Here is a 69235-nt window from a genome sequence, read left to right on the forward strand (position 1 = left end):
GCTAGTATGGAAGTTAGTGTTGTACCATAACTCAGCTGTAGGAAGCCAGCTACTCCAGTGAGAGGGATGCTCACTGCACATACACCTGAGGTAGTTTTCCAGACATTGATTGACCCTTTCATTTTGACCATCTGACTGAGAATGATATGATGAACTGTAGTGCAGATTTATCCCAACCAAGCCAAATAACTCCTGCCAAAACTTGCTAAGAAAGATCCTGTCCCTATCAGTTATAATGGTCTCAGGAAGTCCATGCAGCCTGTATATGTTGTCAAGGAAAATCTGAGCTACTTGTTGTGCAGAATAGGGGTGAGTAAGCTTAATGAAGTGATTGAACTTGGTTAACCTATCCACCACCACCAAGATGGTGTCAAATCTATGAGATGGAGGTAGTTGCTCAATAAAATCCATAGTAAGGTGTGACCAAGCCTGCTGAGGTATAGGAATTGGTTGCAGAAACCCAAGGTAAGGAACATTTTCATGTCTGTTCCTCTGACAAACATCACAAGATCTCACATATTGGAAGACATCCCTTCGGATCCCAGGCCAGTAAAATAAGCCTGTACCCTATACAGACACCCCTTCTGACCTGAGTGTCTCCCAATGGCTGAATCATGTAATGCTCCGACCAAGTTGATCCTGATGTTGTTAGCAGAACCCACATACAGTTTCTCCTTGAACTTGAGCACCTCATTCTCTAACTGATAATCTGGGTCTGCATTGGGATCCAGCAATAGCTCAGATAACTTCTGTTGAGCCTCTGCATCCCCAATGTAGTTTTCCAGCAACTCCAGTATCCAACTAGGCTGAACTGAGGATATGGCACAGGTTTGGTGCATAGTCTCCCTACAGTCAACAATGCTTCCCTCCATCCTTCTTCTGGAGAGAGCATCAGCTACCCCATTGTCTGAACCCCTCTTATATTGTATTTCATAATCCAAGCCAAGTAGCTTAGTGAGCCATTTGTGCTGAAGTGGATGAGTCAGCCTTTGCTTTATCAAGTGTTTGAGAGCTTGGTGATCTGTCCTGATGATAAAATGATGACCAACCAGGTAGTACCTCCATTTAGTTACAGCTAACACAAAAGCAAAAAGCTTTTTTTCATAAACTGATAACCCCAAATTCTGAGTTGATAATGCCTTGCTAAGAAAAGCTATAGGGTGTTCTTGTTGTATCAACACTGCTCTTGTGCCTATTCCACAGGCATCAGTCTCTATTCTAAAAGGCACTGGGGCTGTGGTCATAGCCCTTTTCAAGTCTTCAAAGGCCATCTGAACTTCATGGTTCCATGCAAAGCCTTCCTTTTTCAACAATACAGTCAGGGATTTGCTTATCATTCCATAACTTTTAATGAATCTTCTGTAATAGCCAGTTAATCCCAAAAAGCCTCTCAATTCCTTGACTGTACTAGGGACAGGCCCGGACTTGATACACTCTACCTTAGTTGCATCCATACTCACTCCTGCCTCAGAGATCACATGCCCCAAGTATTCAATTGAGAACTAAGCAAAAGAACACTTTGACCTCTTGCAATACAACTGGTTTTCTTCCAAGACACTGAGCACAATTTGCAGATGCTGTGCATGCAACTCCAAGACTGGACTGTACACCATAATGTCATTAAAGAAAATCAGGACAAACTTCCTTAGATATGGTTGGAATATTCTGTTCATCAGGGTCTGGAATGTAGCTGGAGCGTTTGTAAGTCCAAAAGGCATTACTAAGAATTCAAAATGACCATGGTGTGTTTGGAAAGCAGTCTTAGGGGTATCAACTGCCTTTACTCTTAACTGATGGTAACCAACTCTAAGATCCAGCTTGGACATGTATTTGGTGCCATGTAGTTCATCCAGTAGTTTATCTATGTTGGGGATAGGAAATTTGTCCTTTATAGTTAGCTCATTCAGTTTCCTGTAATCTATGCACAACCTCCAAGAGTTATCCTTTTTCTTTACTAACAACACAGGAAAGGCATAAGGGCTAGTGCTATGTATAACAATTCCATTAGTGAGCATCTCAACAACTTGTTTTTCAATTTCTACTTTATGGGAGTGGGGATACCTGTAAGGCTGGAGCTTAAAAGGTTCAGCTCCTGGTTTAAGGTTGATCTGATGGTCCAATTCTCTCTCTGGGGGTAAGCTTGTTGAAGTGGAAAAAACCTGAGAATACTGTTGCAGGATTCCCTCTATAGATTCTGGGAGGTGCTCTTCTGATCCTTTGGTCATTTCTGTATGTATGGCTGCACAGCTTCTTTGCCTCTCTTGTATAAACATTCTGAGATCCTTGCCCCTCACCAATCCCATTGCAGACTGATTCACAAATTCCTAAAGGTGCAGTAAATCACCCCTATCACTAAGGGCAATGCTGAAGGAATGAAAATCAAATGTAATGGGACTGAACTGGTACATCCAGTCCACCTCCAAAATTATATCCCATCCCCTAACTCCATTACTTTCAAGTCAAACTAGAATTGATAGTTTTGGATCAACCAAGTTACATTGGGACTAATGGCTCCACTGATAATATCAGTCATATCTACTAAAGTCACAATTAGTACTGTTAATCGAGTCGAGTCGAACCGAGTATTTGACTGCCGAGCTCGAGCCAAGCTCGCTCTCTCTCAACTAGGCGAACGAGTTTTGAAATGCATTCGAACTCGACTCGTCAAATGGGACATGTGGCTCGAATTCGAGCTCGACTCGTTTTTATCACAAACGAGCCGATCTCGAACTCGTGCAAATTGACCCCAATAAAAACTTATAATTTTCAATTTTTATATTTTTAAATTATAAAATCACATATATACCCTTCCTTATTGAATCTAATCAAGCTACTCGAATAACAAACGAGTCGAGTTTACTCGACTTGTTAATTAAACGAGCACATCTCGAGCTCAAACTCGACTCGTTTATCACAATTAACGAGGCGAGCTCGAGTCTTATCGAGTCGAGCTCAATCGAGTTTTCGGGTTGCTCATTTCATTTAACAGCTCTAGTCACAGTGAAGGGGCTGATTGACTGATATGGTAGGTGCAATAGATTGACAATCCTATGGTGAATAAAACTATCAGAACTTCCGGTGTCTACTAAAATCTTAATTGGAAGCCCTCCCAGGTTCCCTATCAGCAAAATAGACTTCCTCCTTATAACTCCAGATAGTGCATTCAAAGAAACTTCTGCAAGTTCCCCAACCCTTCCTGTTAGCTCATCTTGTTCCCCTTCTACATCCTCAAATTCAGTTTCCTCCTCCTCCTCAGTGTTCAAACAGTTCAGATTCCCTTTCTTACATTGGTGTCCTATTCCAAACTTCTCTCCACACCTATAGCACAGATTATGTTTACGCTTATACTACATTTTCTCAGCTGATATCTTACTAAATTCCCTGCGTACTGTGTAGAGGATAAATCCTCCTACTAGAGGCCAATTGTGTATTTGTCACATCGGCACCTTCTTGGGGTTAAGACCCTGTTGGTGCTTTGGAGGGTCTCCCCAGGATTCGAACCCTGGTCTCTTGATAAGAGGTCTTAAGGTTGGATCCTGGTACTACTTGGCCTCCAGTAGGAGAATTTATCCTCTACAAAAAGTAGCTCAAGTGATACCATGATCCAACCTTAAGACCCCTTATCAAGTGACCAGGGTTCGAATCTTGGGGAGGCCCTCCAAAGCACCAACAGGGTCTTAACCCCAAGACGGTGCCGAGGTAACAAATACACAATTGGCCTCCAGTATAAGGATTTATCCTCTATAAAAAAAAAACTAGTTCACGTGGTATCAGGATCCAACCTTAAGACCCCTTATCAAGGGACCAGGGTTCGAATCTTGGGGAGACCCTCCAAAGCACCAACAGGGTCTTAACCCCAAAACGGTGCCGAGATAACAAATACACAATTGACCTCCAGTAGGAGGATTTATCCTCTACATACTGCATCAGTCTTCTTGGGGACAGGAGTGATACCAGGTAACTTGTATGAGTTATGACGACCTTGATCACTTGTAGAGTTTCTATACATTCCAAATTTTGGTTCCACTGCAACCTTTCTTGAAGTCCTATTCTGTTTAGACTGGATTTCCAGGGAGCACTCCTGCAGCTCAGCAACTTCAAAGGCTTTTATCAATGTTTGTGGCTTAAACATCTTCACCATAGGCTTAATCTCCTCTTTGAGAACACTAATAAAACTGGAAATTAAGTAAGATTCATCCAGTCTAGGATTCTTCATTAGCATCAGTGTCTTCAGTCCCTCAAACTTCTCCTCATATTCCTTAACAATTCTTTTCTGTTGTAACTTGTTAAATTCCTCCACTATGTCACGAGAACTACTTCCCGAGAACCTCTCACACAAAAGCTCACTAAATTCTCCCCAAGACAACCCAAGCTTCACCAGTTTCACACCTTGAAACCAATTGTCAGTCTTACCTTCCAAAAACATCTCTACTGTGACAGCCCCACCTCCCCCTAGGGCGTACCCCAGGGTTCAGCGGGTCGCCTGCCCGGCTCTCGCCGGGACTCAGTCGTTCCTTAATCCAATCCAGAATAAAACACAAGAATAAATAAGGCAGCAATCCAAACTTAAAGCGGAACTTATATATATTTCTATCTCAAAAGGAAGTACAGCCATCAAATGTACAAAGGTTCTCACTTCACCATACAACCAACCCGTGCCAAGTACTAGGGCGAGAACCATTACAAAAGAAACAAAAGACCTAGACTAGGCTAGTCTATGCTCTCATCCTGCTCGTCGTCCCCTGTTAAGGAAAACAAAACTAAAGGGGTGAGCTAAAAGCTCAGTGAGGTTCCGAACAGATAATCAAACAATCAATTCAATACATTAAACATGGAGTATCAATAATTCAAGAAACATTTATAATGGAAAGCAATAGTAACATTCATTAAAAGGATACGGGCTCACATGGAGCTATTCGTTCTTTCGTTCTTTCGTTCGTTCCCCTGACATTTCCCCTTATTCCTCCAATTATTTGAAATTTTCTTTTTGAGAAATAAAATTCTCGTGCCTTCGTTCGTTCATTCATCCCTTTCCGGACATTGACCGGACTCCACCCATCCGGACGTTGACCGGACTCCACCCATCCGGACGTAGCCGGACTCCACCCATCCGGACGTAGCCGGACTACAAGGTAATACTCGAGTATACCAAATTCACCCAGGGTCACCATATCGCCCGACCGAATCCGCTTCTGGCTCGAGTCGATCGGTAACGAAGGGCAGTGGTCAGTTCAGCCAAAAGACTTACATTCATGTACAAGTAACATTTAACTCTTAATCATTGAAAATTTCACATTTATTTAGGTCGAGTGCGACAAAATACACCCTCACCTAGAAAACTCGTTTTAACAATCATTGAAAGCACTTAACATATCATCAATCAATAATAACAAGCCAATAAGTCAAGAAAATATAGCAAACAAGGAACACTCACCTAGTTATGCAAAATAACGTGCAAAATATCCTTCCGGATATTACCCTTAGTCACCAATGAAACCTAAGGTTGAACAAGAGAACATATTACAGTTTATCGAGCAAAACATTTAAGGGAAACAAAGAAACCCGACTAATTAGGAGTAAAACGTGTAAAGATGACTTTCAAGTAAGAAGAGGGTTGTTTGAACCCAAGGATGAAAATCATGTTTTAAAATGGAAAGCCGGTCATGGTATTGGCCAAACAAAAGTATTCAAGTTCAAATAGAAACCTAACCCTCGAGCGAAAATTTGGGCAGCACGCCCTTTGTGTTTACCTAATTTTCCAGCCATTTTGGCTTCATTATTTTTCTCAACAACCCAAAGGTATACACACATCAATTCAAGTTCAAAAGCCGTTCAATAGGCTCAAGATCACACAAGGACAACAATAAAGCTAGGAATAAGTGTGGAAATGAAAGTAACAAAAGGTAGATTTGACCGAATTTTGCGTAACGGGCACAACCGAAGCTACGTGTATCAGATTAGTATGTAGCTTATACCATTTCGAAGCTAGGACGAAGGTCTACAACTTTCATGAAGGTCACTTAGTCAGATTTCCAGGGTAACCTGGTCAAATTCCCAATTTACAGAACCAACTTCCAACTTGACGGCTAATTAACCGCACTGTACTAGAATGATCATATCTCCGGCTACCACGGTCCATTTAGGGTGTTCTTGTAGGCGTTGGAAAGCTTAAACAGAGTACTAAAACTTTCATGTTTTGGGAAAAAGCTAAATCAGCATGGATCCTAGTGAAAAAACATGATAAACTGGATGAACTGACGAAAACGGAACACTGGAAATTTCCTAAAATAGTGAGGGTATTTTGGTCTTTTCATGGGCTACGTTGCTCCGATTGAGCTGAAATTTTGTAGGCACCTATAAAATACCATTCTCTACAACTTTCATGTTTTATTCGAAGCCCAATTTGGCCTCTAACATAGGGAAATAAAAACGGGCAGAACCTAGTGACAATTTTCCAGAAATCTGAAATCTTTTAGTTTCAATGATAACTTTCTTAATTTCTTACTCCACTTGCTACCAAAACCCCCTATATAACCTTGGATACAACATATATTCATCATACATCAAGTTTAGGCAGAAATTTATTAAACCCTAACTCATGTAACAAAAGGAAAAATTACCCAAAACATGATAACAACCGTAATTCATCACAATCTTGAGATGCTAAGCTAATTTAAACAAGATTAAGAGTAAAATTTGGGAAAATCATCATCCTTACCTTGCTTAGTGTCTACCAAGAGCAACCCTAGCCTTCCCCTTCAAAATTTCACCAATAGCTCACTCAATAAACACTCAAGGGTGCCTTTAATCGGTTTAGTTTCTTTGTTTCCTCACTTTGTGCCTTGATTCAAGAAGAAATGGAGAAGCTTTTCTCTCGTTTTTGCTCTCTCTCTCTCTCAGCTCTTCAGCAGAAATAATGAGGAAGAATGGTGCAATTTTGGGGATAAGAAGGTTGGACAATGTCTTGGTCAATGGCCTCTAATGGTGTGACACTTGTCACAACCCTTGCCAAGTAAAATTTCCATTTCTTTTCTTGTATTTTCAGCCTCTAATTTCGGTCAAGCTTAGCTGGAATTTAGGAGATATTTTGCTCAAATATTAATGAGCTTGTATGGTAAGAAAATGGTGATCAAGTGGTGTGTTCCATCGGTAGTGCACAGTATACGTCGGTTTGCGCCGTTTTTCCTTAAATCGCACGTACTAGGGTTTTTTTCTTTCCATTCACTAACTTTTTATCATTGCTCCTAATCACATATTATCTCTCACTTAAAAGTCACTTTTAATCACCAAATTTAATCCTTACTCTGTACCGAAAATTCATCCGGCGAAAAATCGTGAAAACCCTAATTTTGCTCTAATCTTGAAATCAAAAGTGAAACCCTACTTTCTAGGTTTATTTGCACTTATTGTGGAATGATTGGGTAGTAGGGCTATAATAAATGAATAATTTCTAAATAAAAAGGCATTTTTGAGAAAAATATAAGAAATTTGCGAGTCCTCACATCTACAACATCTGCTTTTTGAATTTCTGCTATCTGATAGTTCAAAAAATATTTTTGACATTTCCTTACCCATTCCCTAGGATTTCCAGAGTTAAACATTGGCAGTTCCAACCGAGGTACATTAGGAGTAAATTGCCTATCTCTGTACTCTTGTTGGATCCCTAGCCCTTCGACTGGAGATGTTAATCTCAGATGAACTGGGGGTGTTAGCAGAATTGGCTCAAATATTCCTCCTTTGACATCAGGAAGACCTTTCTCCTTCATCAACAACTTCAACACTATTCTAAATCTCTGTTCCATTTTATTGAACCTCTGATCCAAATTTCCCACCATTGCCTCCAATTTCGCATTGTTCTGCTCCATTTCCGCCTGGAGCTTATGAACTTTAGCCATGGATTCCATCAGTTCTTGCAGCCGATTCTCCTGCTTCTTGAGTTGATCCTCCAGTGTCCTAAATCGAGTGCTTTCTGCCATTTCAGATACCTTCACGGCCAAGAATCGACCGCTCTGATACCAAATGTCAGACCTACAAGCTAATTTCTGGAATTGAGTTTGAATTTGGGGAAGAACAGGGAAGAGGGAAATGAGATTGAGAGAAGAGAAGAGAAATGGGAGGGAATTAACAGACAGGAGAGAGAAAGAGCAAAAAGATTCTTTTTCATTAAAGTCATAACCGAAATTCTGTTACTAGAGGGCTATTTATGTAATTTACCCTCAACTAATTCTGCACTACAATACAAGCACCGCCATTCTTAGTAGAACAACGTAGTATTGCTTCTAAATTCTTAAACGCACAGCCCTTTACATTAAACGACATTCCCCTTTAATTTCTTGTTCCTGACAGATATGACCGAGAGAGAGCGAGCTGGCCTGCAAGAGAACCGAACCACGGTACTAACTCCTCGTAGTGACTTTGATGCTCAAGTCAGTCAAGAGTTTAAGAGTGTCAAACGAGTTAAATATATTCAGTTGTGTACCTTTCCATCGCTCAATCCTTTATAATTCATAGGGCTTATCCAATAAGCTATGAAGGCACTAAATTTATCCTCTTACCCCATAGTAGTTATCTGGTTCGAAAGTATGAATCTCGTTAGATTACTAGAGGTAGAGTCCTCATCAAATTCAAGCTCTGGCCTTATCCCACGAGCCCCAAATTGGGATGTTTGTTGCTTCGCTTATGTTTGGGAATCGCCTGAGCAAGACATCTCGGCACTGACACGTGTCCTCAAAGGGTTTTTCCTCCACACTAAGCATTTAGGTATTCTCTTCCTTTTAGATATTCTCTTTCTTTTTTTTTGAGTGAAAGGTTTTAAATTCAGAATCTTTTATTTACAATCTTTTCTATCTTACCATTGAACCCATCGCATCCCCATTCTTTTCCATCCAGTACATGCGGAACATATCTAAATTGAAAAGGAAGGACACATAATGAAGTTTTTTTAGGCTGACATGAGATGGCTTAGTTAATTTATACACTGTTGAAAGCCAAAAAAAAATAATAATATATTAAAATTTTTCTATTTGATATGCTTGCATCATATGACGATGAGTGTATGAACAAAAAAGGGTCGATCCTCTATAAAAAAAATCTAAATTACCATATGTAAAATCTAAAATTAAGGTTTTAATAATATTGACTCCCCAAAGTTATAGAATTGAGGAATTAAAATCATCACGTAAAATGTATATGTAAAAGAGAAAAAGGGTAAATAACTCACACTATCATTAATATCTCAAACAATACAAAAAAAGTCGCTATAATAAAAATAGCCCACGTCTCTCATACCCTAAGCCAACAATACTTGGAGATTAAAAAATGATCATATAAGTAATTACCTACTAAAATACCAATTACTAAATATGAAAACAGTTACAAAACTAACTCCAATAAACTAGTAAGTAAATAAATAAATAGAAACTGCTAAGCTTCATTTATTATACCAACACCATCTACTCTTTATATTGCAACACTTCATGTCGTACGCTAGTTATTAGGGCCCTAAATACCCGAACTCATAAGTCATAAACCAAACAACTTAATGCCTGATAATTTTCTATTGTATATTATTAGTCCACCAATTGATTTGAATTTGACTTGAACCATGGGGCAAGGAAGAGTTTGGTAGTTAACCTTCATCTTGAAATTTGAGACAGTTAATATGTTCGTTAGTCCTTTGGAAACATTAGACGTTAGCCCTCAAGCTCAAGTCATGTCTTGTGCAGTTTGAGAATACCCTTCTCTTGCATTCATGCACCTTGGCAGTACGCCAGTGACAACTTGGTCAATGGCCATTGCACCTGTAGGCCGTCGGCAGAAGTACAAGGCTGGCATTATTCCGCAGATTTAATAAAACTAGAAGGTTACAAACATTTAAGAAACTACACTGAAATAAATTCCGCAGATTTATTTCATCCAATTTATTTCATTTAAGAAGCCAAAGGGTATTCTCAAACTGCACAAGACAAGACTTGAGCTTGAGGGCAAGTTAGTATTATACTCCCTCTGTCCCATTTTAATATTCTTAATTTTTTTTCACACAATTTAAAAAAAAGTAATTAACTTTGTTGAAAAAATAAATTTAAATTATTATTTTCCTAAAATACCCTTACATTAAATAAAGTTGGCTTTTCATATATCAGTATGTTTTGGAAAATCTAAATACATTAAATGGGGTAGGTTATATTCAATACTAACAATCTATATTAAATAAGGTAGTTTATAGTAATAGTAACAATTTACAGTAAATAATAATATTTTAGAGAAATTAAAAGACAACTACATTCTTCAATTGGAAAGTGGACTATAATATGAGACAGACGAAAAAGGAAAACAAGACTATCAAAGTGGGACAGAGGAAATAATTATTATTCATGCTCGTACTTCTTTAATTTTCTTCTGTTAACAGTTTCTGAGCTATCAACTTGCCAGAAAAACAAACTATGAAAGCTGGAAGTTTGGTTTAATTAAGGCCTAGTGTGTCAGGTTGTTAAACGTGGGCTTAAAGAAAGAGGGGAAAAATGTAAAGGTTACTGCTATAGAAATTAAGGGAAGAAGTTGTTGGTCCACTTTGGGGCTGGCTGAGCAACAATTTCTTCCACTATAATACAACTTTTCGATGATGATAACAAGAAATAGGTCAGTCATCCATCAGTACCAACATAGTATTTGATTAGTTCACCGAGCAACCAACAATACATATAGGAAAAGAGAGGTGACTTGTAGCTCTAGAGTCAGAAGTTAGGCATCCCGCATTTGGATCAATGGTCAGTAGAGCTTTTAGTTTCAGACGAAGTTTTCATTTTGCAATTTGGTGGGAAGGCAGAATAACACAATGCATTTAATTGGAGCAGACAGCTCTGAGTAATTACCCAACGCAAGTCAGTTCCCTTGCCAACAATTGATTCTTACATGAACGTAGGGAATCAAAAAGTAGGCAAATTTTTCTTGAAATATGAACTGGCTGGTCATTTAAATGCATATATATGGCAAGACATGATACTATACGAAGCGGACGGTCATAAAGAATTGTAAGAACTTTCATGTTAAAATGAGATCTTGGCATGCGGATCGCTTGGAAATTGCAGCAAATAGACCTAATGAAGAACACTTTCTTCTAGTAGAAATGCTAAACAGCTCGGGATTTGTATGAAGTTTCGAAAATTGGTCGCCCGATAACGTTGAATTGTGTAGATTTCCCTACAAGCTTACAACATCTCTGCTCAATTTGATCGAAAATGATTTATACCATGTTATTTAGAGATGCGTAACAAAATGTTTGTCCATTTTAGGTACTTCAATATGCATATTAATGTTGTACAATGTCTCAATATTTGTCGATTACATACACCAATCTGAGCATTTATCAGGGAAAAAAGTTTTTTTTTTTTTTTAGCCAGTGAGGAAAGTTCTTTTAGGGAACATGACGTAAGCTTTTTACACATTGGAAGCCAAAGAAAAAAAAAGAGTAATACATTGAGAATTTTGTATTTCGATGCCTTTTTTTTTTTTGTTTAAGTGTAAGTAAAAGGTTTAAAATGTCTCAATTGCACTCCCTCTTTTCTCTCCTGTGCCGTTAAATTCATTCCCTCCCCTCTATTTCGTTGCTTTGCGACACATGACAAATACGTTGAGCAAAAAAAAAGAAGAAGAAGCAGACCTTCTGTAAAAGGTCTAAATTATCATCTACTTTCTAAATTGCACTAACATTTTTCATCTTAAAAAACAACACCAAGTCCACTTCATATCGGGTGACCATCTAATATACATTACTCCACTAGTTAATGTCTATTTGACCTAGACCATCGGGCAAGGAGTTTGGCAGCTAAGCTTCATCTTGAAATTGAGATGGGTCAAGATGTTGCTTTAACCCTTAAAATTATAGAAACATTTCATTTTAGTTTCTTAAATGTTTGTAATATTTTGCTAGCCCTTCTGTGTACTGTCCGCCTTGTATATCTGTCGACGAGGGTCTATAGGAGGGGGCCTGGTTGTTAAATGTGGGGTTAGAAGGCGTCTAAAAAAAGAAAACAAAACAATACAAAAACACTAAACGTTGCAGCTATAGAAATTTAATCAAGGGAAGAAGTTGTTGATCTACAATGGGGCTGGATGAGCATCAAATTATTGCACTAATGGCATGTGATGAACAAGAATGCTACAAATTAGGTCAGTCATCGATCAGTGTCAACATATTTGATTAGTTAAGCAAGCAACCAACAATGCATATAGGAAAAAGAAAGAGAGCGACATTTTTTTAAAAAAAACTGTAGAGTCAGAAATTAGGCATCCCGCATTTGGATCAATGGTCAGTCGTAGTTTCAGATGAGTTCGCAATTTGGGAAGGCAGAATAACACAACATGAAATTTGGGGGGCAGACATCTAAGTAATGCAATTCAATTCCCTTGCCAACATGCAAAAGGTCCCTGGCTCAGTCGCTGTCTCCAAGAAACTGACAGTGACCCTCACATTTGCCCCAGCCACAAGTGTGGACTGCCTTGTGCAGCGTAGCAGCAGTGCACTATTGCAGTTGCAGGCTTGGATTTGCTTGCGTTGCTCTACAGCTAATGAAGCAATCATAACCATACATAAATACTTCCCCACTGACAGTAAAATATTTGATTCTGGTTCCATTTAACCATGCCAAGCCAAAGCCAGCAAATCACTGCCCACAACCCATGACCCACCGCCCTCCCTCCCGGCCCCGGTCGTCTAACCTGGTCCCCAAATTGCCAGCACCATACAAACAATTAGACTACTGTTAATAACAGTCTTGCATGCACCGTTTACTGTAACGGTTTCTGGGCTCTAATTTTTCTCAGCATCTGATTTTCTCAGTCTATGCAAGCAGGAAATTGCCATTCCTATACATACAACTGTTCAGTCTTCAGTCTTCAGTCTTCAGTCTTGCCATGGCTACATAAATCACATGCCCTCTTTCTCTCTTTCACGCATTCAATACAATTGACTAGCAGCAGCCAGGCTGTACTCTACTATCGGCGGCAATGGTACAGTATTTAATTCAGAAAATGGGGTGGTTTTTTCTACCACTGCTTTTTTACGTTATTTTATGGTCCCAGATCAGAACCATATTGGCTTTTGGCACAGCTATGCAAACAGCAGAGAGGTCCCAGTCCCACAACACACCCTACCGTATGCACGCTGTACAATCTTCTACCGAACTCCATTGCCCCCTGCACCACTCCTGCAGGGGACCCTCTTACTCGCGGAGAAGAAACTAGAAAAAGGGTGTCATTAATTTGGTTCTCCCTCGTTCTAGAGCATCACAGCGCATAGTAGTATATGACTTTCACACAGAATCCCTCCAACCTTGCTTCAAATTCCAATTTACATAGTAACGAGCTGTTGTACATTTTTTTGATAAAAAAAAAAAAATGGAAAGTTTCAACTCCATTCACTGTTGCGGTCAGAATATGCCTCAAAAAACATAAGTCACTTGCATGAAATTTTATAAACTGGTGGATCACCTGCACATGAACATGATGTATTTAAAATTTTTTCATTAATTTTTTTAGAAAAACAGTTTTTTTTGAAGGAATAAAAGTAATTGGGACAAAAAAAAAGTGATATTTAATATTTATATTATTTTATTTATTTTGTGAACTTGGTTTTTCCTAACCAATACAAATGCACAAGCAATAAAATATTTTTTTGTTCCAAGAGCACTTTTATTTTGTAATGATATCAATGTTTTTGTTTTTCTGTTAAATTTGGATTATGTTATTTGAATTAAAATTTTTAATTTTATGAATAATTTATCACTCCTTTTTAAGTCTAATTATTATTATTTTTTGCCAATGGTGGATTGTGAAATAATCTATATTGCTATTGAAATTATAATAGTGCTTAAATATGTTGAAATTCCATTGTTCGAATTTAAATAGCTTAACTTTAAAAAGAAATGTTTTGATATGATGAAATTTATTTGTATTTTTCATCAATAATATACTTTATGATTATAAAATTTATATGATTAAAAATTATAAGTCGTTAAAATTATTTATTATATAATAGTCAAATTGAACTCATGTATTTCTATTCACCTTTTTCTTTGAAATTGGATATTGTGTGTGTGTGTGTGTGTATTTCTATTGGTTTAATTCACCATAATTCAAAGGGATGTTTCACCTTTGATATTCATTAGTTGTAGTTTAATGCTATTAGTTGTTACTAGAATATCATTAATAAAGTTCATTAAATTTAATTTTTGTTGCAATTTAAATAAATAAATTTCCAACATAAAACTCTTTGCCTATCTTGGTACTCCATCCCTTATTATATATTTTGTGTTAAAATTTCTTATACTAATATATGCATACTAAAAAATTGCTCTTAAAGCTTAACTTACTTATATCCAAAAAACAAAAATACTCGTGGTACTTTTTAAAAGACCCGTAGTGCCAATTTATTATGTTTTGTTTCATGTTTGAAGTATTATTTAAACTTGGATATTTTATAAATAAAATTTGTTCTTCTTTCTTTTGGTAAATAAAAATGTAAGAAATTTTTCATTGTTTTTGTAACTGCAAGCATATTTGATATTATTTTTTAATGAAATGCAATGTAGCTTATCCATTTATTAGAGAGGAGTGTAATTTTGACATCACAAAAACTAATGTCATTTTTTTTTTTGCTTACACTATAACCACTAAGATTTCACCATATTTTGTTATAATTTATAAATAAAATTTGTTCTTCTTTTTTTGTTTTAATTAACCATAACTCAAGGGAATATTTTTCATTCTTGTAATTTGTTGTCATAATATGCAATGAATTAGTTGTTCTTTTTTTGTTGGCTTAATTCAACATAACTCAAAGAATGTTTCTTTGTAACCGTTAGCATAATTATTATTAATTATTAATAAAATCAAATGTGATTTGTCTATTTATTGGTATTAAGGGCAATCTTAATATCCGTAAAACTTAGATCAACAGTCACTTATACACAATTACACACCAAAACTCATCATAGTCCTTTTTTGATATAGTAATGATAACTGTAATGATTATTTATCAACACAACTCTCAGAGGTGAGCTATCACTCACTACTACAGTTTTCATATTGATAGAACTAGAACCGATATTTTTTTTTTGTTATTAATCGTCACTTTTTATTTATATAATCATACTCTATTTTAACCTAAAAGAGAGGTTCAATTGAGCCTACTGATGGGAACTAAATTACAATCGAATCAGACGGGTATACTATGTATCCATCTAAATTTTTTAAAGAAATCACCTATTGTGACAATTGATAGGAGGTAAGGATTCAATCCTTAATTTTGCACCCCACCGGTGACCACTAACCCAAAGAGAAACCAGTCAAACGCATCTTTATAGGGCTAGTAACCAGTCCCACTATTGTACTATTGACAACTTGTAATGTCAACAGACCGGAAACGGTAGTTTAAATGATTCTTTTTTTTTTTTTTTGTCAACACAGAGATGTCCGAGTCAAAATTCGAAAGCGGCCCGACTAATTTTCTGCGCCTGGAGTACAGCGCCACTCCAATCGCACCCAGATGTTAAGTGAGGTTCAACCCCACGACCTGCGAGTGCCGGAAGCAGCCACAGACCACGTGATCTAGCCTCCGGCAGTTTAAATGATTCATTGGGTTCTAAATAGTAAACCCCGTACTCTATCATGCAAGAAAGACTTGGAAAGCACTGGTAATGATTTCCATGCCCACTGAAAGGACCTCTAGATTTGGTGCGTACAGCTAAGCTAAGCCAAATTCAAATGGTTGTAGCGTATTATTGATATGCTAAAGCATTACAGCTATCTTCCAACACCCTTAATGACATGATTTTAATCATCCCAACACTTCAGTTTTCAAACCTTGCGTGCAGGCAACATCATCCTCCATCTGCCCCATCGTCAATTGACATTACTTCATTTCACAATTTGATTATGATTAGTAACTTATCTCTCTGTTTTTTTTCCAATTTTCAACTGACCTACTCCACAAGGACAACAACTATAATGTGATTAACAAACAAATATCACATATGTAATGGAGTCAAGCTCGCATAACGCAGAAGAATACTCAGCAGACAAGTGTAATACATTACCTCAAGAAAAGACCGAACAAAAGAATTACGTACCATCTAGAAAATCACTTCACCGTATGCTCAAATTAACGCAAGCGTTATTTAGTTAGGCGATTAACTTGGACAGATATTATCACAAGAAGAAAAGAAGAAACCACCCTTGACAAACCAAGAAATGGTAAAACCCAAGGAAAAAAAATTACATTTAATTAGCCACACACCTAACAAAAAAACAGGGGTGCCCTGTCAGTCCCAAGTCTTCCACTCTCTCTTATACACAAATCAAATGCTATATAGGCTATAGGCCTATAGCAATCTCTCGTTAGTACTACTACTACTAAAAACTAATCGCCATTAGACAATCTCCTAAACGACGACGGATCACAAAAAACCATCATCTTTTTAATTTCTTTTTACCACTCGCAAATACCCCTAAACAATTAATGTAATGTAAGTAAAAATGATCAGCAGAGTAAATCCTGTGGAGGGCACAATTCTTTTCGCAACTTTTGAGAGAAAAGCCGACACGCATCCATGCTAAGATCAACGGCAGCTGACAGAGCCACGTATGCAGCTGCATCCTCCGTGCAGTTCACGTGCTGCACACTAACTTCCACCGTAGGTTTATTACATTTGCTTTTTCTGCTGTCACCCACCCCTGCCACCCTGGCAGACATCACAAACCCCCTGTACATGCAGTAGGGCCACAACCCATATCCGAAGTCCCCGCTGCTCCTAGGGCTACACGCCGGTGACGCAACGCTCCCAGGGGTCGCCCTCCCATTGGCCGTTCCGCCGGCAGCACCCGTGGGTGACCCTGAGCCCAGGTCTATCACGAACTTCCCGCCTTTGCTGCTGCTCAAAGTCGACTCGGCTAAGACTATCCCGGCAGCCGCGGCTGAGTCGGGGATGAGTTCGAACCGGTAGCCGAGGCCGTCCGCTGAGCCGCGCTCTCGCCAGGCCTCCAGCCGGCCCCACGGCTTCCAGGTGCCGTCCCCGGGGCGTAGGATGAGCCACGAACCGGGATTGGACCGGCTCACCCGGTCTGAACCGGGTGAAGCCACAAATGGAGTGACCATTGAAGCAGCTGCCACGGGCGAACCGGACAGGTCGTGGACCGTAATGGACCATCCTTTTCGCTCCTTTCCGGGCCTCTCCCTTTCGCTCCCAAATGAACTTAGCCAGCTCCGTGAACAACTCAGCTCCGACGGCAACGACCTATATTTATTATTATATAATAATAATAATAAAGCCCAAACAGGACCCAAAAAAAATTTAATTATTACGTGTAAAACACTAAGATTAATTAAACAAAGTAAACAGTAGTAATTAAAAGCGTGACAGAAAATAAAGGTAGGGATCTTTGCTTTAAATTGAACCTAGGGAGCTCGAACAAGATACTTGTATAATTAGGCCCTGTAAAGATATCTTACTAATGTATTAAGTACCCTTTTAAGCTCTAATTTTGTTATAAAAGAAGAGTAAAGTAAGTTCTACCTAGTAAAAATTTGCCTTTACCGTACAATTCCAGCAAGCATTTATTCTTCACTTTCACACTTTTTTTTCCTATTTTTTACCAAAAATAGTATGCATCGAATTAATACTACTTTGGTAGAGAGATTATTAAATACTAGTAATGCTCAACAACAGAAAAGGCCAGTAGAGATTATTTTAAGTATTCATGCAAAATTAAAAGCAAATTGTTGAAACACAGAAAAGAAAAGGAAGGAAATTAGGGGGAAAAAAAAAGTAGTAGTAAAAACTGACCAGGAACGTTGATTGCGGTCGGGGGCGGAGCGGAAGCTGAATTTGCAAGTGAAAACAGGTTGACGGATGCTTCCTTGAATCTGAAACACTTGCGGGCTGCATTCGGGTTCTCCGTCGAACTGGAAAACGAACCTCGGGTCGGGTTCCGACTTGACGTTCAGGTGAAACTGGGCACTGGAGTTTTTGGATTCTTTGCCCACATTAATCCACCCGTTATGGAAAATCACAGCCCTAGTCTCGGTTCCCGCCAGATCCAGCGGCACTCTAATTTTCCCCAATAATCTCCCGGAATTCACGCCGCAAGTGGTGCCCCGGCCGCCGGTGTAGATCGAGACTGTGAGGTGAAGCCTTTTCGAACTCCCACCGAAGAGTGATTTTCCGGCGAGCTTCTCGAGATCCGACTTGCCGAGATGGAACGTCGCCGCGGCTGCTGAGGTCTGGACTTGTGCGGCGCCGTCAGGGGACTGAGGCTCCGGAGTAATGTACGGGACTACAGCCGTCTGGAGAGGGAAATTCTTGAGCTTTATCTTACAATAACACGGCGACGACGAGGGGTGAACCACGGACCTCGCCGGCTTCGCCGCCACAGGGATTTTCAGCCCCAGATTACCCACAGTAAGTCGCACGAAAGGACACGGATCCATGTGAAACACTCGTGCCCTCCGGAGCGAGTTGAGTCAACCCAGCTCGGAGAACAAACCCCAAGACTAAAGCAGCTACGACTTCAGGAGGGTTTTTATTGTTAGGCTCTAAAGTGAAGAGGCAAAGGAGAGAAAAGGGCTTAAGGGAAAAGGAAGGAGAGTCATGGGAAAGCGTGAAGTCGAGCTCCTCTAAATGCTCCAAAACGATAACCAAAATTTGACGTTATATCAGAAACTTCAGCCATGTTTTTGGAGCCATCGTCGAAGAGTTTCTTATCTGGATTCTGATTTTAGGTCACAAGCCAAAAAAAAGAAACTAGTATAGATTTTGTACAGTAGGATTTTGGTTGGAGGGTTTTGGAGTTTTGCTCAAGCAGATGAGATGAGTGTACGGGGAAGCGGAGGAGGTTACCAAATTAAAACGAACTGTGGGCCGGAGGGAAGCCTTGGGGCGGGGCAGTGGATTACAGCTGTGTACAAGCTGGAATTTGGAATTAATTAATGAGTGGGACCCATGATGTAGGGCATCTCTTATCAGTCCACTCTTCTCCCTCTCTTTTTTTTTTTTCTGGGCCCGCATTTTTTTATTTTCACCAAATCGCCCCTGCTTTGTTTGGCAATGCTTTTCATGTCCTCCCACTGATATAAGCTAAACTCATCAAGTTTCGAGTTCCAAGACCCTTTTGAGTAATTTTCTTTACTCTTTCCACCAATAAGAAATGCTAGTTTTCATTTCATGCTTTGAATCATACATGCAAGTTTTAAATTGATGCTAATTGAATAGTAGTGCAGTCCTTAGACGTCTATCTAAAATTTCTATTATATATAACTTATCATACATAGTAAATTTCTATTATATATAACCCATGGTGTGTTTACTCAAAACATTAAAAAAAATATATTTTTTTTCCAGAAAACTCCCTACCGCCCTTCACTCGCATGGCATCCTTCGCCACCCGCACTACTAGCAGCCACTAATATTCTATCTAATACATTTTTTAATACATTATTAAGGATTAATCTTATCTATAAAAGCTGATAATATATGCATTATCACCGTCAAATGTTTGACAACTAGGGCTGCAAACGAACCGAACCGCTCACGAGCAGTTCGAGTCAAGCTCGAACTCGAGTTCAAGATATTAGGTTCGCGAGCTCAAGTATATATATACATTTTTATTTTAAGTATATATACTTTTTTTTATTTTTTTATTTAATAGTAAAATTACATATATATCGTTAATATTTTATTATTTATTAAGAAAAAAATATTATTTTATTTATTTTTTAAAAAATAAAAATAATTATTTTTTATTTTTTTCAAGCTCGGTCGAATCAAGTCGAGCTCGAGTTCGAGTTTACTAAAATTATGTCAAGACTCGATTCGATTAGGCTAAAACTCGACTCGACTCGGCTCGTTTGCAGCCCTATTGACAACTAATGTGAATTTTAAACTGTAATTCAAATTTTATATAGTTATCAAATATCCAACAATTATGATATTGTATAAGCTGTTAGTTAGTGTATATAAGATTAATTTTATTCTTAAAGGATTAATCTTATGTACACCAATAGTGTATATCTATCATCGTTGGATGTTTGATAACTAATTTAAATTTGAAATTGAAATTTTGTATTGTTTTAAGTATCCAATCGTAATCTTATGTACACCGTTAGTCAGTGTATATAAGATTAACTCATTCTTAAAACTTGTAAGTAATTTAAAAATGTAATTGTAAATACTGCATGCATTAGAATGAAAGCTCGTTATTTTCATCTAAATTACTACTTTTCTTAAACTCATGCGGACAACATGTGCCAAGATTAGGTATTTAAGTGGCGAACTAAATAGGGATTGGAGTTGACATAACTCATCTTGTTTGCGAAAAATGAATAGTTCTTGCATTTGTTTGGATTGCGATTTTTCTTCCAACAAATTTTGAACTAATCTTTCTTATGCTACTATCACCTGTATACACCGACAGAGTTGAATAAATATCACGTTATTTAAATTCGATATTTGAACATTAAAATTTATATACGTGACATGATACGGTGCATTTATCTATGAAAATTTTATAAAAAAATAGCAATCCAAAACCGTGAACTCCCTCGGAGTTTGTGCACCATCGTCCGTGACGGGAGCCGAAAACAGAAATAAGGGTCTACGAGGTGAGAAATGCACGTGCGACGCAGGCTGGTGCGAGAACTTGAGTACTGGTATAAGAGAGAGACCAGCGGATGTGATTAGCTTGAATGATGGTACGTAGCTGCGTCACCATGGTGTCACGTCCTTGTAGTGGCGTTGGAGTTATAATAATAAAAAACAGAATGAATATTAGTACTAGCTTGATTTTAATTTAAAAAAGAAAAAAAAAGATGATGCAATTAAGTGATTTAACTGTTTCGAAAAATATGTACAAGGTAAGAAAATAAATATTTTTAATATGAGCGTGAGATACCTAAATGCTATGCTTTTCTTTCTATAATGAATCCTATCTTGTTTCATCGTCAATCCAAGCTGTTTATGGTTCTATCTATCTCTGTTAATGGCAATTTAATCATTTTAAAATTCGTTGAAGTGGGAAAGTCAGCAAAGATTGAGGTATTAAATTCGTTAACCTCAGATTTGCGTCTTGGTATCTGTATCCATCTGTATCGTTTTGGTAATAATTAAACAATTGGTATTGGATTTGGGGCTCTGGCAAACAGAGGAGCGTATAATTTATTTGTACCAGTATTTCTTTGCTGTCCCGATGGAGCGTATAATTGCTAGAAGATCCGATGGTTTACCAAATTGCTGTTGTCCTAGTATGATTCCTCTTTTTTTTTTTTTCCTTTTTTAATAGGATTTTTCTAGCGGGTAACACTCATTATCACGTTCAAATTTTACATAACCTATCATGTATATATATATACTAATAATTATACATTTTATCTAATTAATTTTAACTTTTCAAAAATCTAACACCTGATATATAGCTTAACAACCGTTAGAGAGATCATTTTCAATTATATTAATCCGTTTAGGTTGCTATTTTTTGAAATTGTTATAGAAAAATATATTGTAATGATTTGATGTATATGAGATAAAAAAAAGGTGCTCGAGAAATGTAATCACAGAAAGTATAAAAAAAATTTTGAAGAAAAAAGGCAATCCAAAACAGGTAAGAGTACTAAAGTCACGAGAACCTAATGTGATACTTTTGTATTTTTACTCTTGACAGCAGGAATAAATGAGTTTGGAATTGGTAAAAGGTTTTTGTTATTTGGTATACCCTTTTCTTGAATGCTCTAGAATGGTTAGTTCATGTGACAAAAGAAAAAGAGTGCAATATTGGCTGGTGCATTGCATGGCCCTTCGCATTAAACCCCTTTGAAATTCTAGTAGATTAGGATGCGCAGTCTTCTTGCTGACCGTCAGATTCAATATGAAAATATGAATTCCCCCACTTTTTAGTAAATTATTTCGTCTGAAATGTGCAACTCCTAGCCAACAATTATTCTTGAACAGCAAAATGTTGGAAATGGTAGATTAAACATGCGATTGAGATTTTGAGTTATAGTAAATTTTGCTTTTTCAAGTGGCTATTGTTTAGATAGGTTGTCGTGCTCATATTTAATTTACCAGTTAAACTACTTGCAAAGGGCTATAATCTTCCCAATTATCAGCACCTCTCCTGCTTATAAATGCACCTTAAATCCTTACCTGCTCATTTTTCTAAATTGTTGCTTTTATTATTGTTTTAATCGTAAAATCTCCAATTTACGTGGTATCGGATGCAAGTGTAACCCTCTTTGGCACATAAAACAAAGTAATACGTAGGTGTGGCAATTTTCTGATACGACATGAAAACACGACACGAATTTAACACGAAATTAATAGATTTTGACTGAGACTTTGCGGGTTCTAAGTAGAATTGGGTCAAATCCGATGAACTCGAAAAGAAAACAGGTCGGATTCAGATCATTCACGGGTTGACCCGATAACCCGTTTATGAATTAAAAAATAATTTAATAAATGTAAAAAATATTTTATTTAACTAAACTAAGTTATTTTTTTTTAGAGGCATTAACCACTTAGGTTCCGTTTGATAAAACTGAATCTGAATTCTAAAGTCTAAATTTTGAAATCTGAATGCTAAAGCAATTAATTTGCTGAATTTTAAGCATTGAAAAGAAATATATGAATCTCTAAATTTTAATGCTAAACATATTTATATTGTTTGATAAACATTTATAACTGAGTGTTTAATAAGTTAAATTTGATAATTTTACCCTTATATCTTTTCATCCAAAAAAGAAATAGAACCTATGATTTAATTAACTTAAAATAGTTAGATATGAAAATGATAATATTTATTTTTAAATCAAATTAATATAAAATATGCAATATATTATACGAGGAGTACGAACAAGATTTGAAAGACATTAAAAAGGGAGAAAAGATAAATAGAAAAATGTTAGATAGAAAATATCAGATTGTTTGATTAGATAAAATTTTGAACATAATTACCAAACAAGGGTAGATTTGGTAGATAAGATAAGGTAGTTCAAATAATTCTATTGATTCTTTTTAGAATTAAGCATTCAGTTAGGATTCTTGTACTGAAAAAAATATACATAAGTTCAGCACTACTTAACAAGTTCAGCAGATGAATTTTTATTTATCAAACATTCAAAATATCTGAATATCTAAAAAAATTCAGTTTCAATACTTTTTTATGTTATCAAACAGACCCTTAATCCTAAATGAATTTATTTAACTTGTATGAAGTTGGGATTGTTATGTTTGGACAAATGATGTATTATATTATTTTATACTTTTATAGTGTTTTAATTTATTTCAGTTCTAGTTTGGGATAAAAAACATTTACTGTATTTTAATTTATTTCAGATCTGGTTTGGGATTGTTTTATCAAGATTTTTATTGCTTGATTATGTAGTCTTGTGTGGAATAAGTTTTGTTAGAAATTATAGTAGCAAATTCGTAAATTGGAGTTATGTTTTGAGTCATATCAAGTTATTCGGGTAACCCTTCAACTCGAAAATTTCGAGTTTAGGTTAGATATCCTGACCCGTCACGAGTTGGAAGGTCAGATTCAAGTCAGCAGGTTTCCTGTTGTACCTGGGCCTCAATTCGACTCGTCAACCTGTCATCCACCTGATTGTCACCTCTAGTAATACGTAGTTGCACTATGACTCACACCACTTGTATACTTCTCGTAGCATTTAGACCTAGCTTCCTCGTGAATTTGTTCACGATATTTGTCCAAAGTAATAAAGCATTGAGAAGCTATTACTTGTCTCTTTGTTACCCCCTCTTCATTTTTTTTGGCGGAAATTCAATCAATTTTGTTCTAATTCAAGGTGCAAACAAGTCATATTTAATCGAGCCGTTCGCGAGCTTATTTGGTCGAAACTCAAGGTGATTTTGAAACACTTGAACTTGAGCTTTACAAATGAAAGTCAAATTTTCGTTAGGTTTAATAGAGCTAAATCAAATATATTTTGGAGGTTTCTTTTTTAATATTTATTGCTATCAAATGTGTATCATATGCCCTGTTTAAATTTATACAAAATATATATCATTTAAACTCGATTGAATTCGAATCAACTTGATTGGACTCAAGTTTGCTAAGAGTTCAAACTCGGGTAAACTGAAAATTAAATTGAGTTCAATTTCGAGTTCAAGTTTTAAGAATTTGACGAGCTAAAATCGAAGCATTTTAGCTCGAGTACACGATTCAAGTTGCACCCATAGTTACAATCCTCTTTGCCTTTCGTTTGGGCCAAGTCAATCGCAAATCCAATTGGTGAGTCGTGATATACCATGACCAACAGAAATACTGAAATAGAAGCCGTCCATTGCAGGCAAGAAACGAAAACAACAACGTTGCTCAATCTGGCGGGCATAAAAAGCCCAAGACCGAAAAGGCCCCATTTTCAACTCAACTACAAACGTGCAATCCAATATTTAAAAACAAAAAAAACATATATTAGTGCCCCAAGGCCCCCAACTCCATTATCCTCTCGGAGCTGTGGAGGAGGAAAACCAGACACAAAAGAAAATGTCAGTCTCAGCCATATTCGGTACACGGATGGTGATGATGCGGAACCCAGTTGCGATAAGCGGTGGCGCCACCAAAAACACGGCGGCAACAAGAATTGTTCCTGCGGGCGATTTCAGCGGTAGTGGTGGTGTTGGGTTGGTGATAGAATGCTCATCGAGGCCACAGAAGAAGGCAACAGCACATCACAAGAAGACTCGCCCGCGTAAGTCTCAACCGTGGGACATCCGCCGACGTGGGCCCACTGTTTACCCGCCTCTCCCTCCTCTGCCGCCGGAGTGGACCTTTGTCACTGAGACCACGGCTGATGGTCAGTCTACCGCTCCTACTCCTCCTCAGCCAGCTGAGTCCTGATAGTGGCTTCTTTGGTTCATTGGCCTTCTAGGTTTACCATTTTATGTCAACATGCTTGAGGGTAAAATTGCTTGAGGTTGTTATTTATTTTACTCCAACTTTTATTTTCAAACTTAAATGCAACTTTAACATATGTTGGGTATTTTAAAGGAGGACCCTTTTTTTTCACTGTGCACATTGGTAAATTTGTATCTGCAATCAATGATAACATATGTTTTGTGTGTCAGTCTCGGCCTTATCACTTGTACCATCAGCTTTGGCGCAACATTTGGTAGAGAATATATTACAGATCATTCATTCAACTGAAACAGTACACAGAAAGTTGCCTCTTAAACGGCCAAAACTCTGGGACTTAGTGGCTGGTTAATTGTTTTTTTCCCGCAAATGAGGAAGGGGGAAAAAGGAAAGAAATACTTAAAGAAAGACAGACTGGTTGGTTCATTTGCCTCTGAAGGACAAAGGACGTGCCTGCATTGCTTCCTGATGATTTGAAACATTTATTTTCGTCCAAATAAGTTTTGATGTTTTGAAACGTGTAATCTAGACTTTCTCTCGATGCCCAACAAAAAGAAAAAGGAAAACAAAAGAGAAAATGAATTCATCGACTCATCTTATTAACCACAAAGTAATGTGGGTTGTATTGCCTTAGGATCCTCTTTTCTGGAGTGTTTTTCACACTTTTCTGAGTTTGACGTCCAAACGAAGAGTTGCAACTACTACTGACATGATACGGAAATTCTTCTGCTTTTAGTTTTAGCGTGCTTACTGCTGACGAACCTTTCCAAGTTGAGGACTTGAATCGGCCAATATGGAAATTCTCCGAACGAGCAACACTGACGAGACCATGCTCAGGTTTAGTTCCATATGTCCAGCTGACAGGATAACTGCTTGCCCATCAGATGAACCTTTTTGATTTGCAAGTACAGAACCCAGATAGTTTTAAAGCCATGGACACAGTTCTCCCTACTGCAGACCTGTTTCCAGTTTTCACTTGTGCCGCTAAATCCGTGCTTGACACAAAATCATAGTAAGCTGATGAACCCGATAACAAATACGAATATGCTACAGAGATGCTACGAGTTCAAAACCGCTCTTCCAAGGTGATTCGAACCACAGGGTCTACACAGAAACTACCACAAAAATGAAACCTCATGAAGGCGGGCGAAAACACCATTGTAACACAAAAAGGAAAAATTCTCTGGTAAAACTTAGAAAGACGTATACATTCCACTAAAAGGATATACAGTTGTGCAGCATTGGCCGCCCACTCCAAATTAGATAATACATAATAGAGAATGTAAACCGAAGAATAAGAAGAAATCAAAAATACAAAAAGAGATCAACAGATAGCAATGGCTAAGGTGGTTGGTTAATTAGGACTGTACAAGCTGGATCAGCCAAATTCTTCCCTCTACGCTAGCAGGATCAGAAGATAACTTGGAAAATCTCCTTCAAATTTCCAGCATAGGAACTGCTTTGCAGCAGCATGGAGTCCACCACATGTACAGTTGGGAATTTCTTCGAGTTGTACAGCTTTGCTGATAAGCACTCTCTCTCAAAAGCTGCTTCCCAAGCTTTCAGCGCAGTCATCATCTCTACTTGCTCCCTGCTAGACTCAGGAGAAAATCTGTGAATATATGCTCATATTCTGGCATTTTCCCATAACCTGCAATATAAGCATACCATGTTAGAGGTCATCATCTGTAACACTGACACCGCCATGACAATTTCTCCAAACCTAGTCTCCAATAATATAAAAGAAACAATTACCAGATTCGACATTTACATCAACTAAGGATGTAGCACCAGTTTATATTTTTCCTTACCAGGAAAGTAGTTGATGTCTATGACATAGTATTTGTCTGCTGATCCATGCTCTCGGATGATGTCTAAATTGAAAAGCCGAAGACCCTACATAAGACAAACCAACAATAAGGAATTCAGGAACAATTTCCAATATCGTGATAAGAGGGTCATAAACCAAAAGTCCTTAGTCATGATCCGTTATCATGCAATTTTAGGAAATTACCAATCTTCGACGCAGTTCCCTAGCAAGCTTCTCAAGTAATGGTCGCGGAGGAAGCTCTGCAAGGAAAAATATTACAACATAGGAGTCCAGGCGTTAGATCATCAAAATGAATACCTTAGATTACAAGAGGTTAACAAGCACTTTTAGTTTAAGGAAATGATAGCATATGAATTTTTGTTAAATACTCCCCAAGTGTATTTAAAATGATATAGCATATAAACCTTTGTTTTAAATGTTCTAAGAGTGGTAAGTGAGAATTGCTTCAGAGCTCATTGTTACCAGTACCAGATGTAGCCAAGCTGTACTTATTTGGTACAAGAGTTAACACACACATACATGAAAACCATTAAAAATACAAATTGACCAGAAAGGATGATAATCCATGCAAAAATGGGAAAGAAAGAAACATAAACAGCCACTTAGCATCAAAAGCTTAAAGGGACAAAATCTAAACTACTGCACAGAAACTAAGGTTTCACGAAAGCTTAGAGATATTAGACCAAAAAATCTATACAAGATGATCTGCACCTGCAACAGATGGATCTAGATCCGCTTCATCTGCAGTAGCTGCAGCACAGGAAACCCTTGGAAAGCGGAAGACACCAGCATTCTTTAACAACTCAGGTTTACTGACATCAGGTAATGAGAAACGCCTGACAACCTTAATTGCTTCTCCAACAATATAAACCTTAAAGAGGACACCACCTACAATCGACACAGGTTAAATGTTTCCTTCACCAATGCCACCAGTAATATACTAGAAGTATCTAATTCCATGTAGATAAAAATTGCATACCATGATTAATGAACTCCTGTAGAACAAGTGGCGGCTCTAACTTCTTCAGAGAGTATTGGTCATAAGCCAGCGACAGTTCATGTGACTTTGCAACCAAAGGCTTTGCAACTGGAAAAAGACAAAAAAATAAAAATAAAAATAAAAGGTCAAGCTCTCATTGGAGGGAGAAACTGCAAATATACTCCACATTCCTTCAGGGAACAAGGAGTCTCAGAAAGAGTAGGAATATCTACTAAAAATACCCATCCCCTCTCACAATTCTAACCCATCCCCTCTCACAATTCTTAGAATTGTGAGAGGGGATGGGTATTTTTTAAGTCTGGAGAAATAAAAACAACACAATAACCATAGAAAGGAACGTATAGAGGTCCATCTATATTTGGAATCTTTCTGAAATATTTCCCACAAAATAATTGGCAATCATGACATACCTAAAGGTAGCCTTAATCCAGCACTGTTAACAGCATCTGGGATTGAAGAAGGATCTTTCTTGATAACAAGTTGCCTTGGAACACCAACTTTGCCTTCAGAGGTGAAGAAAATACCAATTAATTTATTTTCAAATGTAGTAAATAAAGTTACTACTTCTTTGGTATTTTCATTATTCTACCAATCATGAAGAGTTATTACTTGCCATGTGGGCAAATAATGCCCTGAATATATGGAAGGTGGTAGTTGTATCAATTCTCAATCCAAATCTAGGTTACTTGCAGTTGCGCTAGAAAATTTTCCAGCAATTTTTTTATCCTCAAATAAGACTATCATATATCTATCACAGAAAAGCTAAAACACAATTACCATAAGCATCTGACAAATTCAAGTCAGCAACATCTTCAAGCATGGATTGACGATTGTACACATGCTGTATTGCATCTGGAGGATCAAGTACTGTGACATCTGGATGTGTTTGCCTGTAATCCTGCAAAAATAAATAAATTAATTAATTAATAAAAAGAAGCAAGGCAAAGACCATAATCATTTTGAATTATACAAAAGCCATGCATGGTAATCATAAAAACTAAAATATGTGCTTGAATACTTTATTTTTTATTTTATTAACTATGTAGCAAGACATAAAACAAACATAGAAAGCAAGAATTATTAACACTCCAAGCTAATCTTGACCAAATAAACATACGGTGCTTGATCAACCAAAAGTGGGTGTTCACTTCACATAATATGCAAGTGTCCAAAAGGAACATCCTCATTAAATATATACCAATCATCAACAATCGCCAAGTACACATCAAACGAAAGTGATACTTACCACAATTGAAGTCCATTACAAGTTCAAATTCAGTAATTGATAATTTCTCAGGATTGATGTGCCAATCTCCATCTTACCACTCTAAGATAACATAGTTTTACTTCAATTAAGAAACAAAACAAATCCAAAAGCAAATAAGATGTTTCAAAGATCCTATTCACGACTTGAGAATTAAGACACACTTTCAGCAGAAAATTCTAGCTCAAAAAACCATGAATTAGCTTAGCCCTCTCCTCCTAAGCAGATATTAGAGGATAGACAATGAGTCTGGGACAAAAAAAAAAGACATTCAATTAGCCCAATGATTTTCCATACACTAGGGGAAACCAGAGAACCAGATATCCATGGATGAGAAAGCTCCTCACTGCTGGAATCTTGAGGCTAGGACCTCAAAAATCAAGTCATGATTCATGACGTAGGATAGAGCATCCTGATAGCTATGTCAGATGCGAATAGGTTTAAGTAACAAGATTGCTAGTTGTCCACCAGTCACTGTAAATGCATGTCCAATTCATCATGCATAGTTTCCATCATACCCTATGAAGTCAATGTTGTGTCAAACATTATAGAGCACAAAGATCACTTTATGGGCAATATTGGGCAAAATTAAAGTTCAAATGACCAACCTCAAGAACATGCTGCCACTCCTTCCCTGATAACTGCATCACAAAATACAAGGAATGATTACTTTGTAAAATGCAAATGAAAAATTAATTGTAGGGTAAAAAGGTCACAATGAGCATAGATATATTGTTTAGGAACCAAGACAGAGACATGTCTGCTCACCTTATGCAACACAATGTCAAAAGGGCCCTGATCGGAAAGGGGTTTTGTCTGGTCAATAGCAACAAAGAGTATCCCCTTATTCCTGCATCATATGAACGTTTTTATAGTCAGCCAGGCTAGTATGATCCGCCATTTCTTAGACCTTAATTACAGCTACTTAATAGATCACTAATACATAGCAAAACAAACCAATGGCATTGCAATTTTTACAAGCAATTGTCCAAAATTAAACCCATCCTACATTTTGGTGAAATAAAGCAAATTAAGAGAAGTTACAGCATTTAACAACCTTAGCATTAGAAGAGCAACAGCATTTGTTAAACATGGCTTTCACAGAAGTACATAGCAAGTAGAAAACACTAACAAGAGTAGCAAACCAAATGAACAATCACGTAGGGAGAGTGACAGGTAGATCAAGATAACACAGTTATATCAGGCAGACAATTACTTCATCTTATGGATGATAGAGACAACAACACCACAAATATCTTTAAAAAAAAAAAACCACAAATATCTTTCCAAAGGAAAGTCGCATTCCAATGGGTTTCTGCTGAATTACTGGCCACAGGATCAAAGGATAATCAGCTCCGAATATTCACCACTCACAGTCATTGAAGCAGACACAGTTGACGGCAATACCTTAGGCAATTACCATCTTTTGCTTTTGCTTTAACAAAATATACACCTATAGACCTTCACCACAATCAAAATTACAAAAACTCAACGCAAAGTAACAACATAAAAATACCAAATTTACATGCATATATTTATATAAGAGATTGCACACTCGTTTAACTAAGCCCTAGACAGAGTTGCATCAAAGCTAAATTAAGCACTTTTAACAGATACCAAAAAAAAAAAAAAACTGAACCATTGAAAGGCATGCATGAATGCTAAAACAAAGCCCCCCCCCAAAAAAAAATCATACTGGCATAAACTCAGAAAAAACTTATCACAAAATCAAGAAGATTCTTCCCGGCCGAAAAGAAAAAAGAAGAAGAAGAGCAAGAAAAACTTAAAAAATGACACACGCATGTATAGACGAAGTAGGAAATGTAAATTTTACTTGCATATCCGGTAATACTCAGTACTTTCAAAAATGGGAGAACAAAAACACCCAAAAAAACATTTTTTTTTACCTAGCTATGCCTTCCAATTTTGGCTGCAAAAAGCTCTTAATTTTTTTGGAAGTAAGAGCATAACCTACGACCACTATCTTCATCGGCTGTGGTAACTGCCCCACAGTTGAATTCTTCTTTTGCCCGTCAACTACCGCCACCATTTCCTCCCCACTACGCCTCTCCTCCTCCACCTCCACCTCCTCCTCCTTCGCAACCCCGTCCGCCGTCTTATACGCCTCACCCCCCATTTTCGTTACCAAAACCCTACCTTCTCCCCTTCCCACCGCCTCGCCACTAGCAAAAACTAACAATGAAATCCCTAATTCCAAATCAATGCCGATATTACGAAAAATGTCAGAAAATTTATCCAATCCTTGATGATATTTGTTCCAAATTTTCAATTTTTATCACTTAATTTATGTTTTCTTTTTTGGGGCGAAACAGCCTCGGTCGGCTTTGGCAGGATATAAACTGAAAAAGCTGTGTGTGTTAGAGGGAGGGAGGGAGAGAGAACAAGAGAGAGAAAGCGCTGTACAGTGAACTAGGAATGTGAAGATGCAACGCGTGGAAGAGAGCGGAGGTGGTATTTATAATGAGTCGGAGATGAGTGGGGGCCTACTATTCAACGCCGTGGGTGACGTGGATCTCACTTAGGATTTTCTTCTTTATAAAATTGGGAATTTTTTTTTTTCATGTTTATAGAAATTACAAAGAAAATGTTTTCCACATTTAAAGAGAGAAAATTAGTACTAGTGCTTTATATATTAAAAAAAAGTTTTTTGGAATAATTTTTTGTATAATATATAGACTGAGTGTGTTTAGATATTAAATTATTTGAATAATTTTTTTAAAGATACTACAAACCATACATTTGAAGGAAATATTTCACTCGATGTGATTATGATTTATTGTTACTTTTCATTTTAAATCTCTTCCTCTAATATATACGATATAAAAAGGTCATTAAAAACCATGATCAATTAAATGAATTTGTACAAATATATCACTATCCAAGAAGATCATTAAATAACTCTTTTCATCTAATATATAGGAGATAAAAAGATTATTAAAAATTATGTTTATAATACAAGAAAATAAATTTATGCAAATACATCGCCATGACCATCCAAACAAACTCAGCATTTCTTAAAAGTGATTTCTGAGAACAATATAAAGTTGGTAGCTGTGTCGGGGATGGGTTAGAACATGATGAGTCATGGCATATGTGCGATATGGATTTGAATGAAATATTTGGGAATGAATTGACGAGGAGGGGGAGGAGGAAGGATGAAGTCCACTTGGTCTTTTGATTTTGGAAATTAACATTTAATATTATTAATATTTGCATGGTTGGAAATTAAATGAGTTTTCAGAGACGGTTTAATTAGTACCCGCCCCATCCTATTGTGTATGAGATGCTGATTTGTCTGTATGAGGTGGGAACATTCTCATTTCTCTCCCCGTTGAAAAGATCTTCTCATTATTGCACAAGATACTATAGAATCTCTTCCAGGGCGCTCTTAATTGATCCTAATAGGTCGTAATTAATTTGGTTGGTTCACTTTTAGTCCGGATTAACTCAATTTAGTTTCACTCAAATTTAATCTCAAGTCGTGCTAGCGATTTCATATGAGCCCGAGTTCAACTATTTATTTTTTGACAATAAAAAAGAATAAAACTTTTACTACGAAACTTGTTTGAAATCGTCCAGCACAAAATACGACAAAAGCAACGATAGCCTGCACATGAATACATGATCTCAGCGAAATTTCTAGACTTGTCACGGACCCTTGGTAACAAAAAGGAAAAAAAAAAGACTATTGCGACATTTGCACATTGTGACACAAACTCGAGAGGGTGGGATGAATTGGATAAAACGGAAAAATGAGTGTAAGTAAGAGATTTCAAATTCAACATTTTTCACTTAGGCTTAAGAAAAAACACAAACTCGTTGTCGGACATCTTTTTTTACGATTTGACCTAATTGAATTCAATTAAAACGATGGGGATCGCATGCATTGAGTTTGGATCTAATACTATATATTGACTTTAATACCAATTTATTTGTTTGCTATTTTAGTTACCGAGATCTAATGTTATTTGCACATCAATATATTTAATGTAATAAGCATGTTATAGTTGAGAGTTCTAGTAGCAAGATTACAACACAAATCACAAAAACATTGAGTCAAGTAAAGATTTAGCCCGTCGAGAACTTTTCCACACTACGGGAGATTACTCGTAAATGTTTTTAATATACGTTTGTATGGTGTCAATGTTGAGCCTAATGAATGAGAGATCTTCTATTGAATGACAATAAAATGGAGATGCCTCAATTCCGCCATACAATTGTGTGAAGCAAACAGAAAGTAGCATTTGCATTTAGTACTAACTTTTTGTTATGCAAACATATATACACTTACTTATTATTCTGGTAACAATTATCGACACATAAGAGAAGCAAATGCCCTTTCCATCCAAGAAACTGACCATCCCCTGTTTTTAGAGTGTTTTTCAAATACAATAAAAATTTTTAAAAATACTCTAAAAAATAATCTAAAAAATAGTTTAAATTATTTTTAAAATTTTAAAAAATATCTCAAAATATATTCTAGAAACTCTTCTACTCTTAAATATCTCAAAATATTTTTTAAAAATATTCCAAAATGTACTCTAAAAACTCTGCTACAGCAAAGTTTTTCAAAAACACCTCCAAAAATAGCTAATCCAAACGCAAATAATATATAGGTTGCCATGGTTCTATCTATTTGGATAATAAATTTCTTGTATATATTAAATCCACTATCTATGATGCATATAAAATGACATGTTGGTTACCACCATTGGAGATTTTTAAAATGGTTAGGTAATCTATTTGGCTGAATGAGCCAAAACTTGATATGCTCCATGCGTGATTGGTTATTACATAAACTATTAGTAAATGTATTGAGCAGTGGATGGACGAACATGCCCAGTAGATTACACAAGAAATCAAATAGGTATTTCTTCATCAATTTCTTATCCATTTGTGGTCTACCCAAGAAGTTTTTGGTTCCAGTTTCATATGAGTGTGTTTGGATTGCAAATTTATCTCAAATAATATTTCGTTTACATCATAAACACATTTTCCAATTCACCTTTTTATATTTTCAACTACTTTTTATCTCACATATATCACATCACAAAAGTGTTACAGTAATTATTCCAAATAATATTTCAAATATTGTTCTTTTGTATCTCGTCCCCATACCATACCAATACAAAAAGGTGATGGTTGAACAAGAAATTTTGCATGAAGCATGAATTTTGTCGAATACAGCTCTCTCATTTTACTTCTACTATTAGCTATAGATGGAATGAGAATGTCACGTTATTAATAACAGTTCTGTTAATAAAAGAATGGAAATTGCAACAATGAGTTGGATGAGAATAATGTCACTTTATTAATAGCACATGCTTGTAGTAGCATTTACATCCATTATGCTTTAGGCATAAATTATTGTATGTGCTTTTGTCCAGTTAGTTTGATTAATAATAATGTGACAGCTGAGAAATTAAGAGGATGTGGTGGTATAGGGTAAATAAATTAGACATGAGAGGACCACGGGCAGGAACGGTTGCAGGTGCAATCGTTTCTAGCGATTTTGTGCATTTTGCACATCGCATAATTTTGTTTCCATATAGCGTAATTTTATTTGCACAATGTGTAATTTTAGAATAAATTTTTATGAATCCCACATACATTATTAAAAATGAGATACATGAAATGATTTGAATCATACAATTTTTTGAGATCAAATCTTGGCCATTAACAACTCAGGAGCGATCCACCTGATTACTGCTCCTGCCCCTCATCCGACATGAGAGATGCTTATCGACTTTAGGACGGACAATACAATACAGTACTGTGTCCCTCAACATTTTTGGGCTTTTCAACTGTGTTCTGTAGTGCCTGCTGTATTGCACTAAATTCTCCACTCAAAAATGTTCTCTCTCCTTTGAACCTGTCTTGTCCCAAGAAAGTAGGAATCTTATCCAAATAAATAAGCCATGGTTTGTTCTGTTTACAATCTTGGATGTAGAATCCGAGTTCGTCAAAAAATATATATATATGAAGTAACCTACGGGATTACTTCAAAAACCCTTAACCGATTCCACCTAGTATCTGAACCATTGGGCATCTGTAAGCAAATTAACCTTGCATTTATTGCTGCATCATTTGAGTATAACAACTTAAAAGAATTTAGCTGACTGACGGGTGTTCAGTGAATACCCATTAAGATGGATTTTAAACATTAATTTATTTGAAAAAGTTGTAATTAATTTTGGGAAATGTCAAAATGCAAAGGAGGCGAGGCTGTTTTGATATGTGTGTATTAACGAGCATCCAAACTTCAAGTATATATTAACGAGCGTCCAAACTCTAAGTATTTACCTTCAACATACATTAGGCTACGTCACAAAATGAAGTAAAAACAAAAATTTGGTAGGGATGCCAAAACATTTGTAGTTACTGATTTGTCCCCTTTTGAGAGCCACAAACACCTGTAAGGCACTTTTCCTTGTAAAGCATGTCCCTTTGTGCTGTGAACGATGGAAAAGGAAATGGCACCTGCAATCCACACGCACTAGATCGATTCCAGACCATTGATTCAGGACCATTTTTCCAGCTAAAAGGTGGGGGGATTGAATCTTCATGATATGCTGCAATGACAGTGAAGAGTCAATAAATCGATTTGTGCAGACATGCATACAATAGCTTCAGCACGATTTTACATGAACTCATTCACATTCCAAGCAAACAAGAAAGAAAGCCAGCTAAAGTACTTTTGGTGTAAAAATAGCAAAAGGAATGAATCCTGTCGAAAGTATGTGCTCATGCCAATTGCCGAGGAATATAAACTCATCCAAGATTACTCAACTTAAAACACATTTGGAGTCATGCACTAACACTTAGTACTAGTTGCTAGTACTTGTTGGCGGGGCCTAGCGCATGGCTTGAGGTTGTCCGGATGTGTTGATGGCTAATAATTTGGATGTAATTTATGAAACAAAACAAAATATCCAGATATTATTAAGCAAATTGCGATTGCAAACCAAAAGCTAAGATAATCTCCTGAAGACCTCACTATGGATATGTATATTGCCTCCAATGACTTTTTTTTTTTTTTGATCGACACAGGGAGTATCTCAGTTTTGTCAGACTAATTTTCCTGCGTTTGTACACCCCGCCTCGCAAAAATACACAAGACGGTAGGAGAGGTGACTCGAACACGCGATTTCAGGACCTAAAGAGACTACCTTAGACCATCCGAACCAACCCCAAGGGCTCTCCAATTATATTTACATAACTACAATTCCAACCAAAGGAGAAGTTTATATGTTGATCACTTTAACTGTCTAATCAAACCTAACTTCAATTCAACGCTCAAAATGTACACATCGTACTGCGCACTACTGCTAAATACCGTATGAATTTGGATGGAAAATGATGCACACACCGCACCGCGCGCTATAGCTAACTAGACTTGACGTTCAATGCTATTAGAATTCAACAGGAGAAAAAGACTACAAAATCAATCCTACATAACACAATCTCCCATGCAAATACGGGGTAGAGTAGACCAACAAGGATAAGATGGTCAAAAACCAACAGAATGAAGGGGCAATATGTAGCCACTGGCCATTTGGTCCAGTGGTCATCACCATTAAAGGTGATGCTGGAGGTCAGGGGTTCAATCCTGCCTCCCACAAATTTGCCACAATTTGTGGCGGTCTTAATTGACCTTTATCGATGGAGTCTGTACTCACATCGAACCCCCTCCCCTTCCCCTTAGACTAGGCTAGATTAGGTTATAGGACATCTATCGTTTCGACAAAAAAAAAAGAAGGGGCAATATGTATAAAAAACCGAACACCGCACCGTTAAATCTAACAAACTGATCAGAAAAAAGAACCCAACAAACTAAACCTTCAACCCAAATTCCCAAAAACTCCACCTACTCATGGTGCTCATAGGGACCATGAGCACTATTCCTAACTCCTACTTCCCCTTTTCTATTTTCTTTGACGTAAGAGTTGAAGCAAAGGGGTGGCATAGAAACCCTGGCAATAAAGATACGCTACTTCCATACTCTTGGAAGACTTTTTTTCATACCCTTTTCTTTTTTTCTTCCCCTAAACTTTGGTGTGTATCCTTTGGATCGGCATGTAATGAAATATTGGACTCATGGAATTGTTTAAGTTCAAGTTTACTTAATTTGTTACAATGCAATAGAATCGAAAATCTTCTAGATATTAAAAGATTTTTCGATGCGACGATTAAAAGGTACATCTTTTGAAATCATCCCTCTTTAACCTATGAATTTAGATACATCTTGTCCTAAAAAGCATAGTCAAACTCTATACTCGCAGTATTGATATTTTTGTCATTCTATATAATGCCTCGTGTGAATTTCTTCTTGTGGAGATAAAGAAAACCAAACAAAATCTTCTCATCTCAACTTTTCTATTTGTTTGCTGTAACCTGGTAGACATTGAACATTGCTTTTAGCAGACATGAACGCTCGGCATTTGCAGACTTCAGAGGCAACTGTAATGGGAGTAAGTTAATGGCGATGCTGGACTGGACGTGCGTGGCCCTTGTCTGCTATTTAACGCTTTTTAATTTTTTTGTCCCTGTGGCCTCTGTCTATTATTAGGTCGATGTCAATGGAGGACCTATTCCATGCTCGGGTGGGCAGCACTGAAAACAGCTACAAGGCCTATGCCACATTGCCACTTATCTTACTTTTGGTTTTGTCCTGCCTTTTCCTTGAGAATTCCTTATTTATAAGGATGAACCAGTAGGGATTTGTGCACAAGATACTCTATTATTTGACATAATTGTTAAAGTGTTTTTTTGATTTGATATATATGAAATAAATATGTAATTAAAAATATAAAAAAATGGGTTTCTGTTACAAATAAAATAAGAAAATGTTATTTACACTCTCATTTTTGTTATTCGTACTTTCACTGTCATTTTAATTATACAAATTTCAATTATTAGACTATATAATAAAATAAACGGTGGGAGTACAAATAACATTTTTATGGCTCTATTTGGCACCCTAGTTTTTTTGGGTGTTTTTATTACACAATTTTGTCTACAATAATATCTAAAAACACCAAAATTTTTTTGAAATATCCACCCTAAAACACACATCCATTCCTTTTTTTTTTTTTTTACCACCATTATCCCAACTCACCCTTCCACCCTTCTCTCTCTCCTCCTTCTTTTTCCTCCTTCTCCACTCGTCCTTCCCCCTTTCCCCACCACCTCTCTCTCCCCTTACCATTCCTACTTCCCCCTCCCCCTACCGTGTGACAAGACTAGAGTTTGCATGGCAAGGGTCAGGAGAGGGCGTGGCAAGGAAAAAGGAGAAGGAGGAGGAAGGAAAAGAGGAGAGGATAAGAGGAGGAGTGGAAAGAGGGCGAGAGATGTAAAAAAGAAAAAAAAAAGGACGGGAGGGTGCAGTGGCGGCTTACAGTGGGAACAGGGGAGAGGCAAAGAGGAGGAAGAGTAGTAATGATGTGGGAGAGGAAGAAGAAAAGGGGAAGAATGAGGGAAAAAAGAAAGAAAAAGAAAAGGAAAAATAATAAGAAAGTTCTTTAATTTCTCCAAATACTTAAATATACAAAAGCTTTTTTCACAAATTCTATGTATAGTAAAATTTTATGCAAACATCCGCAAAATACTTCATCTAAACGGATCCATTATTTGAAAAACTTTTATATGCAAACCCGCCCGCAGCCCTGAACAATCATCAACTATGGTCTCATTCCAAGCTCATCATAACATACATGCATGCACAGGCACAGAGCCATGTTTTCACAGGAGACCCCATGGAATTTTGGATATCTTAACCTCTGGGACATATCCGAGTCAGTTGATCACTACCGTGGCTACTTTGGCTTCTTGATTTTGATGCATTATCTGTCGTTTGTTTATTTAATCTCCAACGCCCCCACATTTTGGAAGATTCTGTGGTGGCATGTTAAAAATGGGGGGCCGTCCAAATGAGTGGACACCACCTTTTCTGTTGATATTGTTGCTCGATCCACCATTCAATTCTCTAAATCATTCCACACGTTTTAAAGGAGCAGCTCTGCTAACAAGTAACTGAGTGGTTCCACCAGCCACCGTGAAGAAGGGAAACGGGACCGCTCCTGAGCTGTTACTGGTCATGATTTGGTCTCAACAAATTGTGCGGTTTAGATCACAAGTTGTGCATTGATTTTTACATCGTGTGTGGGATTCACAAAATTTTGTACTAAAATTACGCTGTGTGCAACTAAAATTACGCGGTTAAAAATGGCCAAAACCGTTGGGGACCCGTCGTGAAGAACACTCGACTCGATTGCCAAGAAATTTTTCAGCAGCTGATATCATGATTATTCCTCCACCAACAAAATCCAAAGAAAGAAAAGGGAATGTAATCTTTGACGTTACCAAATCATCAGAATCATGACATCATTAAATATTTACAATTTATAGCCACATGCATGTCTGCAGCAAGATATATGGTACTCTTTTAACTACGTAGTTGTAACTTGTAAGTACTGCATTAAGGAGTGGATTGGTATTACAATTTATAGCTAAAAAAAGTGAACGAATCTCGTCATTCAAACTATTCAGCAAGTACACGTTTATAGCTCAAGAGCAGCCGGGCATAGTTGTATATGAATAATCCTTCTTTTTGATTCTCGTGCTCCAACTGATACATATATATATATATATATTTAGAAGCACTCTAGCCTAGCAAAATCCCATTTCTAGCATTAGAATTCAATTCGACTTTGGAGAAATTTTGGATGAACAGGCTACAAAAAGATTCAAGATGCTGATGCACAGAGACAGTAGTATATGATAGGGACTAAGTCCACCAGGACACATTCCATGAATTGGTGAAGTAACAGTAAAAAAGAAAAAAGGAACCTTCAGCGCAAGCTCTACCTGCTGGAAGATACTCTCCAAAATAGTAGGAGCAACCAACTAGAATCTACATGGTGGAAACTCGATGCAACAACAGCAGTGCCATAACATTATAATCCCTAGCAAACTGGCGAATGATTCTGAGAAAAGATGTTCCTTGCCCACTAAAGAGACGTCGAGTAAGATGTCTAGAGAAAAAGCATATGGACAGGTGCAGAGAATAAAGATAAAATTCATCTACACGGCCTTGGAAGATGAATTAAAGAATCAGCCAGCTACTGGCACCGAATTATTTATTTGGGAAAGGAAATGCTCGACAGCAACTGCAATGAAAGGGCTGTAGGAGATAAGCTATAGCTTGAGACTTGAGTTGACCGGGGACAGCCGGCCCAGCTACCTCGCTAAGTTGCGGAATAAACGTAGAAACTTCTCACTGTACCGTCGGCAACTGCACTCAAAACTCACGTCGTCACAAACCAAACACCACCACATATTCTACTGGATACACAATTTTGCTCCTGCTACACTCTTTAACTCAAAAGAATGATCTGATACTTCCAATGCGGAACTGGAAATAACTATCATCGACAATATTTTGCTCCTGCACAAAGATCCTCGACGTTGTGCACCAGGCTCCAACCAGCGGCAGCGGCAGTTCCCCAAATGACGCAAACTGCATGACTTACTGAAACGGAGCAAAACTCTACAGACGCAAAATACAGTAGTACAACCAAGCGAAGAAACAGTCGGGGGAAAAAGGAACATGCAAGCCAGACCAGCCGGCCTCCAGGTAATACATGCTGCCAAGCATGAGATGTCTTGATGACCTTGAGATGACGCTTGAGATGATGGTATATTCATTGACTAACCAGAACGGTTGAGGGAAAAGGAGATTCCCCCCCGCAACACACACACACACATCTGCAATCGAATCGTGGATTTGGAGCAGGATATGTCATAAAAGGCAAACAGCAACCATCCGTCAAGTCACTAAACTAGGAAAAATTGTTTGTTAATTAAGTTTAATGCTTAGCCATTTATTCATGTGCTTTCCACTACTAGAGCTCCAAAAAAGAACTAATTACGCAGATTGCCTGCTAAACTTGGTCTTAAGAGTATCAATCCACTGGGTCCTCTCCTCAACACTTAAAAATATTTGATGGATGACTACAAAATCCCTGCTACTTATCATTCAAAGCAGATCCACTGCCAAACTTTCCATCTGAAAGCCACTGCAAAAGAGTCAACATCCGACTAAACATTTGAAAGAAAAAATAAAATAAAATAAAACCCAACAGGAGTTGATTGAGTCAGGCAAATACACCCTAAACAAAACAAAAAATAAAAAATAAAAAATAAATAAAAAAATGTTACAGGACTCTAGAGCTGTTGAAACGCACTTCACGTGGAGTCTACTCAAGGTCAATGAACCAAACATCCAACTCAATGACTGCAAGAACAGGCCATGCCCACAGCAACAGATGATACACCTCGCCTAAGTTGTCTTTGATAAGTGTATACGAATGTAACCATAGAAGTTGCGCAAGCATGAAATTATCCTCACTTTAAACATGCTAGAAAGACATTAACTTCAACAAAAGCCACAACAGGAGGATTGTTAAGGGCATTTCCCTTGAAAACTACCTAGGCATCAAAAGTTTCAAACTGTCTGCCATCAGTATTTTGGTATGCAAATCATCCAAATGTCACCAACCTGCATCTTTAACCAGTGTATTGACTTGTTAATATAACCTCCTAATGCAGTGCACCCACCCTCTTATAAGGCCTAAAATTTTAATTCTTTTCAATATTTTCAGAAATCCTTCACCTTCAAAGTGCTAGTGACATTGCAACGTGTTTCAGTTTTAATGACCCTTCATGAGTCATGGCCAGACATTCGCCAGCAATCTACTGTAGTTGCAACAAGTTTATAATTTGACTAACAAGAGAATATTCACATAGCATCCCCACAGCATATAACTTGATCCCAACATAAGAATTTCTCCTCAAAATTGAGAGGAGGAGGATCATAATGCCAATGAAATTACATAACCGAGCTTTGCTGAAAACAAGTTCTAAATAACTAGAAGCATCACAACAACAACAACAAATGTGACCATAACTACAAAAGGAGTTGCGAGAGTAAAATAGTATAAGCCTAAGTTTTCTGCTGTATTTGAGGATTCCCTCCATGATCCTATCACAGGTAACATTACACGGTCTGTATAAAAAGGAAACTCCAAGTAAGGATAGTTTCTTTGTTTTCCAACATTTTAAAACTAAAAGGACCTCAATCTCAACCACGAATTTCATTAATAGCCGAGCGCAGCATTTCGTCTCCCACAACTGATCTCAACTGTTCCATAAACATATCTTTCCCCACCTTCCCATCCTGTAACACAGATTTCAGGACTAAAATCAGTCAAAAATAGGAAAAGAAATCTGGTGCATAACCAATATTTTGCTTGAACTAATATAATGTCTTGATCACACTATTTCATTGCAATACATACCTTGAGTGAGCCACACAAAGTTTGTAATTGAAGAACTTTGAGAGGAGGAAGAGATCTCCCAAGCTTGGCAAATAACTTTGCAACAAAGGGACTTGGCACAGGAGAATCCAACTTAACACATGGAGTACCGGTAACTTGACCTGAAAAGACACAAGCAGTTATTTTTTGCACGAACACACAAGTCATCCAGACTGAGAAGATATGGAAGAATATCTACCTTGCACATGATTGGCAGATTTATAGCTGACCACCAGCTCTGGAAGAATGTGTGTACTCATATTGGTAGGCCATACCACATACCACTTAGGATCTGTCAACTGATCCACACCAGTATCAAAATCCAAACTTGAAGGCAACTTCTGGTTAGAGCCAGCCTCAATTTTCTCACATTTGCCCAACAGGACTCGGCACAAAATTACATGCTTTTCGCCATTATCATCTATGTCTGACATCATGGCACTACAAGTGCACCCAAGCAACAATCAGAAGAAAAAAAAAGAAGATAGCAGATTAACATAAGAACAGCTAAACCTACTCTACATGGTCAGAATACACCTATAAAAAAAATCAAGTACCTGATATGCGGTAACTTAGCAGGAGATAAATATACACCAACTCCATGAGGTCGAGGAGTTTGGACCTGATCAGGCATTCCAAACCCATGAGCCAAAATACTATCTACACCCTCTGCTGACGTCCCATGCCATGCAAAAACCATGTTGGCATCTCCTCTAGCTTTCTTCATTATCTCCATCTGCTTCATAAAAACTTCATATCGCGCCTTGTCCAACACCCCCGTCCTTGTACACTGATGAATCCTAGTGATTGTAGCATCAGTCTCCTCCGATCGCAACCCAGACAAAAACAAATTTTTAACAATGGTATACTCCTTCTCCCCTTCATTCAACAGCTTAGTCTTCTCCCACCTCGCCTTATCCACTTCATTCGCAACAATTTGCCGCCTTTTAGCATCTAGATTCCTGACATTGGACGAACTCCCCTCCGATTTTCCCCTCTCAATTTGCTCGACTTCAATTTCCTCACTGACTCTCTTTCTCTTGCCCGATAAACTGTCCAAATTATCAGAATCCTCCAAAATCTTTACCTCAATTTCAATTTTGGGACACTTATTCCCCAAAATTTCCTCATTTCGATCATAACTCACAAAAGCCTCACTAGAATTAACAAAAACTTTAGGGAAAAAACACTTCCCTTTCACATCAATCCAAGCAATTGACTTTTCATCGCCACTATCAAATTGAATTTCCAACATCCTATAAAAATCAAGCAAAAAATCACAACCTTGAATATTTACCTCAACCATTGGTTTACCTGCCAAGAAGCTTACCTTCACCAAATCCAAAACCTCCTTCGGATAATCCACCCACGACCCGTTCACGTCGTAGTACATGACCCGCACCGGTTCCGCACTCTTCCTGAAATTCTCGTGATTCTGAACTAGGAGCTGCGCTTGGCGGTCACAAAACGACGATCCGGAAGCAAATCTCCGCTGCGGAGGAGAAACCCTAATTCTCATTTTATTATTGTTTCTCATATTCACAATTTTTTCCGAGCAGAAATTCCCAATTCCCGACATCGCCGAATCGGAACTCATATAATTCATGTCCGAAGAAAATAAAAAACAAAAAAGAATTTTTCTGTGCCGCCCTTTTTGAGAAGTTCTGTCACAAAATGAGATGAACAAAAGAACTTCTGGAATGAAAGGGTTTCGCCGCCTCAATATATATAGACGAGAACAGTAGACTATCACGGGTCAGTGAATTTACCGTTTAGACACTGGGTTTAGGTCGGTTGTAGAGAAATGAGTTTGATAAGGCAAGGGTTTTTATGGTATTTCATAGAAGGAGGTAGGAGAATTCTGATACTCTGACTAGGCATTAGAGAGGTAGAGTTGTGGCGTGGGGTTGGGACTAGGGAAGGTTTGACTTGTGGATTAAGTAAGAGAAAACGGTCCAATGTTCATGACGGCTGATGTGGGCTAGAATGCATGCTTAATGAGGGTTGCTTCGGCCCAAAGAAATGGGTGTTCTTACTTTGATAAGGACAGCATTTGCTTGCCGGGCAGGTAGAACAAGGAGTCTCTTCGTTTCAAGGGATTTTAAAAAGTCAATCTTTTGACTTTTCCTTTATTCTATGTTGACAATTGGATCGACAAGTTGTATGGTACTTGGATCATTTTGGGTTTTATGGGATTGAAAGGCTATGCTTTTATATTAAATTAATGGAAGAAGAAAGCATAAAGGGTTCAATGATTTGACGGTAATGGTGATGAGAAGAATCCAAGCGGGAGAGATAGGCAAAAGGGGAGAGCTATTTTGTAGTAGTGTGTTTTTGTGTGCTTTTTTGTATTCGTCTTTGCATGTTTGATTCTCGAGCAAGAAAGAAATATCGTATGGCTTTTTACATGGCGTAGTTGGGTAACCTAGGGCTAGGTTTTGTAATTAAATTGGGATTTGTTAATGTGAGCACGAAATTCCTTTCATGTACTTAGCGAAGTAATTCAATTAATTTCTATCTCTATTGGTCGTTCACGAATTCGGAATCTAGATTTGTGTCTTTCTTGGCCAAAAGAAAACACACTAATTAAACTTGAAGAAGGGTTTTGTCGCTAATATGAACTATTATTACCTTTGGATTTGTTACGGATCAAAAATTTTTTTTTTAAATAAGATTTGCATGTTTTATAGTGTGTTCAAAGGAGAACTTCCTCGAAAGTATAAACATCTAATGAGGAATTTGAGAAAAGTTCAAATTTTTTTTATGAAGAAATTTTCAAAACACAAATAGTAATGTGTAATATTATGTAACACCCTAAATGATATTTGACTTGTTTCTTTTGTTTGGTGAAGGATGAGCCTTGCATGGTACTATATAGGAACATATAAACTCAAAGTTCTACGTAACATCTTGATTATTGTAAAGTATAAAATATCACTTTTCTAGAAGCTTGCAGTCTTTTTATTTATGTAATATAACAAAAAATTAATTATGAATATGTAATCATAATTCAGAGTTTGATTTATGAGCAGTATAGTCATATTCACATGAAATTGAAATTGTTCTTCGAGAAACACACCTGCAGATACATAAACTTTCCTCCTTTTATTATTGTAATTTTTTAGAGTTTTTTTTTATATAAAAATGTACCATAGCCATTTGATATTTGTGAAATAAAAAGGTGATAACAATTTGATATATGCGAGATAAAAAGGTGATTAGAAAATCCATTCACGAAAAAGCGTAGATATATATTTTTTTAAAATGACTTTCCAAACAAGGTATTTATTGCCTATGCATCTTTGTGGTAAGTACAAACCTTAGAAAGGGCAGTTATGTTGGCAATACATCAAAGAATTGGGTGTTAAAAGGTTATACTTTAGTTCTTATTAGAATCATTTTCTAACATTTCAGTAACCTTTAATTTATTTTCTCTAGCTGTAGAAAAATATAGTGAATGTTATCATCCCCAAAACAGTAGAAACAAGTCAACGACACACCTACTACGGAAAACTTACAGTTGGCTGGTCTCGAAACAAGTCCCTGGGATTTGAAATTTAAAGCAAAATGTGTGTACCTGCTTATTGAGTTCAATCATTTCACTAATTTTTATTTTGTGACTATGGACAAATTTTTGGCTTTTCTATTCAACAATTATATTTTTCTCTCTCTAAGCAATACGAAGATATATGTATATATGTATGTATATATAGCATGCATTCTCGTATTTGCATATGCATGGGAACAAATAATTTTTTTGTTCCTAAAACGGCAAAAATATATTCATGAAGCAACCTAAATAGGTTGCTCAATTCTATTATTCTTGAAGCAAATGAATACATGTATCTATGTTTAAACGAACTAATAAAAGAATTCTGGGTCATATGTATCATTTGTGAAAAACTTCCACCTCATTTAGAAAACTTTTGAGTGTCAAATTAAGACACTAATTAATTAAGTTAGTCAATGTGAAATGGCAGTTATTTATTGTTTGCTTATTAGAAAATACTACTACGTAATTTTCCTCTATTAATGGTTCTTATTTTCAAAAGCCCAGGACAAACTCTAGCGACTAAAAAATTAAAAGAGAAAAAAAACTCTATTCATAGAACTGCTTTTTTATTTTATTTTATTTTATTTTCGGTGTCAGAAACAGGTGATTTTTTTTTTTTTTTTTTTTTTTTTTGTCGACAAAGGGGTGTCCGGGTCAATCCTTACGGGGCTCGACTAATCCCCTGCGGCCCGGGCCCGACGCCCCAACCCGATCCAAGCATGATAAGTGCGCGGAGGAATCCAGCAGAGTAGAGACTCGATCTTGGAACCAAGAGGTCACCAGTGGGAGGTGCTATCGCTGGATCATTCACGCGAGGCACAGAAACAGGTGATTACTAGATAGGGAAAACAGGGAGGTATGCTCAAGCCCAGCCCAATTATTCAATGCAACTAGAAATTGGCAGTCTGTGAGAATACTCCTGTGAATTTGGTCTTTCCAAAAAATTTGACATGGTTAGTTGGACAAGGAGAAATTTGAAATGATTTTAGTTATTTGAAAGTCTGAATTACAAATGGAGTAAAATATATATTTTTAATTAAATTGCAAAGCCAATTTTTTCTCAATAATCATTTGGCCAGAAGCTTTTCAGCTCGTGTAATATATTTTTTTTATGTGATTAATATAAATGGACTCGGGGCAAGTTGGTCGAATTAATTACAAATAGGTGCAATTGTTGTATTTCATCCACAACGTGCTGCTGTACGTTGTTAATAGATGCAGTTGTATTTTATGCATTCAGTTGATATACACGAATAAAATTTGTGTGTACAATAGAGTCATATAAGAGTAATACACCTTATCATGTATAACTCCGACAATTGCACCAAAATTCCAACTGCACTTGACTCAAGTTCGATATATTTAGTCAATACTTTCAAAAAAAAAAAAAAAGTAGCTGGAAAACATGGATAGACAATTTTCAATTTTATTTTCCAAATGCTCTAATTTCTTGCCAAAACAGATTCACGACCTTTTTCCTTCTTGGTTATAAAATAGACTCCTTCATGTACATAGAAAATGAACGTCAGTTGTACGCTATACTGACCCAAATAAAGGGCTGTGAGGGCCAAGATAACAAAATGAGCCCAAAGGGTAAAACTGGTAGCTTTGGTAGATTCCTGAACAGTGAACACAGTCGAACCGAATGAAACGGGTCGGTTTAATTCCTGTAAACAGTTGAACCCATATAAAACCCTTTGCCTTCAGGAGGGTTTCACAGTCGAAGTGTAATTCATGCAATTTTCCTGCAAAAGCTCCCCTTCCTGATAAGAAATCTTAACACACTCTGGCCAAAAGCTCAGTTGAAATCCAAATCAAAGCCGACCCAAGTTAGACCCGTAAGTCACCTTACCTTTCTTGATTATTGAAGCTTTAATCAGTATTTTAATTCTGCATTTTTTTCAATGAATATCCGTTTTTTTTTTTTTGGTTGGGTTCGGAATTAAAAGTACTTTTTCTTTTTTGGGAAGGATGTCTGCTCAATTGACACCATCGAAGAGACCGAATGAAACAGAGGCAAACGGTAGAGGGAAATGGCGAAAATCTGGAAATTTTAGTTCACCAAATTCTTCAGTAAATGGGACTATGTTGCGGGTGCTTTGCCCTAGTAACAAAATTGGTAGTGTTATTGGAAAAGGGGGCAGCATTATATCCCAATTGCGCGAAGAAGCCGGTGCGAAAATTCGAGTTGAGGAGCCAGTTCCGGGATGGGATGAGAGAGTAATTGTTATTGCAAGCCCAGATAAAGGAAAGGAAAATGGAGGAGCTACTGCTGAAGAGCAGCAGCACCAGGGGAGCAAGGAGGAGGATAATGATGAAAATGGGGAGTCTGATAGAAAGGATGATGGTGGGGAGGAGAATAAGAATGATGATGAGAAGGAGGCTAGTCCTGTTGAAGAAGTTCGAGGAGGAGGAGGAGAAGAGGATAAGGAAACCGCTTCTGCGGTGCAGAAAGCGTTGTTTCTTGTTGTTGAAAGAATGTTTGAAGGGGATTCGGAGGAGAAGGACGGAGCAGGGGAGGATGAGGGCGATAAAGATACCTCTTTTGTTGTGAGGTTACTTGTTTTTTCCAGTCAGATTGGTGGTTTGTTAGGGAAAGCTGGTAGTGTAATTAAGCAGATGGCTTTGGAAAGTGGAGCCCAGATTCGGATTCTTCCCAGAGATAAACTGCCTCCTCCTGCATCTCCTTCTGATGAACTGGTTCAGGTAATTTACAGTTGCTTTTTTAACTGCTATCGCTTACTGCAGTCTCAACATTAACTTGATATGTGGGTTTAGTTTTAGTTATCTGAAAGTTCATTAGAATTGTTTATGACTACTGCTTTCCACTTTTTCCTACCTGTTTCTGCCTTGTTTTGAGTTGTCAAAAATAGTCATTCAAGAGTATTGGTTCTAGTGTTGTTGCATGGGTGATTGAAAAAGTGACCTTTTTCTCCCCTGTACCTTTGGTTGAAAGAAACGACAGTTCCTAGTTTCTTATTTGGTTCCTTAGCCTAGGATGTTGCTTGTCTTTCCTATAAATTTGGAAATAGTGGGAAGCAGAATTTTCATTGCTTTATAAGATAAATTACCTTCCATTTAGATTGGTTCTACCAAAGCAACAAGGGATGCTGCATTAATAGACAACTGTACTACAAAGACTTTTGGTGCTGAAGGTGCTTGTTCAACCTTTTATTTGATGAGTTCATTGCAGATTTCTGGGGTGCCAGATGCTGTTAGAAAAGCTCTTACTTCTGTTTCTCAACAACTACTTGGGAATCCCCCTCGGGACCAACGTTCTCAATCCTCTGGACCATCATCCCATTCACTTGGCCGTCCTTACAGACAGGAACCCTTTGTACAATCAAACCATGCTTTCCATGGGCAAGGGATGCCTTATTCTGCTGGATATCGTGATGCTGAAGGCAGTTTTCCTGATCGTATGTATCCTTCTCAGGACATATTAGCATTCCGTTTATGGTGTCCTCATGACAAGATTGGAGGTGTAATTGGAAAGGGGGGAACTGTAGTCAGGGCAATTCAAAATGAGACTGGCTGTGAGATTAAAGTTCTTGATGCTGCAGCCGACTCGGAGGATCGCATAATTGTAATATCTGGTCCAGCGGTATAATCTAGCACTTCAACCTTTTCTGGATCTGTAGATCCACAGTTTGCTAATATTTTTGTTTCTTGCCTTATGAAATAGTTATTATTGGAATTTATTTTACCATTTCAGCACCCAGATGAAAGGATATCTGCACCTCAAGATGCAGTGCTTCGTGTGCAGTCCAGAATATTTAGGTCATCATCTGAAAGTCAAGAAAAAAATGTGACAGCTAAACTTCTTGTCTCCTCAAATCAAATCGGATGCCTCCTTGGCAAAGGAGGATCCATTATTGCTGAAATGAGGAAGTCTAGTGGAGCTTATATCCGTATCCTGGGGAAGGATCAAAACCCTCAAGGTGCTTTAGAAAATGAAGAAGTAGTTCAGGTTTGTTTTTTGGTATCTTTGAACGGTGTTTGTAAGCTTTATTGCTTATGTGTTTGATGTATCTGCCCCAGTCTTAAACTTTTTGCAGTTTTACATTTTTTCTTTAAGGTATTAGTCTTTCTGCTTTAGATGTATCTATTACCATTACAGGTAAATGGAGAGCTTGAAACGGTGCACGAGGCCCTTTTGCAGATAACTTCAAGGTTACGGGAACACTTCTTCCGAGATGCATTTCCTTCTATGAACTATCCTTCAAATCCTGCTTTTCTTGACCAAGTACCTCCATTTCCACCATATTTGGGAAGGGGAGAACATTCACCTCCAGGGATGTATCCGAATCTAGGTCCATCGTTTCGCAAGTTTGATTCTGTTGGTGGCCTGCCTCCTCCAGGAGGTTTTCATCCACTTGATGAGCGACCACCTTTTATGCAAAATTTCCACAGACCAGGATTCCCACCTCATATGTCTGAAAGATTTCCACCTTCAGCAGCATGGGGGCCTCAGGTTGTCCATTGATGCTTGTTACTGTTATTGCCAAGTACTTTGTACTTCATATCTTGGAAATGATTTTAGTCAGCATATTTTGCATCTACTGGTGCTTTTGTGAAGTTTTTTGCTGACTGATGCATTGCTTCTGTGGCTGTTATAATTTTGACTATTTTAATTGTTAAAGCTATAGGCAATTTTCCTACAAGATCTATCTTAGGTTATGCAAGTGAAAGGTCATTCACTTGAGGTGTTTGATCCAATGCAGGGGCCAATAGAAGCCGGTGGTCCAATGGGCTTGCCTGACTATGCAGGACCTCCTCCTAGGAGGATTGGTGGATTTGGAGGGTCTGTAAATTCTACAGTGTTTATGCTCTTCTGTCATGCAGTTTTGATGCTTTTAATATGCGTATTAGTTGTTCCACACATAAATAAACAGAATAAGCATTAATACCTTCATGATGCAGAGGAAATCATGCCGCTATTATCACAAGCACTACCGTGGAAGTTGTGGTTCCGCGTTCTGTTGTTCCTGCAATCTATGGTGAGGATGGTGGATGTCTGAGACAGATACGTCAGGTATAATCATTATGATTTTCCATTCATCTTCAGATTTTTCTGTTGTGGTAGAATTTTTTTTTCTGCCTTAGTTTTATGCTGTTCTCATGTGAAGAAAGCTGGTTCTCTTTCCATTTAGCTAAAGATCTCATCTAGCATAAATTCTGCTGTGTAACCTTCTGTATGCATGGACATAAAATGCATTAGAGTATAAATTGCTTTCTTTTCAGATTAGTTTTCCCATTTTTTCATTGCTTTTGTGCATAATAGTTTCTTCCAGCCCCTGGTTCTTTTAAGAGAATGTTTATTCCTAACCACAGGAAAAGATAATGTCAAGATATGCTTTGCAGTGTCCTTAGGATGACAAATAATAGTTCTTACACTGAAGTTCTATATCATCCTGTTGTTCAAGCTGTTTTTAGGTTTCGAATTATTGTTCTTGGAAGTTTCTGATAGGTTAAAACTTCAAGTAGTCAACCTGCGAAATTATTCGTGCCTTCAAAATTTTGTACTCAGTTTTTTGTATATACACAGTAGCTAAAAGGAAACTCAAGATGCTTGATTTCCCCTAATAATCATGATTGCAGATAGGCTACATGTTGTTTGAGCGCTATTTTTGTAATTTTTCCCTGGTAGATCAAGAAACTGACATTACCCACCTGTCCAGATTTCTGATGCAAAAATTACTATTACTGATTCTAAACCCGGGGCAACAGAAACTGTGATCATAATATCTGGAACACCAGAACAGACTAATGCTGCACAGAGTCTTATTCAAGCATTTGTAATCAGTGAGACAGATGCCACTTGATTTTTGATATTAAGGTAATACTTCATAGTTGCAGGATGCAAGTTCTAGTTTCTGTCAAGGAAATATGGAAAAGGCTTTAGCAAGGATCTTTTAGATGTTCACCTCTCATTGGTATCTGTACTGTTTCATCTGGTTGTTCAGGGAGATCGATGTACTTTCTTCTGTTTCCATCTGTGACCCCAAGTGAAGATTGTATTGACAGACAGATGATGGCCTCTGCTGACAGCAGGATGCACTTGAATTTTTGCTTGAGTCATTTTCTACCTTGCTGATCAATTTTTCTACCTTGCAAGATGCACTTGACTTTTTGCTTGAGCCATGTTTGACAGCAAGATGCACTTGACTTTTTCACTCCTGGAAAGCGTGGTGTTCGGTAAACATAGCAGTCAAACAGTACTTCTGGTGGTTATCAAATGTTAGAAAAGGGAAAAAAGGAAAATTATGTTAACTGGGATATGCTTGGATTGGATGATTAACTTTAGGGAGTGAAATTAGATTTTTTTTTGTTTGTTTGTTTAAGTTTATCTCTTTAAGCTTTGATGGCTTTGCATAATGTATCTGTGATTAATACTATTAGCTCAGGGGAAAAAAAGAATTAGAATGGTCATTTTTATTAGAATTTCAAGTGGTTTGAGTTGACATTTCCAGTCTTGTTTGATCTCACAAGTGAAAACAGAAAACCAGAAAGAATTAGACGAATAAAGGAATAACTAAGGACTAAGTGATGCTGTACCCGTCTAGTTCATTAAACTTTGAAAATTTTTCCTTTGTGACGAAATGCATCAGTTTGACTTGGTATTTCTGTTGCTTTTGATGATGTGAAAAAAGGTGCAAATTTGGGTCCATTACTTGGTCCTCTACCTAGTATTTCTCCATAATCTATCAGTTTTTCTTGTCTTTCTTGGGCCATTAGTTGGGTCAATATGGCAGTGCACAAATACTATAAAACTAGGGACTGTTCTCTGTCTACATCTTGTCCCTGCGTCATTTTCTGGCTTATGTTGTGCTAGCAACAGTTGGAATTAAGCATAGGCATACAAGGCTGTAGATTTTAGAAATTTTTAGTATGAGCACCTTAAGGATAAGTATGATCTCTTTGGTACATGTCAAGTTGAAAGTGCGTTCTCCATTCTACCCTCTAAAGCAAAACCTGCTTATGGTAAAGATAGTGAAATGACATGGATGCATATTTTGCAAAATTCTTATTATGAAATGCTACATCAAACACATTTCACAAATTGACTATGTTGCAGAAATTATTGCTGTGTTTTAAAAGGCTTGTATGTCTTGACATCCTGGGAAAGCCCTTGTATGGATCCTGCAGCAGCAACAAGTGATACAACCAGGCAAGCCCAACTGAGTACTTTAAGCCATATCCATCTGACAGAATACTTTGGTATCTTTGCCTGTGCGATGTGCATTTCTATGGGGAAATACACAGTCAAAGGATAGAAAGAGCCTGCTCCTATCAAGCCCAAGAAGTCATTGAAGAATGGGAATATCATAGCTAATACAGCTGTTAGTATAACGTATACTGTCCTCCACACCAATCTGAACAAGTTAATGTAGTAAGTACCATACAGTGGCACATTAACTGCATGTTCAGTGTTTATGAATTTGTTTTCTGGCCATTTGCTACTGCAACGATTCTCAACAAAGCCAAATATTGGCTGTGCAAAAACCTGCATGATGGTCAAGTGTGTTGAGATTAGATGGTTGATGGGATTAGATCACTGTAGTTGTGCATTTGGGAAATGAGGATACAGTAATCCTACCTGGTAAGCGCCAATTAGGTGAATGGCAATGCAAACATTTGCAAAGTCAATTAGCCAAAAGGGTTCGTAGAAGCCGAATCCGGTGAGGAAATTTCCTGGAGCATTGTTTCCAAATGCTGCATAGCCAATACAACCACACAGGACATAGAATAGGGTAGTCGTTGAAACTCCAACTCCAGAGGCCCTTTTCATGACCTTGCTTTCTGGTGGGTGTGATTTCAGCGTGTCCTGCAGCAGATATAGGTCCACATTTAGCAACAATGGTCCACCATTTAGCAACAACAGCCTTACAGCTTTCTTGTTCCCTATTTTTGGTGATCGCCAGAGAATTACCAGAAGACTAGCAGAAGGTTTTCAAAGGGGGCAACAATTTCTTGCCTTCTTTGGAGTGTAAGATTAAACTATTAGTGGACATGGAAACATTGTCCATGTAAGCCCAGAAGTGTATCTGGCAAACTTAAGATTGAGGGAAGATGCTTACAGCTGCCTTTAGTGATGTGAGCACAAGCAGTTTTGCCATATTGGTTTGATCAATGAAAGTGTGTTGATCAACAAATAATACTGCTTGATACTGTTGATGGAATTAAAGCCTTCAGCAGTGACCCTAAATCAGGTAATGCAAAATGTCGCGATAGAGAATGATATGGTGTCAATTCTAAATTGACACAAAGATGCGACGTAAAGAAAGCCTTAAAGAGGTTGCAGGGACGGCCAGTTGGAAAATTTGGACCAAATTTTAAAGGGCTTCCCTCCCTTTTGCGAGGACCCCAATTGCTTCAACATTTGGACCAAATTTGTACATTTGTGGTCCGTAAGGAACAATTTCAGTGTCAGTGCCAAAACGCCTTTACAGTTTAGATAAAAAGTATAAGTCCAGAAAAGCCGTGCTACTATAATTTAAGCAAAAAGCACATGACAACACGTATGTTACTATGTTCATGTTTTGTGTGTGTGTGTGTGTGTTTTTGTTTTTGTTTTCCACAGCCCAACTTTGTTTAGTGGTCCTTATCAGGTCGGCGCGGGCACATGGCCGAAAGAACTAATTTTTGTTCATGTTGTTAACTGGGAGCAGTCAATTATTACCCTTCTGGTTCACTTCAAATGGCGGTTTCTTCTAGTTGACAAAACAAATTAGTTCATGAATCTTCTTAATTCATCATACTCTTTCTTGCTTATGTGGGACCTTTTATTTTGTATCCTCAGAATTAATATATATGACAAAGGTGACAAAGGTGACATGGGACATGCAGGGCACACAATCATAGAGTGCAAACACACCATTTGGGAAGCAATATGGTGGAACGTAAACATCCCACGTTGCCATAGGGTTTGTTTCAGTGACGCCATATGCAGATATCCTTACAAGTTGCAACATCATTGAATCATAGAGCTCAAAAATCTTCTAAATCTGTGTCTAAGCTCTGCATCTTGAGATGCGTGTCAACTGTCAAGAAAAGAAAGACACTCGAGACAAACTAGCATATGCATAGAGATTTGATATGTTACGTTCCGTCCTTATGTCTGAGCTGTGGTTTGAAGCTGTGATATATTCTGTGCATATATCTTATGTTTAATCAGTGGAATTTCAACAGGTTGTGTCTGCAAGTTCTGAAGGCATCCAAAAACCAAAAGGGCTAATTTCAGAAACATCCCATCCCTTGAGGTTTTTCACAATTTCACTTGGTACCCTTGAAATTTTTAATATTACACTTTCCTCCCTTGACCCTATAAAAGGACCATAACAATCTTAATATATTAATATTTTTCATTCAATTAAACGATACGCTTCTAACCTTGTGCATAGGAATGCACCACACAATTAAACGTCTAATGAAAACAAAAACAAGATTCACTCATAGAATTACTGATTACTAGTCCTAAACACAATTCTAATATATTACAAATTAATTTTAACTTTGCTTGGAGGATCTAAAGATGAATAGAAGAAGATGTAAGCTAAAGGTTTAAAAAGGACGGAGCATGTGTTGGTACTCCAACGTTTGAGGTACTTGATGTTATATTAATACAATTAGTGAAAATTTTTAAGTCTAATAGTACCGAATTTTTTTTGCTTTTGTAAACATAGATTGAGGTTTTATAATTTAGGGATTGATAATGGTGGTGATGATGATAGTACTAATTTGAATCATAGGAATATCAAAGGTTTAAAATAGTAGAGATGAGGGTCGAAAGTAAATTTGAAATTTTGTGCATATTCCAATATTTTTTAAAAGATTTTATAAGAAGGTAAAATGAACTTCACAAGGGCGTTTTGGGTTATTCAGTCAAAATTTTGACCATTGAATAGTTTTTGTTATTAAAATGATAAATTCAAGGGAGGTATGCAAAATTTTCAAAACTTGAAGGGCATTAGGTGAAATTGTCAAAAACCTCAAGGGAGGTTTCTGAAATTATCCCAAACCAAAAACAAAAACCTTGTGGGCTGCACCTACCTAGGCGATTTTAGTATTATGTATTTGCCATAAATTTAGAGTACTGTTACTTTATGCTTTTATTGAAACGAATTAATATGATACATAGACTTGGAGTTTTGAAGGAAATTTCCACTGGTCAATAAAAGTTAGGAAGGTTTTGACTCCGATCACTATCACAAGATTGCCAACCAATGCATTTCACACACTGGAGGCGAGCTTTGAACATTCAACCTAAAAAGAAGAATAGCCAACATGTGTTTGGACTTCGGTCTGCTATTATTATCTGCGAGACATAACTACGTGCCATACTTCAATTGATTAGGCACACAATTCAAGATACGTAAAGGATGCGCCATATGTTTAGATTTTTCTTTTCCCCCCTTCCTGTGTTATCTATTTCGGCCTCCAGGTCGGCGGGGGATGGGGAGAAGGTATGCAGATCTCTGCTAGTTTAGTGCATGGAGCCATGCATAGGCAGACACTTGTGAGAATCATAGATGAAGGAAGAGAATTAGGATTACCTGAATTTCAATAAGGACAGTTGAATAAGCATAAGCAAAGGCTATATCTCCAATGGCTTGGAAACTTCTCCAAACTTTCTCTGTACCTGACACGTCCACCCCAACTGTTACCCCCGTCAAGGTTGTCTTTGCGACCCCGTCCCCTTCACAAAATCCATGGACCACAAGATTTAGGACCCAAAGACATCAGCAAATTGTAATAATAATAATAATCGGTTGTGATGTTGGATTTTACCTGCAACTTTAGCTATGGAGAGTCCAAGGCCAATTGAAGAATAAGCAAAAGACATCACGGCAGCCAAAATAGAGAGCCAAGAGAGTTTGTGAAAGTTTGGTATTTGGCTGAGGAAAATCTGGATTGCGGCAAAGATGATCATGAAAGGGTTGTTTGATATATGGCATTTCACATGGTGGCCGTTCCTGTGGAAACAATTTGACCTTTTGACCGCCCTGAAGACAACCGTGGAAGAAACCGTGTCAGAAAACAGTCCTCGACTTCTTCAATTATTGAGCATAGTCATTCATTCATTACTCCTTTTCACCAAGCTATTTTCATTAAATAAATTCATAGCTAAAAAGGGCAAAAATCTTGAGTTTGTAACTTGAATGCTTACACCATACTAATGGATGCTGTAATTGTGTAGCCAACCGTAACTCCTATGAGATTGCCATACTGAGCAATTCCACAAAGCTGAACCTTGTAGCCTCCTAAATTCAGCACAAAGAAAAGGGCATAGCATATTTGGCTTTTACACAGTGAGAATTTTCTTTCCAGTTTCTTCAAGCATGCATATGGTTAGTATTTCATAAACTTACCCAAGTGAGACCTGACAACATCCATGTAAGTGTAGTTTCTTCTGCCGATTATAGGACCAGGAGACCGGTAAGAATCCGCAAGCATAGTTGAAGTGAAGAAGGTGATGCAAGAAAATGCCATGAGAACAGCAGGACCAGCCACCCATCCCAACTGAGCTATAGCCCATGCTAGAGATAGCACTCCAGAACCAATCACAGCAGTTATGATGTGTGCACTTGCAGTTATCACCGTCCCTTCACAAATTTTAACAGAAAATAAGAAGAAGAAGATAACTCAAAACTTTTGGTTAACCAGGATGACAAAGAAACCTTTTTTTTTTTATCCTTTATTGCCATAACTTTAAGAATGTCATGGCAAGAAACTTATATATATATATATACACTATATAGATATATGTACCTGTTCGTTTTGGACGACCGTCATCATCAAAATTCTTAAGATCGCCATTCTCTGGAGCTTCTGGATTTTGTTCGAGGTACATGCCATTATTCTGGAACTCTTCCTTCATTTTAGTGTGTGTGTACGTGTTTTTACTTGTGGTGTATGGTGGGTATGTGTTATGTTGAGAAGTGGGAGGTCGAGAGGTTATATTGGGAACATTCGCGGGAGGAGACAGGAGAGGGGCCAATGAGTGAAAGTGCAGAAGTGGTCTGAATTAAACAAAGGGTAGGGTGTGTATTTAAGTCAAAGCCAAGTGTTTGGAAATTGAAGGTAGACAAGTTCGAAAGGCAATGTGTTATTAGAATATGAAAGTCCGTTTGGCACTTTTAGCTTTCTAGGGGGTGGGAGTCATTGGTTAACTGGGCTACGTAATTATGCCAATGGTTGAAAAAAAACTTGGCTTAGATTTTTCTTATTGTGAATGTTCAATCCAATTATTCCGTTTAGACCATCTTTCCCAATTAAGCATCATGAAACCCAAAGTCTTCGGAGGCTGTACACCCTCACACACAATGGTGCAAATGGTATGCAGTGAAGATTCAGTGGACAAAGCCTCTGAGATTCCATGAGTCTCAACTAAGCAAAGATCACCTCAACTATCAAAGAATGGCACCATGAGATTGTGCCAAAACAAATTGGTAAGTGCGACAAATGGATTAGGATATTACGTTTTCGGCATAAAAGTATTGTGACAATAAAAGAATACGAGTAAATGCAATATTTCATAACTTAATTTTTACTTTTATTAGTTGGATTTTTCCTAACGGGTGCCCTTAGGACACTCACTAACATATCTCGTATTTACCTAACATATCAAATATATATATACACGCACATACTAATAATTGATATTCTCTTTTGATTTTATATATTTTTTCTATTTAATTTTGCCTACCATACCTTGTATTTATTTATTTTTTTTAATTAATCTTATATTTTAAAAAAAATAATACGTGAAACATATCTTAACGAGTGCAGTATGAGCACCTATTAGACAAACCGTTATTAGTTAAAGTCTAGGAATTTCTAGAGAGTTATATGGACCTCTGGTTACATATAGGTGAGAGTGCTTTTCACGAGTATCTAAGCTATTTATTTAAATTCGGTCCAATTTAAGTTGTTTATTTTGAAATGAGCAGCTTATTTCGGACCAAACTAATGTGATTCAATCTAATTTGATTAGGACTGTCAATGGGGCTGGGCCAGCCCGAGCTCGGCTCGTTCGGTCCGACAGAAAACCCGATGAACCCGATCATTTAGTGAGCCGGTCTGAGCCTGAACCTAAAAATTAGGCCCGAATTAAATGTGAGCCAAGCTTGGGCCTTATTAGGCTCAAACCCGATATAGGCCTGGCCCTTTAATTATATATATATAATATTTATATTTTGATATTATGTATAATTATATATCCAAATATATTATTACTAAATACTAAATATATACATAAATTACAAAACACAAAAATACATTTAAAAACTCTTTCATGAGCTTTCTTGAGAGCCAATATTGGTAATGCATAACTAAATCTCTAATTTTTCTTATTGGTTGAGTAAATTTTTGTATTGGCATAATATTGGTTGATTTTTTTTTGGTCTACAAACACAAAAATCATCAAGCATATTTAGATTTAAATCACAAGATTATAAAAAAAGTTTCAACTTTTAAAGATGTATTGGCTTATGATCGCATGTTTTATTACTATTTTTCATGCATTTTGAATGGATTAAATATAAATATTGTTGAAAATTTTTTGGTTTATATACGTTTTAAGAACTATTATTTGTTCATGTTTAGTTTTAATATTATAGTCTTGTAAATGTTAAATTAGTTTTACAACTTAATAGTTATAGTAATTATATTAAGAAAATAAAGGAGTAATAAGTGAATTTGGGCTAAACCCGATTAAGGCTCACAACCCGAATATTATATGAGTTGAGTATGAGCTTCACATTTACGAACCCGAAACTCATAGCCCGAAGCCCGAAAATAATTCAAATTAAATGAGCCGAGCTTGAGCTCATCAAAGCCCGGCTCATTAGGCCCGATTGACAGGCCTAAATTTGATGTAGTGCATTATGTAGGGCTTGTTTGGAAGTCCAAGGTTTTACCAAGTTTTTATTATACTAGTTTTTTAACAACTTGTGCTACATGAACCCCAAAAACTTATCAAAGTTTTTTAACCTACACACTTAAAATATCCAAAACACAAAAAAAAAAAACTCCCTTCCCCTTTTCTTCTTCTTCCTCCCCCACCACTACCTCCGTCAATTGCTCCGTCACCGGCCACCAATGTTTTCAGAACCGGACCGGACCGGCCGGTTCGACCGGTTGGACCGCGAACCGGCCATGTCACCGGTCCGGTCTAATGCTAAAGCCGGAAGTTCATGGAGAACCGTTGAAACCCGGACGAACCGTGCGAACCGTTAAGAACCGTGAACCGGCGGTTTTTTAAATTCTTCAACAAAATATCAAGAATGGTGTAGCTAATATTCGAACCTGGGTCTCCAAGTTTAAATATGACAATCTTACCGCTAGACTGTACTTAAGTTTGTTGAGAATTCTACTTGACTAAAAAATATATTAAAACATTAAGTTCTTCTCTTATTTTTTTTTTCAATTTTTTCTTCTTAACCATTTTTAATCCAAATATCCACAACAAGATTTTCTCAAGTTTTCACCATTATTATCATGTTATTATCTTTAGCAGATTGTAAACAAGTTGAAAATTTCAACTTTTCTTGTTTTCCAACATTTTAGTAAGTTTAATTTTTTTCTTTTCAAGGTTTTTTTCTATATTATTATCTTTAGTTGATTTTTTGCATTTTCTTCTTTTTCCCCTCAATTTTCATATGTTTCCCTCATTTTTGTTTTATTTTTATTCGATTAATTAAGGATGAAATTTTTGCAAAAGTAGTGCACATCCGTGTAGGAATTGGGTAGGAATTACAAATAATAACATTGGATTGGTCAAAATATGGTAGTTGGCACATAATCGAAGCTATTGATAATTGAATTTAAAATAATTAATGGTATAGGATCATTGAATTTAATATAACATGTTAATTAGTAATGTTTAGTAGCAATTAATTTTTTATGTGTTTAACTGTATATTTGTTTTTCAAAAATTTTTAGTTTTTTTTAGTTTGAGCAATTAGATTTATATTTTTATAATAAAATTTTTAACTTTTTCAGCTTAAGTTGATGAAATTGTGAAGGTGGTGTGGTTGCTTATCATGCCACTGATAAAAGTTTGCTATTCAAATAGTTTGTCTTAACTTGAACTCTTTTATGGATTTTTTTAAGGGTTGTAAAAGAATTTCAATATTTAATTTATTTATTTTTTGTGTTTTTATTTGTGATAATTGGTGCACATTTGGATTGTATCTATTTATGTTTATAATGAATTTATGAAAACTTGTGGTGAATTATGATATTTTAATTATATTTATCATTCCATGTTTTGTGTATAACTTTAGAAAATTCATTATTATCATAACTTAAATTAAGTTATGTTGGTAAAGTTCAAGTGTAGAATGAAACCTGCTTAGTACTTAACACCAAAAAAAAAAAAAAAAAAAAAAAACAGTGAACCTTTGAACCGGCCGGTTGGACCGATCGGACCGGTCGAACCGCGAACCGGCCACCTCTCCGGTTCACTGACCGGTCCGAGTTTAAAAACATTGCCGGCCACCATCTCCGCCGCCGGTTCCGGCGCCGATCACCTTTTCCGGTGCCGATTTTTTTTTTCCTTTTTCCCTCTTCCCCCGCAAGTTTTTTTTTTCTCTCTGCGTCTCCCCCTCTCCTCCCCCGCCACCCTTCCTCTTCCCCTCTGGCCGATCTGGTCGCGAGACCAGATCACACCGGGTGAGGGTGGCGGGGAAAAGGGGAGGATATGAGGGGAAAGGGGGGATTTTGCCAAAAAAAAAATTTCTGACGGTGGCGGGGATTCGGGGGTTGTAAACGGGACAGGGGAATAGGGGAGGGTGGAGGGGCCAAGGGGTGACGTGGGGTGAGGGGGAAAGGTGGCGGGGCGAAGTGAGGTGGCGGGGTAAGGATAGGGGGAACGGTAGGCTTGTTTGGTAAGTTGCGGGGGAAGGGGGTGGCGGAGGAAATGGACCGAGGGGAGGGTAGAGGGAAGCGGGGTGAGGGGGTGGTGATGGGAGTGGGAGGGGAAGGCGGGCTGAGGGGGAGAAGCGAGAGCATGCGGGCAAGGCGGGGGAGGGGTTCAAGATTGATCTGATTCGTTACCAGTTGGTTTTGGGGCGGGGGGAAAAGAGGGGAATGGCGAAAGGCATGGCGGGAAAAGCAGGGTGAGGGGATGGCGGGGTGGAGGGGGAAGGCGGCAAGAAGAGGGTGGCGGAGGAAGGGGGTGGCGGGGCAGAGGGGGAGAAGCAAAGCAGGGGGTGGCGGGAGGTGGCACTGCTGGAGGCAGAGGTAACGGGGAAAGGGGAAGAAGAAGAAGAAGAAGAAGAAGAAAGAAAAGAGAAAGGAAAGAAAGAAAAAGAAAGAGAAAGAGAAAGAGAAAAAGAAAGAAAAAAAAAGAAAAGAAAAAAAAGTTTTTAACCCTACAAAAACTTCTACAAAATTTTTTCAAAAACTTTTACAGTGCACTACAGTAAAGTTTTAGACAAACTCCCAAAAAACTAGGTTCCAAATAGGCCCGTAGTTACATGTACAATCACGCGTTCCCTTTATCTGTTATGCTCATATTGAGTTACGCTCTATTCGTAATTATACTCCACACAACTCCACCTTAAATTTAATAATCCATGCATTACTCACCTGTGGTATGCATCAAAGCATATGCAAATGTGAATTCAAAATGGAGGGCTAGACATTCGGACTGTTTAAACCTTTAAATATCCTACATAGGTTAAAAGTCCATTAAACGTTCCCCTAACCAACATAATTATGCTTCCCCAAGCTATGCCCGTAATATCAGCAAACAAAAGAATTTAATGTCACAAATCTTAACACAAGTGGTCATCTCTGTGTCCACATTTCATGAAACGAAAAGTAGGTTAAGACATTTGGTTGCAACTTATATAAGAGTCGTACAAAGTGATCGACATGATGGTGCCTGAGCAGAGGAAATGTGGCTGCAAAGAACCAATACAAAATTGCAAAAATCTGAGCATAATTATGAAGAGGGTTTAGAGCATAGGTTCGGTTTATAATGATTGTCAGCTCTCTCCGCCTCTGATGGTGCTTCTTCTGGATCTTTTTGGTCACTACAATAAGGTCCCCACTCGGATGTTTGCTTTGGTCCGAACCACTGAATTTGTGTTAGCCACCCACTGGATTCTGAAAAGCAATAAGCAAAATCATTTGCTCAGTACTGCGCTGACTTTGGTCTCCTTTTCTTGTTTTTTACCTCATCTCTTGCTATTTCGAAGTCAAATGCCCAATTCTTCCCGCAAGCAGGTTTGCTTTTTTGGTAGAATTTTGGGTAGTGGGATGGAGTACCTTCTCCTTCACTAACTTAAAAAAATGGAAACTAAAGAAGTGATTTTGACTTTGAAAAGTTACCAAGCGTACTTAATGACTAATTTTCTTAAGCATATGACTATTCTATCTCCTATTCTTCAAATTTTAGATATTTTCACTCTTTTTTTTTTAAACAGGCAAGCAAGTGCTTAAAATCTCAGACTATGTATGACAAGTAAAGATCTGTGAAAGTTTTATATTCATCTGAAACTTCCAAAGTCGTAATGTCCTGGATGCTACTAGCTAGAATGGTTAGAAAATTAACAAACAAGAAGAAACACAGCCCTTCCTATGAATATATTAGAGAAGTTCTTGGACAAACAATTTAGAAATGTATCACAATTGATTAGTTAGTAGAGAGATATTTGTTAGGGACTCGCAAGATTTACTGTTACATGTTGACATATTTCGAACTAAAGTACTGCATAAAATGAATAGTGTATCAAGGATTTTGGTTGGAAAGTCTTTTTCTTAAAAATCAACAACGTACCAAAAAATTTTGCTGCAATCTTGATCTACATTTTAAACACTTCTCCTTAATTAAGTTCTGTCCATAGCTTAAGACTAAAACACAACTTCTCATGTTACTAGCAATTATCTCTTTACAGGTATGACAAACACACTAGGAATACAGCGGAGACCTACCTCTTTTAATCCCTCCCTATTTATGAAATTTTGTCGTTCCCTAAATCAAGCTCTTGATTTGCTTGGTGTCTACTCCTCCATCATAATTAATTATATGCTTCTAGATAAGCTCTTAGTTAATCTTGGCCGTAAATTTCTGAATGTTAGACAAAGATAAAGATAAGCATGCCATAGATCTTGGAGAAAAGGGATTGTAAATCATTGCTTGTAGTTGTAGGATATCCCCAAGTGAAGTCCCAAATAACCAAAAAAAAAAAAGGGAGAAAAATAATAAGGACCTTTTTTTTTTTTTTTTGGGTCGTAGTGTGTGTTGTTATTAATGCAAATCAATTGACATGAATTATTCTTCTTTGGTTTAGACTTCAGACGAAGCAATTAGAGTTTCTTTAGCTGATCAATGAACTGCTCGAGACTTTGATGTAAAATCTGTGTCGAATGGAAGAATTGCTATCCATTAAAAACGGTGGAGAATTGTTTCCTAGACTTTCAACTTCTTTTGTATTTTGTCCGTGATGATGCGTTCACGTCATCACATCATAGTTTCAAGAATCGGTTCAACATAAAATATGTATAAGATCGAGTTAGCCCAACAGAGAAAAAAGATGTATAAACCCATCCCCCTCCCCAAACCAAAAAAAATAATAATAATAAAGAGTGGATTTCAGTTCGAACTTAATCCATATTATAATGATTATTCATCTAATAAGGTCAATCCTTTTCACATGAACCACGAATAAAAATTAATCTTATGTACCTAAAGACAAAAAAATTAATCTTGTGGCTGTCATATATAAGATTTTTTGGTATTTTAGTTATATAAACAGATTACTGAAACGGATTCATTGCGACCGTACAAGGTATAATTGTACTGTTTCATAAATTAAACCTACTCTTTGCCTGTTTTGCATGAGTTGACCATGTGTCTTAAGAGGGAAAAAAGGTAGGAAAGGAATAGAGTTTAAGAAGGATGGTGGATAAGGAAGAATAAAGCTCAACATCTCTAATTTCTAAGATCTTAATTTTAACCATTAGATCGTGACCTCCTCAGCGTTATGTCCTTAATTAACATGTACATGAAAATTTCGATTTCGTGGTCAAATTTTCTGCATAATGACCTGAATTGAAGGTACAAGTATACATCGAAAACTATTAGTCGTATCTTCTTTGCTTCTGCTAATCAGGTTATCTTCTTGTATGACGGACGCATAGCATCTTTATAAGCTTATCTTCTTGTACCTACCTTGTCTAATGTTTTCATGCCCTCTAACGTTTTCACATTGCTTGATTGCTGATGACAATTATATAATCTATGATGAAGATGTAACTAAGGAAGAAATGACAAACATATGTCTGATTAGATAATGACAGATGAAATACACTAGTTTATCCGCTTAATTAAACACACAAATAATTGAACAGCATCAATTCTACATTACGTAGATGCTGTTCAAATTAATAAGTAATTAGTTAGATCTTAGACTAGCAAAAGAAATCTATAAACGTTGTCCAAACTCGATAACCTATACGGTTTTTTTAATTAGATGATAATACTGTATACGCCATGAAAAGAATCCACGGGACGGACGCCTTGACGACAAGGAAGGCAACCCATGGTCCAAATTTGTCAATAACACCAAAACACATAGGTATTAAATATTAATCAAACTAGGATGAATATCCTCATGTAAAAAACCTCCCATGTACTCCATGATTTGATCTTTGTAGGGTAAGAGTTGATCTTGATTGTATTCAATTTCAGTGTGTTGGCTCTTGATTCTTATCACAATAAATGCAGTGAAGCATCTTGCCTGATAATTTATAGAGGGGCCCCTGAAGGACCTGAAATTAAGGTAGCTACTTTTTTAATATATATATATTAGATAAGCAGGAGTTCTTGAATCTAAAGTGTCTTACTTACGATGTCTCCCACCTATCATCAACTCAACTCTTTCCTAGATAGCTACTTGTTTACTTGTCATTTGGTCGATGTTTCTTTCTTGCATTTTGCAAAATTGTTTGATGTCAGCTGATCATCTTTTATGAAGCTTCTGCTTTTCTTATTCTCTTCAGATTTGTGTTTGTTTTCTTGGTCAGTGTAGTTAAACGAAGACTCCATTTGTCACATAGATAGGAATCAACTTAATGTCTAGTAGTATAAATTAGTTAAAATATTTGGAGAGTCAACAAATTTGTGAAACCTAAATAATTAACCAAAATTAGCCAAAGAATATACAATGGTGGTTGGGTTGGCCTTAAGTTTCATTTCCTGTGATGTTTTTCACTTTTTCGGTTCAAGGATTTTGAAGGTTTTCACTGGGATGTGAGAACCGAATTGGGCTCCTTTTTTTATTACGACATCCTTCTCGATTTACCTCTATATTCTTTCACATCTCAATAATTCAAAATACAAAATCATCTCACCATAATAATTACTATCAGTAGTAGTTTGTGTATTGAATTTTGATGAGTATTCAAACAAATATCAATTCCGTCGCAGAGGTTCTTGCTGCGATTAGACTATTAAGATCACTCATAAGTCATAACCCGCAATGGTAAAATAACTACTAATATGTATTCTTATATTCTAATAGTAGTAGATATCACCATATTTCAACTCATATTATTATTAGACTAAACTCCCATATAATTAGCCTTTGTTTTTTCCCTCACCAAACCAAGAGTGGCTTTGGTGTATAAAGTCTATTTTATAAGTTTTTTCTTCTATAATAATTTCATATTATTCGAAGCACATTCATGAGATTAGGCCTGTCAACGGGCTGGGTCCGGGCCAAAATTCATTATTCTGGACCCGGCATACTATATCGATTCGGATCCGGATCCGACCCGTTTACCTGACGGGCCTTCTACTTTATGTTCCGGATCCAACGGGTCGGGTCTACCCGGAAAAAAATCTGACAAAGCTTATAATTTCTAACAAAAATGAGAAAAAAATATATTTGTAAACTAATTTCTAACTAATACAAAAAAAAAAATCAAATTGACCTTACTCAAATACATCACCCTAATCAAATTATATTGATAAATATATATTTTAAATTATTAATCCATTTATATCCGGATCCGGGTCGGAATACTATATTCCGTATCCCATCCGTTTTTTTGTTTGACAAAATGGATCCGAATCTGGGTCCAGGTAACATAATTAAATCCCTACTCATACCTGGAATAATTTGACGGATCCGGTCCGAGTTTGGGTCTAGACCCGGACCGTTGACAGGCCTATATGAGATGTAATTGGAGAGGTCCCAATTGTCTAAACTCAGCATTGGACTAGTTCCATCTTCTATATATGCGTAGTCCCCATCTAAAAAGTAAACATGACCATAAAATTTACCATCTAGAAACTGAGAGGATCTGAGAAAAACATAGAAATCCAAATGCACAAGCACAAGAAGTCTTTCTCAGTCAAAATTTACCATTTTTCTGGGATGCTAAAACGAATGGATCTATGGGAAGATGGTGGAGGAAGAAGCGACAAGGATCATTAAATGCAGATGAAGAGTCCTGCTTCCGTCAATAAGAAGAGGCCAAGGCCATGACCATCACCCACAATTATTTATTTTGGCACCTTAATATCAAGACCAAGTTGAATGATACTAGTATCTTACCAGCAACGATTGTCTATGGCTATTCAGGGACAACGACAAATATGCCATGGGGTCACCCAACTAATTAAGAGGAGCAAAATATGCCTGGAACAATGATTTTTTTTTTTTTGGTGCACAGGTTATTCTTGAGCCCCTAAGCTACTCGTTCTCAAGGCCCAACTTTCATGACCAGTCTTAAGTTCAACGTAAGACAACTTGGCTACTATTTTCTTTCAACAGTTTCTTTTTCTCCTTTCACTTTAAGATTTTTCAAAGGGGGCCAAAGTCTTGTTGAGATTTGTCCGAGTAGACCCGGAGTCTTAGTCCTCTATTATTGTACCAATTTCAACGTATGCTTTTTGTGTTAGTCGGGTCCAATCCCAACTTCTACTCAAGACTTTTATCAGCGGTGTTTTTTCGCATAATTTGAAGGGATAATTTCAGAAACCTCCACTAAAGTTCTTGACAATTTTGCTGAGCTCACCTGAAGTTTGAAAAATTACACTTATCTCCCTTGATTTGATAGTTTTAGAAACAAAACCTTAAAATAATATTGATTTGGTCACTTTTTAAATGAATACCCAAAAATGCCCTTATATAATGAGTTTTAATTTATTTTCCTATACAATTATAAGATTATCAAGTATAATTATAAGGAAAAAGTGCCAAATTTTTCGTGTCCATACTTACTATTTGATAAACAACTATAATAATAATTTTATCACTATGATAGGTTACTTTTGATACTACTTTATTATGAATTTAGATTTATAAGATAGAAAAGAAAATATTGAAATAATTCATTTAGAGTTTATGAATTTTTTGAGTAGTAGAATTATCATAATTTAGTAGTGGTTTTGGGCCATTTCTTTTTTATTTATTGTTAATTTTAGTGCCAAAAAATAGAAAACAAAGATCAGCAAAAATATTGGATTACATATAAAATTAACTCGTCAAAAAATTATTAGTTCGACATTTGGTTACAATAGAAACTAGAAACAACAGTGGTAGTTTTATAGTTTTATTGGAGAAAAATTTTAAAAAAAAAGGAAAAAAAGGAAAAAAATAATTTTAAAACTCATTTTAAGTATAAGCATACCAAATAAGGGAATTTTATTAAAATATTTAAGGGTAAATTATCATTTTAAATGATAAGGGAGGTATGTGTAATTTTTTAAATCTCAAGGGAGCTCAGTAAAATTGTCAGAAACCTTAGAGGAGGTTTCTAAAATTATCCCTAATTTGAATTATTGCGAAGATGTTTTCCCACTTCAGCAGAGCAGCAGCCGGAGGAAAGAGTTAAGAAAATACTAGGCAGGCGCAGGACATCCACGGGATGGCAATTGATTTTTATTTTTATTTTTTCCTTCCAACCTTCTTCCCTCTCCTAATCCCTCCCTGTCCCCAAACTTGGCTATTAGGTGCGAATCTTGATCTCAGGCGGAACTCAAATCCTTGGCTAACAGCCCCAACGGAACAGATAAAGATTGGTTTAGCATTGGAAAAGATAAATTCATCATTTTAAAAGGAATTACTATGGCATTAACACGAGCTTAAAATAGTTTGGACAGCTAAATTTTTTCAAATAATATTTCGCTTGCATCATAAATACATTTCTCAATTATCTTTTTATCCCACACATATCACATTATTAAAAGTACTATGGTAATTATTTCAAATACTAATTCTCTATCCAAACACACTCACAGTTATTT

General features: G+C 37.1%; 6 protein-coding genes across 7 annotated transcripts; 2 read left to right on the forward strand and 4 right to left on the reverse strand.

Annotated features, from left to right (window-relative positions):
* Positions 1-16159: 16159 nt before the first annotated feature.
* Positions 16160-18869, reverse strand: LOC113749452. Its single transcript, XM_027293200.1, has 2 exons — positions 17841-18869; positions 16160-17291 (listed from the first exon to the last, which is right to left on the reverse strand). The coding sequence occupies exons 1-2, from the start codon at positions 18482-18484 to the stop codon at positions 16538-16540; spliced, it is 1398 nt and encodes a 465-aa protein (XP_027149001.1). The 5' UTR covers positions 18485-18869; the 3' UTR covers positions 16160-16537.
* Positions 18870-24501: 5632 nt separating this feature from the next.
* Positions 24502-25132, forward strand: LOC113749053 (50S ribosomal protein 6, chloroplastic). Its single transcript, XM_027292696.1, has one exon. It carries the CDS (start codon positions 24553-24555, stop codon positions 24904-24906), a length of 354 nt encoding a protein of 117 aa, XP_027148497.1. The 5' UTR covers positions 24502-24552; the 3' UTR covers positions 24907-25132.
* A 978-nt stretch (positions 25133-26110) lies between these two features.
* Positions 26111-31447, reverse strand: LOC113750234 (inositol-tetrakisphosphate 1-kinase 3-like). Its single transcript, XM_027294218.1, has 10 exons — positions 30924-31447; positions 29785-29866; positions 29625-29657; positions 28530-28650; positions 28163-28255; positions 27732-27839; positions 27464-27640; positions 26936-26991; positions 26733-26817; positions 26111-26572 (listed from the first exon to the last, which is right to left on the reverse strand). Exons 1-10 carry the CDS (start codon positions 31151-31153, stop codon positions 26502-26504), a joined length of 1056 nt encoding a protein of 351 aa, XP_027150019.1. The 5' UTR covers positions 31154-31447; the 3' UTR covers positions 26111-26501.
* A 10349-nt stretch (positions 31448-41796) lies between these two features.
* LOC113749493 (probable inactive poly [ADP-ribose] polymerase SRO3) lies at positions 41797-44106 on the reverse strand. 2 transcript variants are annotated; one of them, XM_027293251.1, is made up of 5 exons: positions 43744-43834; positions 42971-43669; positions 42613-42854; positions 42396-42535; positions 41797-42274 (listed from the first exon to the last, which is right to left on the reverse strand). In XM_027293251.1, the coding sequence occupies exons 2-5, from the start codon at positions 43666-43668 to the stop codon at positions 42179-42181; spliced, it is 1176 nt and encodes a 391-aa protein (XP_027149052.1). In that variant the 5' UTR covers position 43669; positions 43744-43834; the 3' UTR covers positions 41797-42178. The 2 variants fall into 2 exon arrangements, with proteins under 2 accessions (XP_027149052.1, XP_027149050.1); XM_027293249.1 differs by having other exon boundaries at positions 42971-44106.
* A 3556-nt stretch (positions 44107-47662) lies between these two features.
* On the forward strand, positions 47663-52434 carry LOC113749240 (KH domain-containing protein HEN4-like). The gene is made up of 9 exons (XM_027292926.1): positions 47663-47804; positions 47937-48672; positions 49160-49570; positions 49682-49936; positions 50087-50440; positions 50691-50770; positions 50890-51001; positions 51648-51805; positions 51933-52434. Exons 2-8 carry the CDS (start codon positions 47938-47940, stop codon positions 51789-51791), a joined length of 2091 nt encoding a protein of 696 aa, XP_027148727.1. The 5' UTR covers positions 47663-47804; position 47937; the 3' UTR covers positions 51792-51805; positions 51933-52434.
* Positions 52435-52860: 426 nt separating this feature from the next.
* On the reverse strand, positions 52861-57990 carry LOC113749241 (amino acid permease 6). The gene is made up of 7 exons (XM_027292927.1): positions 57739-57990; positions 57339-57572; positions 57137-57230; positions 56758-56972; positions 56523-56665; positions 53567-53794; positions 52861-53473 (listed from the first exon to the last, which is right to left on the reverse strand). The coding sequence occupies exons 1-7, from the start codon at positions 57845-57847 to the stop codon at positions 53048-53050; spliced, it is 1449 nt and encodes a 482-aa protein (XP_027148728.1). The 5' UTR covers positions 57848-57990; the 3' UTR covers positions 52861-53047.
* Positions 57991-69235: the final 11245 nt, after the last annotated feature.

The sequence above is a fragment of the Coffea eugenioides genome, chromosome 10 (genome assembly GCF_003713205.1).
Source record: "Coffea eugenioides isolate CCC68of chromosome 10, Ceug_1.0, whole genome shotgun sequence".
Classification (NCBI taxonomy): domain Eukaryota; kingdom Viridiplantae; phylum Streptophyta; class Magnoliopsida; order Gentianales; family Rubiaceae; genus Coffea; species Coffea eugenioides.

What these genes read in the sequence shown, in the direction of transcription:
- LOC113749452 (XM_027293200.1), bottom strand. Translation starts at nt 18,484, where the DNA reads ATGGATCCGTGTCCTTTCGTGCGACTTACTGTGGGTAATCTGGGGCTG. An exon ending in GACCGCAATCAACGTTCCTG is followed by an intron (nt 17,292 to 17,840) that starts GTCAGTTTTTAC and finishes TAATAAATATAG; the next exon opens with GTCGTTGCCGTCGGAGCTGA.
- LOC113749053 (XM_027292696.1), top strand. Translation starts at nt 24,553, where the DNA reads ATGTCAGTCTCAGCCATATTCGGTACACGGATGGTGATGATGCGGAAC.
- LOC113750234 (XM_027294218.1), bottom strand. Translation starts at nt 31,153, where the DNA reads ATGGGGGGTGAGGCGTATAAGACGGCGGACGGGGTTGCGAAGGAGGAG. An exon ending in AGTGGCAGCATGTTCTTGAG is followed by an intron (nt 28,651 to 29,624) that starts GTTGGTCATTTG and finishes TTATTTTTGCAG; the next exon opens with GATTACAGGCAAACACATCC. An exon ending in GGGAACTGCGTCGAAGATTG is followed by an intron (nt 26,818 to 26,935) that starts GTAATTTCCTAA and finishes TGTCTTATGTAG; the next exon opens with GGTCTTCGGCTTTTCAATTT.
- LOC113749493 (XM_027293249.1), bottom strand. Translation starts at nt 44,019, where the DNA reads ATGAATTATATGAGTTCCGATTCGGCGATGTCGGGAATTGGGAATTTC. An exon ending in GCTAAGTTACCGCATATCAG is followed by an intron (nt 42,855 to 42,970) that starts GTACTTGATTTT and finishes GTGCACTTGTAG; the next exon opens with TGCCATGATGTCAGACATAG. An exon ending in CTTTGTGTGGCTCACTCAAG is followed by an intron (nt 42,275 to 42,395) that starts GTATGTATTGCA and finishes TCTGTGTTACAG; the next exon opens with GATGGGAAGGTGGGGAAAGA.
- LOC113749240 (XM_027292926.1), top strand. Translation starts at nt 47,938, where the DNA reads ATGTCTGCTCAATTGACACCATCGAAGAGACCGAATGAAACAGAGGCA. An exon ending in CTTCTGATGAACTGGTTCAG is followed by an intron (nt 48,673 to 49,159) that starts GTAATTTACAGT and finishes AGTTCATTGCAG; the next exon opens with ATTTCTGGGGTGCCAGATGC. An exon ending in CAGCAGCATGGGGGCCTCAG is followed by an intron (nt 50,441 to 50,690) that starts GTTGTCCATTGA and finishes GATCCAATGCAG; the next exon opens with GGGCCAATAGAAGCCGGTGG.
- LOC113749241 (XM_027292927.1), bottom strand. Translation starts at nt 57,847, where the DNA reads ATGAAGGAAGAGTTCCAGAATAATGGCATGTACCTCGAACAAAATCCA. An exon ending in CTGTCCTTATTGAAATTCAG is followed by an intron (nt 53,795 to 56,522) that starts GTAATCCTAATT and finishes TATCTGCTGCAG; the next exon opens with GACACGCTGAAATCACACCC. An exon ending in ACCTAATTGGCGCTTACCAG is followed by an intron (nt 53,474 to 53,566) that starts GTAGGATTACTG and finishes ACCATCATGCAG; the next exon opens with GTTTTTGCACAGCCAATATT.